Below are 72089 nucleotides of genomic sequence, written 5' to 3' on the forward strand. Positions count from 1 at the left end.
GATATACCCTACCACCCTTTACAATGCGCCAGGAGGCGCTCCTACTTAGCAGTGTTTGAGTAGGGCAGGGCCTCACTACACGCTATAAGTGCCCACTGCATCCCACTGTGCGGGATTCCATCACAGGAGATAAAGGTTTTCTTGGCCTCCAACCGACCTTACCACCCTAGGGGACTCAAATCGTTACTTTACAATGTGTTGGAGGCACTCCTGTAGAGCAGTGTTTGAAGGGCCGGGCCACATAACGCCTATAAGCGCCCACTGCAGTCCCGCATGGCCCCCTGCATTATTGTTTATTTTAGCCCTGGGGAGGTGATGGTCCTTGGGCTTGAAACCACCTCAGGACCGGAGTGCACACAGCCCCCCTCCAATACATAAAATAAAGCCCCGGGGAGGGTGTGGTCCCCAGGGCTCAACCTCTGGAGGGGGGCCCCCTCCTTTTTTTATACAATGCTCCCGGGACTGGCACACCTGGAGGCCCTTTTCAAAACAAGCATGCCATTACACTCTACCACACTCGATTCTACGCCACTCCACTCTTCTACACTCTAATGTACACCCTTCTAGTGTATGCCACTGTCCTTTACGCCACTAAACTCTACAAAACTCCACTGTATGCAATTCAGCTTTATGCCACTCCACTGTAACCCTCTCCACTCCACCCCCCTTCACTCCACTCCTCGCCACTCCATAATACACTATTCCACTGTACGCAATTACACTCTAGGCCACTCCACTATACATCTCTCCACTATATACTATTCTATCCTACTGTACTCCACTGTATCCCACTCCGCTGTATGGCACTCCACTCTAAGCCACTCCACTCTATACTCATCCAATCTATGCCCCTCTGTGTATGCCACTACAGTGTACACTACTCAACTGTATGCTGCTCCACTCTCAATTACTCCACTGTGCGCTATTTAAGAGCATGCTACTCCACTATATGCTATCTCACTCTACGCCACTCCAATCTATGCTATTCGACTGTATCCCTCTACACTGTACCTCACTCCACTGTACATCTCGCCAATGCTTAATTTGTAAAAGCATAAGTGCCAGGACCCTAGTCAGGAGGCCACTACCGCTTGCACCATCCAATTTCCCTGCCAACACTGCAAATGAAAGTACCAAAACAACTATTAACTCTCCTACAGATGTGATAATTCCGACTATTCGAGGTCCCCAAAGCTATGAGTGGCAGTTATTAGTAATTTTTAATGAACCTTGAATTAATAAACAGTTTTTGTGCTCTACTTTCAGTTTGACAAATAGCGCCACCATGTGGCAAACTGTCATATGTACTGGTGTTGACGATTAAGTGCCGGTGTCGAGCACTGGAAACAACAGGCTCAAATTAGGCACTGTGCCTTGCCACTGCACTCTGCACTACTCCACTGTACACTGTTACACTCTACCACACTCCATTCTTTGCCACAACACTCTTCAAACACTCCACTGTACGTTATTCTATTGTACACCACGCCACACTTTTCACAATTGAGTAAACCGCTGGAGTCAAAGTTTATGATTTTCACAATTCATGATTAGGTATTCCTCATTCCTAACTAACCTTTTTCACTGATCAAAAAGTTATTTCCTCTGATCGATGGACCATTAGTTGAACTGGTTGATGGTGAAGATTAACACTGACTCTATCTTATTCATTTAAAGTAAATAATCACAGACTCAGGAAGTTTTATAACCTTTATCTAAATTAAATTCATGTGAACCATCTCAAATACACAGTGCATTCGTAGGAGAGAACATTCAATTAATTAATCATCAAATACATACTTTGGACTCACGCAATGATCAATGCTCAGAAAGGGAGAGGACAGAGAGAAAAGAACATCAGCAAATAATGCGAAAAATATATTTACCAAGGATGGTGTGAAGACCAATCCCCTGGCCAAAGGGCTGGTAAGGGTCCCCTGGGATTAGATCAGGCGACAAAGGACTGCAGGACAGGAATTAGGACAGGATAGTTTACCTCTTCAATACCGACGCTTGCGTAGCACCCCTCTCTGACACTCTCTTCCTCCTCGAGATTCTTCCGTGATCTTCTTTCTAACTCAATTAAGTTTAGATAGTAGGTTCGGCATCCGGTTCTTCATCAGCACCTCACAGCATCTCTACTAGCAACAACACCTCCCGCAGCAACAGCATCCCAAGTTGTGCTAACTGACTAACTAAAGCTATCTCAATTATACCTTTCGTTCTTCATGTACCACCCACTAAAGTTTCAATATCTTTGGAAATCCAAATCTAATTGGTCAGGCAAGGGGGGAAAGATCATCACACCATGCTTACATGTCACTTTATTCAGTTAATCCTTTGTCCACAAACCCATCCCCTTCATTTTTATTCATGTTTTATTTTCCCACCCGCATTCACATCTCATCTGCAACATTTGTTAAAAAGCTAACATGTAGGTCTATTCAGTTGAACTTTTCACTGTTCTTTCTCAGGCTTGGGACACTTTACGACCTTGACTTCTATCCAAACTCTGTGTCATCCTTCCGGGTCCACTCTCATTAGTCATGCGCGGTTGTCATGTGACTTAGCTTACTTCAGATATACACGAGAGGCCCAAATGTGCACTAGTAATAAAGTTAGAAAGACAAATGTTACTTTAAAAAATAAATGGTTTCACTGTATACCACCCATCTCTACTCTATTCCCCTTTATTTATTAATACTTTCCCCGCATTAGCATTAGTAAAATAGCTCGCTTTCGCTTCAGCTAAGCAGGTGCCCTGCACGCGAGTCTTCAAGACTCCATTTCGGTGCCTTCTGCTCATGCGCAAGAATTTCCCTCCAAGCCTTAGTACGTCAAATTGCGCCGATGCAGTTGACGCATGCGCAGTAAAGATTTCCCCGTTAAAGCGATTTTAGTCCTTCATTCATGTTATTAGTATCAGTAGACACATAGGCAAGCTTCACTAACCCGCGTGCTTGTGTGGTGCGTATTATTTTTATACAAGACGTAATTAATAACAAATTAAAAGGTTAAATGAGCTAATTGCTTTCAAGCAAGTCTCTTTTCTACGAGTCCTTGCTCCATCAACGCCACTCTACAACACTCCACTCTACGTCACTCCACTGTACCCCACTCCACTCTGCGCCACTTTGCTAAACGCTAATCCACTGTATTCCACTACAGTCTACGCCACTCCACTGTACACTACTCTACCTACTCAACACTATGCCACTTCACTATACACTAATCGTCAGTACCGAACTCCACTCTACTCCGCTCACCTCTGTGCTATTTGACTCTATTGCACTCCACTCTATCCCACTCCACTGTACACCACTCCACTGTATGCTATAACACTGTATGCTTCTTCACTACCCCACCTCATGCCAGTCCACTCTAGGCCACTGCAGAGATTCCACGGCTGCAAGAGAACGGATAGTGTTCTGTTTGAGACTTGGATTCATGGTATATTGCGTGATTGGAATGAGTGGGTAAGATGGATGGAGGTCAAGGATTTTCCTTCCCTTAACCAGTTGATCATAACAGAGAGACTCAAGGATGAGTATTCTGCCCCACCTAGGCAATTCCTGTTTGATCTAACAGAGAGGGATCCAACTAAACCTGCTGTGTTAGCTGATAAGTGGTTGGCTAACAGATTTCACAAAGAGCTGGTTCAGCATTGTTATTAAACAAAGGGGGAGAAGAACTCGCCACAGACTGGTTCCAAACCGGAGGGTAAGGGCCTGGGTAATTCTCATGGGACTCCAGGAGGGTCTAGAAACATGGGAATGGCAATGCTGTGTCTGGAAAGGAGCATCATGAGAAGGGAAGGCAAGGAAGCCCTTCAAAGTCCAGGGTGGTGACTTGTTTTACTTGCCACTAGGTGGGACACTAAAAGAAAGACTGTCAAGAGAAGGAACTTGACCCAGCAACATCTGTGATAGCTAGAATGTTACATGTGGGTGAACGTACCTAAGATGGACCAGTTGCTCTGATCCTAGCAGCTATGGATATTTGGGAGAGGGAACCAGATGCTCTGAAGCACATTCATCCTAACACAATGGCATTTGTGCAGAATGGAAGTATCAATTGGCGGAAATTGCCTTCACTGAGGGATACCTTAAGCCTGAGGAGATACCTCCCTGGAATAAAGGATATAGGTTTCGTAGCCAATGGAAAGGGCATGGGGTATCCACTTGCCAGGGTTGAGATTGAGCTCAATGGGAAGGTGGCATAATTTATGTTGGTGTAAGGGGATAGCAAGGAGTTGGATGTCTCTTGTGCAATGATCTGATTGGCCCTGGCTTGGTGACAGGATCAGAAGCCTTTATGGCTTGGATATCGTCGGCTGTGTTGACCAGAGCACAGGCTGCACATCAGTCTCAGTCTCAGAGTGAGGTTTGTTCATCTCTGATTTGCATGGACCAGGGCAAGGTAGTTTTCAGGAAAGGTAAGACTCCAGAAAGGCAGTGGTCGTGGAGGTCATAGCTTCTGTTTCAGAGCGAGAGGAGGATGGGGCTCCTGAAGCGGACTATTTGCTGCAGGCTGGGTCGCTTCCAGAGCTGCAGGTCAGCAAAGGAGTTGTCAGAAAACACTATGTTGGCTGAGAGGATGGTGTACTCTATAGTGAGCCAGTAAATCCTGAGACAGGTACTAGCAAGGGGCTAGTGGTCCCTTTGGTGCTCGAGAACTTCCTGTTGTCGCTGGCTCATGAGGTGACCTTAGCAGGACACTTAGGGATTATAAAAAACCAGGAAAGGTTACATCCTCTGTTCTTCTGACCACGGATGCACAGAGATACTGAGAGCTTCTGTAGAACCTGTCCATCTTGCCTGAAAAGTGGTAAGACAGGAGGGAAGACAAAGGCCCTTTAGTGCCTCTGCCATTTGTAGGTGTTATCTGGCAGCCCTTATGAGCCCGCCCACTGCCTCTTACGGAAGCCCCGCCTGCCCACTCCCACCGGATTGTGGTGGCAGCGCTTAAGGTCCTCATAGGGAGGGGTCCGCAAGGGAAACGTGCTTCGTGTTCCATATTGGACCCCGCCAGGCCTCCTGTGCTATTCCCCCGTTGTTGCTCTCCTACCTGCCGATTTTTTGATTCCTTGCAAAGGAGCAGTGATGAGCTTGCGTTCCTCTCCAGGCGTCCTTCTGCTTCCGGTTTGTTAGTATTCTTCCGGGGTTAGGAGATTCTTCGGTGCTACTTCATTAGCTGGCAACATTGTTTCCTCCGAGCTATGCAGTACAGCTTAACTCTTTGTTTCCTAGTGTTCTGCCTCTAAAAAGGGGAAAAGAAGGTATTTTAAAGAATCTTTGTTTTAAGTGTTTGTAGACTACACTGTATTTTTGTTTTCTGTAATACTGCCGTCAATATATGGGACCTTCTAACTGACCTAAATCCGGAGATAGGCTTTATCACTGAGACTTGGATAAAACCCTCTTCCATCCCAGCCATTACTATGGCCATTCCTGAGGGATATCGCATTTTGAGACTCGACAGAATAGGCCGAGCTGGTGGTGGTATAGCTATAATTTATAAAGATGTTCTATCCATTACTGTCCTTGATCAAGTATGCACAGAAACTTTTGAATGCCTCATATTTAGAATAGATCTTTTGGCTCAATGCAGTTGGTAAGGTGCTCTGGTGTACAGGCCCCCTGGTCCGATATTGGACTTCACTAGCCAATTACAAGATTTGATTTCTCCACACGTAATTGCTACTCGCAATTTTCTTCTGTTAGGATATTTTAACATCCATAGTGAAGACACTCATAACCAGGACTCGATGCTATGCAGGACATTGAATGTGGCGACACTAAATCGCTTACTTGGACAGATCATTCCTTGATAAATTTCTAACTCATTAGTCCTATTATTATTTCTGCCACGCCTATAATTCCGGCTAACTGCTGGTATAGACCCTGGCATAAACTGACACCTGATCACTTTCTCTCTCCATTTCGCTCTTGGGATAGGGAAACCATATCCTATAATGTTGAATAACAACTCCTCCATTTCAATTCAATCATTTCTAATGTTCTTGACAAGGCAGCCCCCATGAATCTTCAATCTCACCCTTTGAAAACCACTCCTACAGACTGGTATTCTTCTGCTTTGCGAGATGAAAAGAGCTCATGTAAAAAGTTAGAGCGTGTATGGCAACTCTCTCATAATGAGCAAAACAAAGTTAGTTATAAGATCGCCTTGACCACATATCATAAAAATATTAAAAAGGCCCGCAAAACTCACATTGCATCTTTATTAGATCAAGCTGGAAATAACTCGAGGATGCTTCTTCAAATTTTGAAAACTTTCACTAGCCCGAAAGCTTGTGAAACTATTGATACTTCTTTGCAATCTTTATGTGATACTTAAATCAACAAAAGACACTGTTCCAAAGGAAGGGTGCTAAATAGCCCCTACCAGAAAGCAAAAAGAAAAAAAAGAAAAAAGAAAACAGAGACCTAGGTATGGGAAGGAGAAAAAACAAGTCTTATCCCCTGTTGCCCTCACACACCCCGAAAGGTGTCATGCTTCATCATCGGGCATTTGCTCCTCGTCGGGCCCGGCGCTGCAATGCCCTACGGGTCCCCCGAAGGGTCACTTTAGCGGAGATCTTTTTGGGGAAATGCCGGATGGTGCATGTGGGTGTGTGGGGTGCAGGTCCCTAAAAGAGGGTAAAACAAAGTGCGTGCAAGATGAGTAAAATTTAATCCGGGGTTACAAAATCAAAAAGCTAGAGCAGGGATATTGCCAAAATAAAATAGATTAGAACCCCTCGGGTATAAAGTTACCCCTGCAGGCATATTATGCCTGTCGTGGACCAACATGTTTCGCGCCCCTATTGCCACCAGGGTCGTTGGCGCTTCTTCAGGATCAAAAGACAGATGTAGTGAAGTGCACGTGAAATGAATGATTAAAAGTAAATACCCTCATGATTGGTCAGGGCGGGCCACCATACTGTTTCCCAAACAGGGTGGTGAGAGTTTGTAAATGCTCCTGATAAGTAACCCGACATTATCGGGGAAAGAAACCTCTCTTCTGGCCAAAGACGCGGGGCACCCGCTCCTTCTTGGACCTCATGATTGGTCAGGGCGGGCCACCATACTGTTTCCCAAACAGGGTGGTGAGAGTTTGTAAATGCTCCTGATAAGTAACCCGACATTATCGGGGAAAGAAACCTCTCTTCTGGCCAAAGACGCGGGGCACCCGCTCCTTCTTGGACCTCATGATTGGTCAGGGCGGGCCACCATACTGTTTCCCAAACAGGGTGGTGAGAGTTTGTAAATGCTCCTGATAAGTAACCCGACATTATCGGGGAAAGAAACCTCTCTTCTGGCCAAAGACGCGGGGCACCCGCTCCTTCTTGGAGGTTCTCTCTGGGTGCAGGATACAGAGAACCTACCCCGTCCTCACGTCTGCCAGGCAGACGTGAGGACGGGGTAGGTTCTCTGTATCCTGCACCCAGAGAGAACCTCCAAGAAGGAGCGGGTGCCCCGCGTCTTTGGCCAGAAGAGAGGTTTCTTTCCCCGATAATGTCGGGTTACTTATCAGGAGCATTTACAAACTCTCACCACCCTGTTTGGGAAACAGTATGGTGGCCCGCCCTGACCAATCATGAGGTCCAAGAAGGAGCGGGTGCCCCGCGTCTTTGGCCAGAAGAGAGGTTTCTTTCCCCGATAATGTCGGGTTACTTATCAGGAGCATTTACAAACTCTCACCACCCTGTTTGGGAAACAGTATGGTGGCCCGCCCTGACCAATCATGAGGTCCAAGAAGGAGCGGGTGCCCCGCGTCTTTGGCCAGAAGAGAGGTTTCTTTCCCCGATAATGTCGGGTTACTTATCAGGAGCATTTACAAACTCTCACCACCCTGTTTGGGAAACAGTATGGTGGCCCGCCCTGACCAATCATGAGGGTATTTACTTTTAATCATTCATTTCACGTGCACTTCACTACATCTGTCTTTTGATCCTGAAGAAGCGCCAACGACCCTGGTGGCAATAGGGGCGCGAAACATGTTGGTCCACGACAGGCATAATATGCCTGCAGGGGTAACTTTATACCCGAGGGGTTCTAATCTATTTTATTTTGGCAATATCCCTGCTCTAGCTTTTTGATTTTGTAACCCCGGATTAAATTTTACTCATCTTGCACGCACTTTGTTTTACCCTCTTTTAGGGACCTGCACCCCACACACCCACATGCACCATCCGGCATTTCCCCAAAAAGATCTCCGCTAAAGTGACCCTTCGGGGGACCCGTAGGGCATTGCAGCGCCGGGCCCGACGAGGAGCAAATGCCCGATGATGAAGCATGACACCTTTCGGGGTGTGTGAGGGCAACAGGGGATAAGACTTGTTTTTTCTCCTTCCCATACCTAGGTCTCTGTTTTCTTTTTTCTTTTTTTTCTTTTTGCTTTCTGGTAGGGGCTATTTAGCACCCTTCCTTTGGAACAGTGTCTTTTGTTGATTTAAGTATCATGTCAGAGGAGCGCAGACACTGGACCATAATTTGCTCCTCGGTCCCCCCCTCTTTTGTTGACTTAATCTTTATGTGATAACATTTCCTTTTTCTTTGTTCAGAAAGTTGAAAATATTTACCAGAAAATCATATTGGCAAATTCCTCTTCCTCGCTTCCTATTGTAGACTATTCTAATCATATAAATACACACTCTCAACTACATACCTTTCCCCCTGTTGCTGTTGCCGAAGTAATATCTCCTCTTAATTGCACCAAATTAGGTTCCCCTCTCGATATTATTCCTGCTAAAGTATCCTCTAAATTCTCGGTCCAACTTGCACTACCCATTTGCACCATTCTCAATAGTTCTTTGAGCTCTGGTAGTCACCCGTCGGAATGGAAGCATGCTCAAATCATCCCCATCCGTAAAAACCTTACTTCTGAGTTGACTAATTACCGCCCCATCTCTTTGCTTCCCTTGCAGGGTAAGCTTATAGAAAGACACATTAATAAACACCTATCGATGTTTGTTGAATCAACCAACTCTCTGGATGTCTTTCAATCGGGCTTTCGGACCAAACATAGCATGGAGACTGCCTTGGTAGAGGTGACTGATAATATCAGGTTGGCACTAGACAACAGTTAAGCAGCACTTTGGGTGCTGCTTGACCTTTCAGCAGCATTTGACACTATCTCCCACCAGATTCTGTTGGAGAGGTTACAGGATTTGGGAGTTCAGGGACTCGCTCTGAATTGGTTGACTGATTTCCTAACTGATAGAACGCAGACAGTCACCCTGGGCTCTTTTAAATCTGCCACTTCCCGGGTTACCAGGGGGGTCCCCCTGGGCTCATGTTTGAGCCCGACTTTATTTAATATCTATGTGACCCCTCTGGCGAAACTTATGAGAAGTTCAGGCTTTAATCCCATTTCCTATGCAGATGATACCCAACTCCTCCTTACCTTCGACAAAAATAGACCTGATATCCAACACATTTTCTCCAAGGGCATGATGGCTATTGCCTCGTGGATGCAAAGTAATTTCCTCAAATTAAACTCTGAAAAATCGGAAATTATGCTGTTTGGGGGCGCCGCTATCTGTTGGTCCCCTAAATGGTGGCCTGAGGAGTTGGGGACAGCCCCTACTCCCAAAGAAGTGATCAAAAATCTTGGTGTCAAAATTGATCAAAGGCTCAAATTAGATGCCCACGTCAACTGCACGATTGGCACCTGCTACTACGTTTTGGGTCTACTCAGGAGAATCTTTCCTTTACTTCCTCTTGCGACCAGGAAAACATTGATACAGGCTTTGATCTTGAGTAGAATCGATTACTGTAACGCTCTGCTTCTTTCGACCAATGAAGCTTACTTAAATAAACTGCAGGTTGTGCAGAATACAGCGGCTCGCCTAGTCACGGGAGCCCCGCTCAGGACACCCTCTGTGCCCCTCTTGACTAAGCTCCACTGGCTTCCAGTAAGGAAAAGAGTGAAATTTAAGATCGGCTGTATTGTTTTCAAGGCCTTAAACGGCCTTGCTCCGTCCTATCTCTCTAGCAAAATAACTAACTACACACCCTTACGCTCTCTTAGGTCTGAATCTAAACGTTTACTCTCTATTCCTAGAATAAAAAAATCACGAAGTGGCGGTAAAGCTTTTTCTTATCTGGCTCCGGTTTTCTGGAATGAATTACCGCAACATCTCCGGGATTGTATGGCCATTTCTCAGAAAACTCCTCAAAACCCACCTCTTCTAACCAGCTCGCCGATGCAGTAGGTCCGTTACAAGCGCAGAGATACCCCTCGGGGTGATTCAGCGCTATATAAGATCATAAAATAAATAAATTAATAAATACTTATCCGATTGCTAGTGTCCTTTGTTGTTGAGGAGTGTTGTCTCCGCCCGGTACTTGCTTGATTTTCTTTGATCGTTTCTCGCCCCCTCCTGCAAGAAATATAAAGAGCCACTTATTGTAACTGTAATTGTAAGGGAATTGATAAAGTGCAGGAATCACCCCCCAAGGGGTGTCGCCGCACTGCAGAGAAGACAAAATACAGGTCAGGCACAAATCAGTACCGGAATAATTCAGTCTTCAGAAGTTTCCTAAATCTATGAAGACTGGGGCATTTGCGCAGGTCCTTGGGCAGAGTGTTCGAATATTTTGGAGCAAGGTAAGCAAAGGTTCTGCCTCCTGCCCGTAATATCCTGTAGCGGGGGAACACAAGCAGCCCTTTCCCTTCGGATCTGAGAAGCCTGCACGGACAGTAAGATTTAATTTTGTCTGCCAAATAGCTGGGACACCTACCATAAAGGCAGCAGAGTTTAATTTTAATTCTCTGGCGAATAGAAAGCCAGTGAAGCTGTCTCAGCAAAGGCCTGGAAGGGGTATGAGGGGGCATTTTGAGAGCTAAACGTGCGGCAACATTCTGAACTATCTGCAATCTACTCAAAAGAGATTAGTTTGCAGATGCTAAAAGAGCATTGCAATAATCAAGTCGGCGATGAGCAAAGCTTGAATCAGGGTTCGTCGGACTGATAAGGGCAGCCACTGAAACACTCTGCACAGAAGACTCAGAGTGTGGTAGCAGGTCCCTGAGGTGGCCATGACCCATGACCTGATCTTTCATAGTTAGAAAATTATCCAAACAGACCCTAGATTTTTTGCCACAAGAGATGGGGTAGGAGCGGGGCCTAGCAGGGCCTAACACAGTGGGCCACCAATTTGGGGAACAAATGGTTTGAGCAGAGGCAAACAAAAGGATCTCAGTCTTAGATGCATTCAGCTGAAGGAAGTTTTCCGTCATCCAGCCAGATATGGCCAGCATGTCCTCCGCGAAGCGATGATCAACTGACTCTGTATCCTTATCAAAGGACAGAAGCAGTTGTGTGTCATCTGCATATGAATAGGGAGTGAAACCGTGTTCCCTAATAATCTTGGCAAGGGGGGCCAAATAAACATTAAACAAAGTAGGACTCAAACAAGATCCCTGCGGCACCTAAATTAATCGTCTGAGTACGCTGATCCAGAAAACTAGCAAGCCACTGTCCCTGCAGACCAGATTCTCCCAATTGATGAATCAGTTTCTGGTGAGAGACAGTATCAAAGGTTGCTGTCAGATCCAATAACATCAGCAGCACTGCCTTGTTGTTATCCAGAGCCATTCTAATATTATCTGTGACACCAATAAGAGTGGTTTCCGTGGAGTGGTGGGGTCTAAATCCAGACTGGGAAGGGTCAAGGGTACCTTTAGATTCAAGATAACCCATCAGCTCGGTGTTGACGTACCCTTCCTGTCAAGATTCCGTTCCCCAGATCAACTCTCCTCAGGATTCTGGCGATGCAATAAGGGTTCCACCTCTCGACACCCCCAACTCCTGCACTAATGGCACGGAAGGTTAGGGTGATCAAGCGAGGGAAGGGAAGGAAGGGGACAGCAGGGAGTAGAACCTGTAAAGCAATAAACACATATACCTACAAACATTAGCAAAACAAAGTCATATAGACTACTCTCGTAAATTCTCACTAAAGACACTACTCTTGCATTTTCTTACTACAAAACAAACTCCCCTCCAGGAATAAGCCTCCTTCACCTCCTTAATAAAGTAATCACCCTCACCTGTATTTTCTTTCAGATATACATATATATACAACCACGCACACCCCCTCTTCCTCACACTGATTTATTCATGGCATGGCTATTATGAAGGGAAAGACCAGAGCCCCTTATTATGTGTGTACTGGTAGAAACAGAGCTGCCTGAAAGAACTTAGGAAAAACGGGTTGCTGTGTTCATTGGCCTCACACAGCGTATCTTGCAACTGTTCATAGAAAACTCGAATTCCTTGAAAATGTATTCCACCCAAAGTCTTTTAGAACACGGTTACGTCACCGCGAGCGGAATGCACTTCCCCAATATACGAAAGAAAGCGTAGCCCACACTCTTCCTGGAGTAATGTCTCGGACCAGGCTTGGCTGTATGTACAGTTCAACTACACACCATGGGACCAACGGGCCACCGGGATTCTCCAGAAATAACAAAGAAAATAGCGAGACGCTCCCCGCCTCAAGCGAGGACCACACTTATCTGTTAGGTCCCCTCGGAAGTCTCCTGGAACTCTAGAGCCCTGACGTCGTCCGACACAGGAACGTGGACCGACCCCAGGACGTGCATCTAAAAAGCGGCAGAGACTGGAACCAGCGTAGTCTCTCCACGCCTCGATGAAACACCGACGAACTCTCCTCTCCACCGAAATCCGGAACGAACTCTCACGCCGGAATTACGCACAACGTTCCGTGCGAACGTCGCTCCTTATGACTGCGCGACTCCTCCCCTTTTCAGTCCCTGAGCATTCTGGGGCTTGTAGGCCATGCAGGCGCGCGCTACCCGATCCTTACAGTAGGTCCCCCTCCCACGCGCCTCCTAGACCCAGGCTTGTCCGGATGTCTACTATGAAAGGCCCGAATTCGGGCCGGGGCGTGCACGTTGTCGCTGGGTTCCCAGGAATCCTCTTCTGCTGTGTACCCCTTCCAGGAGATTAGGTACCACAACCGACCCCTCCGATACTTGGAGTCCACAATGCGACGCACTTCATACTCCTGTCCCATCTCCTTCTCCATCTCTGGTGGCCGCCTCTTCTGTCCACCCACCGCTGGCTTCAAAAGACTACAATGAAAGACCGGGTGGATCCGAAGAGAGCCCGGAAGTCGCAATTTGTACGCCACTGGATTGATCTTCTTTACCACCTGATAAGGGCCAATAAATCTGGGATGGAACACGCTACGCAGTTTGAAGCGTATATTCTTGGTGGACAACCACACCTTGTCCCCTTCTCGGTACTGTGGGCCCTCTGCGCGGTGCCTGTCTGCCCATTGCTTGTATGTCAACTTGGACTTGAGCAGATGATTCCTTACTGCAGCGTGACCCTTACGGAGCGCTTGCATGTGCGCCTGGACCGAGGGTTGAGTGCTCGATACTTGTGGCAGAGCTATGGGCAAGATCCTGGCACTGAAACCAAAATTGGCCAAAAAAGGAGAAACACCTATGGAACTGTGCGTCGCGTTGTTATAGGCCAATTCGGCCATCCATAACAGGGCAACCCAAGATTCACTTGCCTCCTCCGCGTAACATCTTAAATATTTCTTCAACGTTTGGTTCAAACGCTCTGTTTGTCCATCCGTCTGCGGATGGAAGCTGGTGGACACTGCAGATTCAATGTGGAGAGCTCGACACCACCCTTTCCAAAAGCTGGCTATGAATTGGGGGCCTCTGTCTGACACTATAACTCTTGGCACTCCATGTAACCGTACCACATGTTGCAACAATAGTTGCGCTGTTTGGCTTGCTGTAGGTAGATTTTTACATGGAATGAAATGTCCCATCTTGGTCAGACTGTCCACCACCACCAGAACCGCTGCATACCCCTGATCCACCGGAAGTCCGGTAATGAAATCCAGACTGATGGTTTGCCACGGTGCCTGAGGTGTGGGCATGGGAACTAACTTGCCCCTGGGTTTAGATGTATCTGATTTACCTCGGGCACAGTTCTCACAGGACATCACCCATTTCCTAACGTCAGGTACCAGCGAGGCCCACCAAAAATAACGTTGTACCAAAAGGGTGGTTTTGTGTATGCCGGGATGCCCGGCTACTGGAGACTCATGACACCACACAAAAGCCTTTTTCCTCAACGCCTTTGTAGGTAGATACAATCTTTGATCCAGGAAAGGAAGCCCCTGGCGTATAGACCGTTCAGTATCACGATCAGCCCACCTATTCCAGTTTTCCGTACTCTTGTGATCTCTTATGGTATCCAGATATTTCTCAGCCTGTATCCCACAGACCACCTTGGAGGACGGAATGATCGCCGTCTCTGATACTTCGTCTTCCTCTCCGGTGATTAGCATCCTGGACAGGGAATCCGCCTTCCTATTGTCCGCTCCCGGTCTGAAGGTAATAAAGAAGTTATACTCTTCGAAGAAAAGCATCCATCTCATTTGTCTGGGGGATAGACGTCTGGCGGTTCTTAGGTACTGCAAATTTCGATGATCGGAATACACAGTGATCAGAAACCGAGCCCCCCATAAGTAAGGACGCCACTCCTGGAAAGCCTTCTTTATAGATAGTAACTCCTTTTCCGCTATGTTGTAATTTCTTTCTGCTGGGAGAAGTTTCCTGGAGAGATAGGCCACAGGATGCAGCTGTCCTGTGTCCTTGTCCCTTTGGGACAATATTGCCCCGACTGCTTCGTCTGAGGCATCAGCCTCTACTATGAAAGGAGTATCCAACTTAGGATGGCGTAACACGGGGGCTGAAGTAAACGCCGTTTTTAGGACCTCAAAAGCCTTGCCTGCTGCAGGAGTCCATTCAAACGGCACACCCTTTCTGAGGAGCCGGGTGATCGGAAGGGCCTGTTGCGAGAACCCATGTATGAAGCGTCTGTAATAATTAGCGAAACCAAGAAAGCACTGCGTTTCCCTAACGTTGCTTGGAACCGCCCAATCTTGCACCGCTTGAATCTTTCGTTCTGACATACTCAAACCCTCCGGGCGAAGTATCACCCCCAAGAATTCCACTTCTGTCACACCAAACTCACACTTGCTCAGCTTGCAGAATAATCGCTGCTCTCTCAAAACTCGTAATACTTGATTCACATGTTCTGTGTGACTTCTCACCGAATCCGAAAATATCAATATATCGTCTATGTAGACCACAACTGTCTTATCCACATATTCCTTTAGCACATCATTTAAGAAGTACTGGAATGCCGCGGGGGCATTGCATAACCCAAACGGCATTACCAAATACTCAAAAAGACCATAGCGGGTCTTGAACGCCGTCTTCCATTCATCCCCTTCGCGTACGCGCACCAAGTGATATGCGCCTCTAAGATCTAACCTTGTGTATATCTTGGCCTCGCGCACTTGATCCAATAACACTGGAATGAGAGGCAGTGGATACCTATTGCGAACGGTGTTCTTGTTCAGCATGCGGTAGTCACAACACGCTCTCAACTCCCCATTGGCCTTAGATATAAAAAACAAAGGAGATGCTGCAGGAGATCTGGAAGGACGAATAAACCCTATCTCCAAGAAGTGATCCAGATAAGCCCTGAGGTATTTGGTCTCAGGCTCAGAGAGAGCATAGACTCTACACACCGGAATGGTGGCTCCTTCCACTAAGTCTATTTGACAGTCATATGGTCTGTGGGGTGGTAGCGACTCTGCCTGCGTCTTGCTGAACACCTTGGCAAAACAAGAATATTCAGGAGGAAGGCAGACCTCTTTCTCCGCAGCAGTGGCTGCTACGAACGGGCAAGCCAAGACGGACGCACCCAACCCCCATCCCGGAACCAAATGCTCCTGACACTCCTCCGATAAGAACCGGACCTGTCTCTTTCTCCAGTCTATGGTCGGGTTGTGTAAACGAAACCAGGGCATTCCTAGAATCACCTCATACTGAGGAGCTTCTATGATGTTCAATGCCACTGATTCTATGTGTCTTCCGTCTCCTACTCTGGTAATCAACCTGAGTTGTTCTGTTTGTTCGATGAGGAGACCGGAGGTGAGTGGTTTTCCATCTACCGCCAGCACTTCCTCTGGGATATTGCGAGACACCTTCCTGAGTTCCAGTTGAGCTACCAACCCACTGTGTATAAAGTTTCCTGTAGCTCCGGAATCCAACATGGCCTTAATCTGATGAGACTGGTGGTCGTTCTCTAACCACATAACCATCTCTATATGTTTTTCTGTGTCACCCTGATGGGTAGTGGCAAGCGAAGGGATCCTCCAAAGCGGCTCTCCTGTCGCCTCTGTTTTTTCTTGCGATCCTTCATGCGGATCCGGACTCTGGACTGTGGCTATTGTCTTTCTATTCCGGTTATTCCCCCCCAGTCGCTTGGGTCGAGAGGGGCATTCCCGGACATAATGCCCCTTCTTTCCGCAATACATGCAAAGCCCCTGAGTCCTTCTGCTCTCCCTTTCCACTCTAGATAGTGGAGCCCGAATGGCTCCCACCTCCATGGGCTCGGATACCACCGTGTTGCTGGTGGCTTCATTTCTGGCTCTATCACCTCTAAACCTCTCACCACCTCTATCTGCTAGGCGTCCATCCAACCGCAAGGCTAAACTGACCAAATCGTTGCACGTCTTAGGTTGAGGATCTATTCGGGCTATGACATCTTTAAGCTCGTCACATAACCCTTGGTAGAAAAGTGACATCCTCTTTTCTTCGGGCCATGCTGCTTCCGCCACCAACCTATTGAAGGTGGTCAGATACGTCACTAATTCAGTCTTTCCTTGCTTTAAGGTCAAAAGCTCTTTGTCTGCGCTGAATGACGTAGTGCGTCGGTCAAATACCCCCTCCAGGGCTGCTCTAAATTCGTCCCAATCATACAACACATGGTCATTATGTCGTACTAGCGGAACCGCCCAATTTGCTGCGTCGCCCGCTAAATAAGAAATGGCGAATGCCACTCTGGAGTGGTTAGTCGGGAACGAGGACGGCCTACAAGAAAAATGCATCAGGATTTGAGTCAAAAATACCTGTATCTTTTGGGGATCCCCAGTGTACCTTTCGGGATTTGCTAACGGAATGGGTGGGGGCACAGTGACCTGAATGGGAGTAGGGCCAGCGCTAGCATCAAAAGGGTTTCGTGACAACCGGTCTACTTTCTCCCGTAAGGCCGCTGTTTCTGTCCTAGACGCCACCAATTCCTGTTGAACAGCCGCTAGTGCTTGTAAAACATCATCCATACTAGTTCCCTATTGTACCCCAAACCAGAACCGGGAGGAGATTTAATACTTGGGTGCGTAATTCTGTCAAGATTCCGTTCCCCAGATCAACTCTCCTCAGGATTCTGGCGATGCAATAAGGGTTCCACCTCTCGACACCCCCAACTCCTGCACTAATGGCACGGAAGGTTAGGGTGATCAAGCGAGGGAAGGGAAGGAAGGGGACAGCAGGGAGTAGAACCTGTAAAGCAATAAACACATATACCTACAAACATTAGCAAAACAAAGTCATATAGACTACTCTCGTAAATTCTCACTAAAGACACTACTCTTGCATTTTCTTACTACAAAACAAACTCCCCTCCAGGAATAAGCCTCCTTCACCTCCTTAATAAAGTAATCACCCTCACCTGTATTTTCTTTCAGATATACATATATATACAACCACGCACACCCCCTCTTCCTCACACTCATTTATTCATGGCATGGCTATTATGAAGGGAAAGACCAGAGCCCCTTATTATGTGTGTACTGGTAGAAACAGAGCTGCCTGAAAGAACTTAGGAAAAACGGGTTGCTGTGTTCATTGGCCTCACACAGCGTATCTTGCAACTGTTCATAGAAAACTCGAATTCCTTGAAAATGTATTCCACCCAAAGTCTTTTAGAACACGGTTACGTCACCGCGAGCGGAATGCACTTCCCCAATATACGAAAGAAAGCGTAGCCCACACTCTTCCTGGAGTAATGTCTCGGACCAGGCTTGGCTGTATGTACAGTTCAACTACACACCATGGGACCAACGGGCCACCGGGATTCTCCAGAAATAACAAAGAAAATAGCGAGACGCTCCCCGCCTCAAGCGAGGACCACACTTATCTGTTAGGTCCCCTCGGAAGTCTCCTGGAACTCTAGAGCCCTGACGTCGTCCGACACAGGAACGTGGACCGACCCCAGGACGTGCATCTAAAAAGCGGCAGAGACTGGAACCAGCGTAGTCTCTCCACGCCTCGATGAAACACCGACGAACTCTCCTCTCCACCGAAATCCGGAACGAACTCTCACGCCGGAATTACGCACAACGTTCCGTGCGAACGTCGCTCCTTATGACTGCGCGACTCCTCCCCTTTTCAGTCCCTGAGCATTCTGGGGCTTGTAGGCCATGCAGGCGCGCGCTACCCGATCCTTACACTTCCACCATTTTGCTCATAAGCCGCATAAGCGAAATAGGGCGATAGTTAGCAATCACCTCAGCAGGTATCTGGGCTTTTTTCTTAATAGGTAGCACTTGAGCAGCCTTCCATTCAAGTGGGAGTACCCCATCAATCAAAGAAGTGTTAAGGATGTCACAGATAGCGGGGGCCAGGAGAGGGGCAAGTAAGGCAAACACATATGCTGGCATAACATCATGGGTAAAAACAGATTTCGCCGTTCTCAACAGGGCTTCTGCCTGGGATATCTGTATCGTATTAAAATGTTGAAGGCCAGCCACAGACATTCTCATGGTAGAGGGTAGCAAATTTGAGGAATCCAAGGAATTAGAAACCTGAGGGATTTGATCATAGATTACATTTATTTTTTCATCAAAGTAGTTAGCCATGTTGTCACATAGTACTTGGGAAGGGGGAATTTGTAAATTACAGGTGGTCGGATTGGTGAAAGTGTTGAGAATTTTATAAAGTTCCTTGGTTGAGTTGCCCGCTTGATTGAGCTTTAAAATGACATGGGCTTTCCGTGCCTTTCTCAGATTCTTATGGTAGGAAGTGAGATCTATTTTAAAATTAAGTTTCTCAATTTCCGAATGGGTTTTGTGCCAAAGATTTTCCAGGTTTTTGCATTTGGATTTTTCATTACGTAAGTCCTGGGTGTACCAAACTGCACATTTTTGTGACTGTTGGTTTGTTGTAGTTTCAAGGGGGCGAGGGTGTCTATCGCAGTATGTATAGCCTCGTTAAAGACTCTAAGCTTTTTGTCAATGTCCATATGCTCATCAAATTTTGGAGGCACAAAGTTTTTGCTGAAGGCGTCAAGAGTAACTCTATGCCATTTTCTTTTGTGACTGTGCTGTTGGTACACAGGGACTTGAGTTCTGAAACAGCCCTTAATCTGAAACGGAATCAATGTGTGATCTGACCAAATCACAGGGCGAGGGGGATCAGAAGATATATAGGGTGAGTTAGTGAGCAAGATGTCCAACGTATGACCTGCCGAATGGGTGGGGCCAGCATTGATCTTTGCAAGGCCCAATGCCGCCATATCGGCCAGAAAATTGTTCTCACTGTCTTCACCATAGATATTGAAATCCCCCAATAATAGGAAGTGTTGAGAGGTAATTGTATGAGGGGCAATTTTCCCATCACTTTTAAATTAAAATCTTTAAGCGGTCCAGGGGGGCGATATATAGGAGCACCCTTTAGGCTGTTCTGGGGGGGTCAAGTCGATTTTAAAAATACAAATTTCCATTTAGTTATCGGAGGTGAAGTCGATGACGGAGACTTTCAGCCCATCTTTATACACAATGGCAGCACCTCCTCCCACTTTTCCTACTCTGTCCAGTCTATGGATCCGGTGTTTATCAGGAAGGGCAAGAGCATTATCAGGTAGTGAGTGAGGCTTAAGCCATGTCTCCGTTAAGAAGCCTAAGTCTGGGGAGTCGGAATTCAGCAAATCCCAAAGTTCAGTGGCGTATTTAGGCAATGATTGAACATTCGCTAAAAACCACTCCAGTCATAGGTCGAGTATGTGCTCTGGGGTTTCACTAAGTTATGAGAGGACAAACCTGCCCCTGCCTGTGTGTCCTGGTTAATATAGCAATCACCCAACTCAGGAGAGAAGCGTCTATCACAGCAGCTGTGAAAATGACAGAGATTACACGAAAAAGGTCCTTCCAAATCCGCAGAAGTGAAAGTAAAAGGACATGCTGCAGCGAGCTGTCTAACCTGGATAAGTTGAGAGGCCATATAACAGCATCTGGACTCATTATCTGGAGCCAAACGGACAAGGGTCCTGGCTCCTGGTGATGTCCAGGCACGGACGGGCACAAACGGGCTTGCCTTAGGCGCGCCTTTGGCCATCAGCTTTTTAAATATACAGAGGAAAGTGTACAAGAAGAAAGACTATGCGTCTCCTCACTAAGATGGCCGCCGGAAAGTGGCTGTAAGCAGAAGTGAGGTAATTGTTAACCGGTTCTCCCTCCACTCAAACAGCCAAAATTGCTGCGGTGGAACGGGGAGGAGCAGGCAAGAGCACAGGTGAGAGGCCCAATTGAGCAGCGTAAAACAAACAAGTTAAAACAAAATACACAAACACATAATTATCAATCAGTTTCAGACAGCATTAGCTGGAAGTTTTAGTGCAAAGAAGCCAAAGTGTGCAATTAGGCAAATGGAGGTTCCCCTCGGCGAGAGTCTACCACTTAAGATACCCGTAGTACCTTGTCAATCTCACATTAGTTACATCACATCACATTATTCATATTAGTTTCAGAGTGTGACCCAGCATTTGTTTTGCCACATATTTTTTCTACATTCTGTTTTCTCCTGACTAAGAGAAATTTGTTTTTTTGTTTTTTCCTTGTTCAGGCGAACAGGATGGTATTTTTTATGGGTCTGTTGATAGCTGAAGGTGGTTCCTATTAAGGTTGGTATATTTCATTTACATCTTGGTTGTGTTTAAACTCCTGCAGTCCTTATGAATAATAAGTGTGTATTTATTTTCTAGATACCTTATGTGGGTCCTACGTTCTAGTTGTATATATCGTCTACATATGATTAGTGGATCCTTCAACAGGTAGAATATCAGAATAATCACGATATCTATACCACAGGCTACTAGAATATAAGAACATACTTACCTTTGTGTCTTTTCCATCAGGTGCCTTGGTGATACCTCATCGGACGTTCCAGTGGATTCAACTCCCTTTCCTTGTTTTGTCTCCCCTTCTTTCCCACCATCCCTCTTTTGCTTTGACTGTGTTGGCCGTCGGAGGTGGGTGAGGGGAATAGGGACCTAGCATCTGTTCCATTCATTTGGCTCCTGCAGAAATCCCACCTGAGCCTCATAGGTGTTTAATTTGAGTGGGTAGGAATATACAATGTTGGGCCATTCTATCCTCCCTAACAGTCAGGCAACAACTACACCTTAGTTGTGGTAGATCATGCCACCAGGTATTCTGAAACTGTACCTTTAAGGAGCATGACTGCAAAGGTGGAAGCAAGACCTCTCCTAGGGATTGTTTCTAGGGTCGAATTTCCAAGGATGGTAATTTCCAACCAGGGAACCAACTTTATCTCTTCTTACATGAGAGAGATGTGGGAGCAAGCTAGTGAGATATACCACTTCGTCACAGCATACCACTAGTTTGGTGGCGCGGTTTACCAAAATACTGAAGAGCATGATGGGAATTGTACCACTTCACTCACCTTAGTAAGAAAAGGGTAGGAAGGAACCTCAGAGTCTCCACAGAAGGATGTAGATGGACTGTGTGATTACCCTCAAGACGTTGATAGTACAATACATGAGTCAGCCAAAGAAAGACCTTCAGGCTAGCCAAGCACTGATAAAGGAATGGTATGACCAGAAAGCTACGCTGATGGAGTATCACAAAGGCCAGGAGGTGTTGGTGCTAAAGCCTATTTGTCCCAAGGCTGTGGAGGACAAATGGTGTGGGCCAAACAAAGTTGTTAAGAAAGTGTCTGTGATAAATACCTTGGTGACACAGGTGCCACAAGGGAACCCAAGCGGTTGTTCCATGTGAACAAACTGAAGCCTTAGCTCTTGAACTACACAGTGAATAACATGGTTATAGCAGAGGAAGTTGAGGAAGCCAGTGAGCCTCTTCCTGACTTGATGGAGAATGGCATGAAGGATGGCACTGTGGCAGGGGTTCAGTTAACCCCTGAGTTAGCACCTGAGCAGCAGAGAGAGTGTAGCGAGGTGTTAGGACGGTGTGCCAACCTATTCTCGCTGACTCCAGGGTTATCACCTGTCTATGTGCATTACTTGGACATGAATGGCAGTCTGCCAAAGAAGAGCAGAAGGTACAGAATGTCTGACTGAGTTCAGGGATACATTAAGGCAGAAGTTGTCAAGATGTTGGATGTGGAAGTCATTGAGTGATCTCATAGTTGTTGGTCTAGTCCTGTTGTTCTAGTACCACACCAAGGGTTTACTGACTTGCAGTTCTGTGTGGACTACCGAGCCCTCAAGTAAGTAACCTAAACCGATGCTCATCGAATCCTCAGAGCGGATGAGCTTGCGGATTGGTTAGGTGCTGCAAAGTACTTGAGCACCATGGATCTGACCAGTGGATATTGGTAGATCGCTTTGGTACCAAATGCTAAAGAGAAGACAGAATTTTCTATATCAGAAGTTTGTAACAATTTAAAGGAATGCCCTTTGGGTTGAAGAATGCTCCTGCCACTTTTCAGCACCTGGTGACCCATGTTTTCGCAGGGAGTTGTGTGCGGCCTACTTAGATGATATTGTGGTGTTCAGCAATTCATAGAAGTACCGCCTGAGGCACCTTAAACAGGTGTTGTCCAGGATACAGCATACAAAACTTACCATCAAGGCAACTACGTGCTAGGTGGGGCAGTCCTCTATAGTCTGCTTTGGGCATGAGGTGGGGAAAGGGAAAATGTGCCCGTTAGATGCCAGGATTCAATCTATGATGGAGTGGGAAGTGCCTTCTACCCTGATTGAAGTGAAGGTGAGGGCTTTTTATTGCCTCACCGGGTATTACAGCAACTTTGAGGCTAACTATGAAAGTTTAGTTGCCACATTGACTGCTTGGACCTCTAGGAATCAGCCCAGGAAAGTGATATTGACTGCAGAGTGTCAGATAGCATTTGAGGAACTGAAGAAGGCACTATGCACTGTACCTATACCTGAACACACCTGACTACAGTCAGCCTTTCATTGTACAGACGGGTGCCTCTGACAAAGTAGTTGGAGCGGTATTAGCTCAACTGGATGACAACGGTAGAGAGAGTCTAGTAGCCTTTATTAATAGGACATTATTACACACAGGATAGAACTGGGTGGCTATTGAGAAGGAGTGTTTTGCCAAAGTGGGCTTTGCATAAGCTCGACCGTTGTTTGTTTGGCACTAAGTTTGTGGTGCAAATGGATCATAAGCTGCTGAAATGGTTGATGGCTATGAAGAGAGCAAATCCAAAGTTATTGGGATGGTCTATTTATTTACAAGGGTTAGACTCTGTGGTGGAGCACTAGAGCTGTTTGAGCTGCAGGAATGCTGATGGACTTTCCTGCTGGGTTTGTTAGGAGTTGGGTCGGGATGTTCTAATCTGGAACCTGGAAGGCACGTCTGTTGGGACAGAAAAGTCCTTTGTATGGTAATGGGCATGCAGCAATGCCCTGAGTGCCCTACTGTACTGATGTCTGGATCCTAATGCTGATTTTTGTTGTCATACACAAACACAGTGCATGATGCATGTGCGCCATGACATAGGTCTGTTTCACAGATTGTAGTCTTATTGGACCGGGAGGGGCACCCAAAGAGCTATCCTAATAGGGGTGGAGGGCCACTGCCCCCACCTGGAGTTAAGCAGCACGAGCATGGTGGTGGCAGCATACTATGTACTGATCAGTTGGAGTGAACAGGTCCTTTTTAACTTGTGTCACTGGAGTGAGGCCTACAGACTCACTCATTTTTAAAGTTCTGCTGCTGTGTGCTTATCTCACCCTTGGTGTACATCGTTTTGCCGTGCAGTGCTGTACAGAGCAGAAGTGGTGTATCTGTGCAGGGTCTATGTATGCCTGGGAAGGGTACAATACAGAGATAATGCAGTAGAGGCAGAGCATGCATGGTGAAGATGTATGCTGGCTGTATCTGTGCCTATGAGTGGTACAGTATATGGCGGATGTAGCGCTGTGCAGTGTGTGTGCGATAAATGCATGTGCAGGGTTTATGTGTACATGTGAGTGGTACAGTACATGAAGGGTGAAGTGCGTGCATGTTAAAAGCATATACTGGACATATGTGTTCATATGAATGATTCAGTACATAAAAGATACAGTGCCGGGCAGTGCATGCATGTGCAAGTATATACTGGATGTATGTGTGCCTATGAGTGGTACAGTGCATAGAGGATGCAGTACTGAGCAGTGTATACATGCTGTATACATGCACTAGGTGTAAGTGTACCTCTGGATGGTACAATGCATGGAGGACCCTGGATTCCATTTTGGGAGACATAGGCCTGCAAGGTTAAACATGGATAGGAGGTAGAGAGATCCCACCAATGGATTTTTGTAGTGCTGCATTCCTGTAAGCTTGGTGGGACACACACTGGGAAGGGGTGAGCCAGGCTTCCCCGGAACACTTTAAAGCACGGGTACTCATAGTACGGCCCGCGGGCCGTCGGCGGCACGGCAAGCCTTCCGTGGCGGCCCGCGGACCTTACAGACATCATACCTGTGTGTTTTTTACATCGCCGGTTGCAGCAACGTGGAGCTTCTGGGGCCCGGGCGATTTCTTTTAAAGACCATTAACTTGTAAATGAGGCTTTGTTGAATTTCACCTCTTCTTAGCGCCCCTGATGCAGGGGCGCTAAGAAGAGGTGAAATACAATAAAGCCTCATTAACAAGTGAATGGTTTTTAAAACACCTGTTAAGTACTTGGGTGCGGCGGCGGCTGTGTGTGTTCTCGGAAGCTGTCTCAGCGCGCGGGTGAGGTGTCAAAGGGTGAGGAGGACAGCAGGGTGAGGTGACGGAGGGCAGCAGGGAGTGAGAGCAGCAGGTGAGGTGACAGGGGGAGGAAGACAGAGTGCGCAGAGGGAGGAAGACAGAGGGAGAGGGAGAGGGGGAAGACAGAGGGAGACAGATAGAGAGACAGACAGGGAGACAGAGGGAGAGGGAGGGAGACAGAGGGGAGGGAGGGAGAGCGAAAGGGAGACAAACAGTGATTCAGAGAGAGAGAGAGACGGAGAGAGAGAGGGAGACAGAAGGAGGGAGACAGAGAGAGGGAGGAGACAGGGAGAGGGAGGGAGACAGACGGAGGGAGAAAGATGGAGAGAGGGAGGGAGACAGACGGAGAGAGAGAGAGAGAGAGAAGGAGACAGGGAAAGGGAGACAAACAGAGTGAGTGAGACAGAGGGGGAGAGAGAGAGTGATAGAGAGAGGGAGGGAGACGGAGAGAGAGTGGGAGGGAGACAGAGATAGAGAGGGAGGGAGACGGAGAGAGAGAGGGAGACAGAGAGAAAGGGAGACAGAGTGAGTGAGACAGAGTGAGACAGATGGAGGGAGACGGAGAGAGGGAGACAGAGGGAGGGAGTGAGACAGAGGGAGGGAGATGGAGAGAGGGAGGGAGACAGATGGTGAGAGAGATAGAGAAGGAGACAGGGACACATAGGGAGGGAGACATAGGGAGACGGAGACAGAGGGAGACAGGGAGGGACAGGGAGGGAGGGAGGGAGAGAGAGAGAGAGAGAGGGAGGGATAGAGGGAGGGAGGGAGACAGACAGAGAGAGAGAGGGAGGGAGGGAGACAGAGAAAGGGAGACAAACACAGAGAGGGAGACAGAGGGAGAGAGAGAGAGAGAGAGATAGAGGGAGGGAGGGAGAGGTAGGGAGACAGACTGAGACAGACAAGAGGGAGACAGAGGGAGGGAGACAGACAGAGGGAGGGAGAGGGAGGGAGACAGAGAGAGGGAGAGGGAGGGAGAGGGAGGGAGACAGAGAGAGGGAGGGTGACAGGGAGGGAGACGGAGAGAGAGGGAGGGAGACAGAGAGAGGGAGACACAGTGAGGGAGACAGAGGGAGAGAGAGAGAGGGAGGGAGACGGAGCGTGAGATAGATAGATAGATAGATAGATAGATAGATAGATAGATAGATAGATAGATAGATAGATAGATAGATAGATAGATAGATAGATAGATAGATAGATAGATAGATAGATAGATAGATAGATAGATAGATAGATAGATAGATAGATAGATAGATAGATAGATAGATAGATAGATAGATAGATAGATAGATAAAGATGTGTGAATGCCGGGTCTGGTGGCTCAGTGGACGAAGGCGTCCGCTGCAGGGGCCTGTGTTCAACCTCATGGTCATAGGTTTTTTTTTGCTCTAGCCCCGCCTCCTCCCCCACTGCCCCCGCCCCCACCGGTGCGGCCCTCAGCCACAAACCACATTGTAAATTTGGCCCCCGAGAGAAAGTTTGTGAGTACCCATGCTTTAAAGAGTGCTCTTTGATTTGGTGAGAGGTCACAAGAAAGTGGCCTGGGCACATCTCAGGAAGGAAATGAGGCTGACAGGAAAATCATAAAGAGTAGGACTGGGGCCTTGGGCTAACCTTTTGATGCACTTATCAGTGTGGCTGACATCCAGGTGTGATCTTTACTCACTTCCATGGCCTGTGTTATGGGACTAGCTTTGGCGATATTATTCCAGACAGCATGCAACTGCTGCATGCAAACATAGGTTATGAAGCGCCACTATATTCTTACAAAAAGCATGGTTAGCTAAACAATTAAAAGACGCTGACAAGCAAAAGAAAAAGCGATCACCTCATGAAAAGGTAAAATAGAAATTATACTCTAATTTCTTTGTAGTAGATAAAGTGCACACAAAGCTTGAAAACATATCATCAATTTAGAGCACATATAGCTTTTCCGCCTGAGAATGCTAAACTTATGTTTTCTTGTTAAACATCTGAATCACTGCAGAAGCCAAGATGGTAACCTGTAGAATTTGACCGAAGGAGGGTGGGAGCACACTGCCTCATATTCCAGCACTCAATTTGCCCCAAGGCATCATGGTAAATGCAGTGCATAATAACAATTACATCAGTAGTAGTCTTTAATTGTTCACTCTTGTTAGTGCAGCCTGTCCTGTGTAACTCTACACACATTTTTGTTATTCACTCCTTCATCAATAGTGAGCAACAAGTTGTTGCGGGGCTACTTGAAATCTGCACAAAGTTTTCTCAGGTCTCTGTACCCCTCACTGGGTGCAATTGCACCAAGACAAGCTTGTCAGCTCAGTAGCTCAAGGGAGCCTTTTCAAACAGAAGGTGGGTGGGAGCAGACAGCCTCACATCCAAGCACTCAATTTGCTCCCATGCATCATGGTAAATCCAGTGCAAGATAAAACGTGCTTCAGTTGTAGTCTTTATTTATATTTTTTAATATCTCAGTAATTGCATACTTTGCTCAGAGTAGTTCCAAGTTAAAATCACAATTTAATTGTTTTATCATAAAACTGCAAGAGCATTTGCATCATGTACATCATTTAGGGGTGCAGCTGCGATCCCTGGCTTGCCTCATACAACCCCTGGCACTGACTTTGAGACCGCTGGTCTCATAGGTGGTAAAATCAGTGTCAGGAATTCAGGGGCAGCTCTTCCTTATAGATTTGGTTGGGACTTCACTAGCCTTGCTTTCTGTCATTATTTTATTACACTAATAGTGAATATAGTTTGCTATTAGTGTCAAAAAAATGGAGTACAATTAGCTGGAATATGACCCTTCCTGGTAGCTGAGGTAAGTAAAAAATGATTTTAAATATATGTTGTGTGTGTGCTTGCAGGTGAGAGTGTGTTTATGTGAGAGAAATGTGAGTATGTGTGTGTATTTGTAAGCATAGGAAAGTAACGTTCAAATGGCGCGTGATGTCGCTTCCACTACCCCAGGCATTTTGGTGAACTGACATCAATCATTTGCATGCTTTTTTGAGACACAGTGTGTGAACCTCAGGAAATGTTTCCATGTCTTTCATTATTACAAGCCTGCCAAACCTGGGAAGCCAATACATTTAAATGAGAAAAAAGCGACATGTCCCAGAATTCAGGAAGTTGTTTTCAGAAAAACTGTGGACGTTCTGGTGTCACACGGGATATAGGGTCACATGTGCGCTGTGCTCTGACAACAAGCCAGGCAAAGTTAATTTTTTTTTTACTACATTTTGCATAGAACGAGTTTTACTCCTGATTCCATGGAACGCAGTTCCTTTAAACAGTTTGTATTACGTGTATATTCCTTTATCAATTCCTTCTCAGTGTTTGAGTCTATATTTGAAGGAGATTTTCTGTAATTCCAGTTACATGTGTTAGATTTGGTATGATAGTAGTCTATTTCAGATTTAATGTTATCATATTTATGATGAAGTAGCTCAGTAGTTGAAATCAGTTCATAATCAGAAAACCACAGATTTAAATCCCGGTACGGCCTACGCTGCCTTTGTTCCATTTCAGGTTAAGAGAATAGCTCCTTTTGATAACGAATTCCCTGATGCTATATTGTATAATGCATAGCCAACATGACATCATGCATTCTGAGACTTATACCTTTGGTTCACTTCATTTGTGCTAATACAAACTACAGTGGTTCTGCTGAAAATAAAATAATGTTTGCTGCTCGACATTTAGCGAAAAACTAAACAGAACAAATGGTACCATTTGAAATTCTGTTGGTGTGTGTGCCAGTGTGCATACCAGAGGGTGATGTGGGAGTGACCATCCCACCCCAACATTGGCGGTAGGGGTCCCATGTCTTCGGGTACCAACTCTTGTGTCTGTCCTGGCGTTTTACCATTATCACTTTGCATGCTGGGCTCCTTGAAGACCACTTCTAAAGCATTATACTGCACATTGAGGGTAGTGATACTCACCTTACATCATGGCCATAACTACTTTATTTTATTCATTTATAAAGTGTCACTCATTGTGTCACACAAGATTCATTAAAATGCCAAAACATGGAGATGTCACACATACTCGTACTGAAATCCATGTATCAGAAAGAAGGACAATGTCTACCCTACCTTTCCAATGTGTGAGACAAAATACATTTGTAAGAGAAATATATAAACATTTCTACATCTTGAAATGTTTCAAGACGACCCTGGTAAATTACGGTTTCTTCCCCGTTTTATATTTGATGCACAGCGTATTAACTATTGTTTAGGTACATCTATTTTCAGAGCTGTCATGTCTTCAAATAGCATATGTGACACATAGCTATCACATTTTCTAGGTCCATGCATGATGTGCTGGTCCTGTCTGAATTTTTCTTTGAATTCTGGAACTTGTAGTCCTCTTTAATAATGTCAGCAACAAGACTACATGTCCCATAAATCACAGAAAAAACTTGGACTGGACCAGCACAACATGCATGGACCTAAGAAAGTTGCCAGGTCAGGTGACATTACTATTTTACACTGTGAGTGTTTGATGTGCTGCCTTAAGTGGCATGGGTATGCTCATACGTGGGTCCTGCGCTCACTGTGCTACTGGAGCCAAGTTACACTCGACTGAAGAGCACCAATCAGGGCAAAATTGGTTTGGGTTTGCTTGTGTTCCGGGAGGACCTGGCCTGGCAGTTCGGGCTGGACTGTTCCTCTTGGAGCAGGGCCGAGACTGATTTGCATATGACTGGGTCCAAACTTAGGAGGCAAAGTGAGCAAAAGAATGATGGGTTGGAATTCTGCCTGCTACTGAGCCATTGCCAGTGGTTGGAGAACAAACAAGTATTCTTCCCATCACCTTTTGTGTGTTTGACATTACTATTTATTCCATTTATGTGTGTGTGAAATTTGCATATCTCATGCATACATACCAGCAGACACATTTCAGGCAGTAGACTCCTAATTTTTAAAGCTAACAATTACTTTATTTTAGCATTCTCTTCTTAAATTTGCCTCTGTGTCATGGTTAGTCAATGGGGGAAATAAATGTCCCAATAACCCCGTTTTTAGAAAGTTAAGAGCTCTCCGAATGCTACTATTTAAGCTCAAATACACTCTGATTCCCATGAATTATATGTAGTCTCTCTTCCATAATCTTTAGATAAGATGTCTCCTCCATCCCACCCAAGTTCTTTCTGTTCTGCCTTGCCCTTATGCTCTCTTTTCCATCCCATCTTAGGTAACCTCTACTCGATTACTGCTCAAGTAATCTCTATCTGACACATCTACAAATAATGTCTCTTCCATTCGCCAGGTATTCTTGCATCCACCTCCCCTCTGGTACTCTCTTGCCTCCATTGTTGCATAAATTGTCCTTGTACTTTGGCACCATTCATGAACCTCAAGTTCTCTCTTTGTTGTCTCAATATCACCATCTATTCCCTTCAGAGTCCCTCATGCCGTACTTCTTTACCCCCTCCCTAAAGAGCTCCCTTTTCTGTTTTGTATCCTCCATTATACCACACAGTAACTTCCTGTCTCTCGTGTACTTTTCTACATCACACAGTTACTCTCACTTACATCCTTCGTATGAACCATCCCCTTCTGTACCTTCTATACTCACTGTTCCTTCTCAAAAAGTGTTTTCATCCATTCCTCTCAGGTACCTTCTATGCTTCTCAGTTCCAAATTGGGTACTCAACAATATGAGCCTAACCCATCTCTGTACCCTGAATGAACAAATGAACATATGCCTGCTCACCATCAACGTCCATCGCACCCGAACGCTCCCAGTTGTCACAAACTCAATATTTCTGTATGCATTCTCTGAGTCTTGAACCCTTGAAGGTAGTGAACCTTGTGAAGACATGCTTGACAAAGGTTTTTTACAGATGCACATCTTGTTTTTTTAAATTAACACAAAAGAATCAGTGGTGAAGGCTGCTCTGATAAGGCAGCTGCTAGACCAGTGCTGTAGCTTTTATTGATGTAGGAGGGCAAAGAACATTGTTATCTCTTGCTACAGATGAAATTCCTGCTTTCCTTCAACCCACCTACCCCATGCCTTGTGAGTGAACCGTTGTCAATTCTGTGTTTTCTTTTGGCTAACACTTTTTTGAGGGATTTTTAAGTACATATGTATATTGATTAAAGTGAAACAACTAGCCCCAGAATGCAGGTTGTTGTAAGCTACAAACACAAAAGGTGATGGGACGAATGCTTGCCAAAGGTCTACGGACTGCCATTCACTTGGGGTAGTATTACAACCTATCACGTCAGAGCAGGGTCAAGGCTGATTTTCATATGGCTTGGTACAAACTGAGGTGGCATAGTTGGCAAAAGAATGATGGGTTGGGATGCTACCCAAGCGATTGCCAGTGGTTAGACTTACTGATAGCATTTCTTCCATCACCCTTTGTGTGTTTTAAGTCATTGCACACACGAAACTAAGCAGCAGTTTGCCAGAAATTCACACCCTTTGTGTGTTTGATGTACCGTCCTATGTGGCAAGGGTATGCCCAGCCATGGGTTGTTTGCTAACTATGACACTGGAACCAAGCTACATGTGACTGATGAGCCCCAACGAGGGCGAAACCAGTCTTGTGTTGCTTGTGTTCAGGGAGGACCTGGCTTGGCACTTTGGGCTAGACTGTTCCTAATGGAGTAGGGTGAAGACTGATTTCCAAATGGCTGGATCCAAACTGAGGTGGTATGATCGGCAAAAGAAGGATTGTTTGGACTTATTGCAGGCATCTCTCTCATCACCTTTTTTTGTCATTAAGCTAAATAAGAAGTTGCTGAAGGTGTCCTACATGACATGGGGCTGTTTGGTAGATATAAACACAGAATAAATTAGTTCCTAACGGACCCATGGTCTTAGTTTTTTGGCTCTGCTTCATCTCAACGGACTATGAGCATTATTGATGTTTTTTTTCAGTATCCTTCCAGTGTGTAGCAGTATTTTTGCGCAAGTTTGGATCAATATCAATCAACACAATTCGCTCACCATTGTTATGGTATGCAGATTTGCAGAACGCACCATAACCCAGGTGGGCATCGAGGTGCTGAGCAGGTGTGAGTGTAAGAACACCTAGCCCGAGGGGACTACTCAAAAAGCTAGGTCTTCAACTTCTTGTGGAGTTCATGAAGTGAGGGGGAGTCTCTTTTGTGTAGCAGCAGGATGTTCCATGTTTTAGGAATGATGTAGAAAAAGGCTCGACTGCCAGGGCTTGTTTTCTGTATGAGTGGAATTTGTGCAAATAGGAGTCCGGACGAGTGGAAATGTCTAAAAGCTTTGTGAATGCAGATGTGATTGTTGTGGCATGCTGGGCCAGAGTTATGTAGTGCCTTGAAAGTGTGGAGGAGGGGATTGAAATGTGCTTGTTTGTCAATGGGGAGCCAGTGGAGCTCCTTTAGGTATGGAGTGAAGTGAGTCGGGATGGAGATTAGGAGTTCTGAATGGTATTCAGCATCCTGGTTAGTTTTTTGTTAATTCCGGCATAGTAGATGTTTGCACTGAAGTGCTTGTTTGGACTAAGGCATGTGTGACAGTTTTCCAGATGCTGATTGAGAGGCCTTTGAAAATCTTCCTCAGCATCTTTAAGGTACAGAAGCATGAGGTGGTGACGGCATTGACTTGGGTGGTCTTGTCAAGTATGCTATTGATGATGTACCGGAGGTTCTTGGTATGGGTAGGTGTCGGTCCTAGCTCTGTTGGCCACCAGGTGGAGTCCCACAGTGATGTGCTCTTCTTGAAGAGCATGATTTCGGTCTTGTCGGTGTTCAGATTTTCAGATAGTTGTACTACATCCAGTGGGCAATTTCAGTCATGCAGGCAATTAACTTGATTCGGGTACAGGGCATCTTGTCCGTGAGGAAGAGAATGAGTTGCATGTCGTCAGCATAGGAGAGGATGTTGATATCTGGAGAGCCGATGATGCTGGCCTCTAGCCTCTGCATCATGTATTCGTTCAAGTGAGTCAGGCTCAGGGAGGATCCTTGTGGAAGTCCTTAGATTAGGTCTCAGTCGTCCATGCTGTGTGGTGCAGGTTGACTGAATGGGTCTTTCTAGTCAGGAAGGAGCAGATCCATCAGAGTGCGTGTCCTTAGATTTTGATGTCATGTAGGCGTAGAATGAGGATGAAGTGAGAGACTGGGTCTAGGAGGGTAAGGGCCATTGTGTCTACTTTGTCAAGAGGCATGCAGATGTCATTTGTGGCGGTGATGAGGGTAGTTTCCATGCTGTGGTTGCTTCTGAAAACAAACCGTTGAGGTATTCGGTGAGGTCTGTTGATTTTCTCTAAGACCTTCGCTGGGAATGTAGCAGGAAGATAGATCTGGAGTTGGAGAGCATTGAAGGGTCTGCAGAGGGTTTCTTCAGAACAGGAAGAATATTTGCATGTTTCCAAGCATCTGGGAAGGTTGCAGAAGAGGTGGAGGCATTCTGAATCTGTGTGAACATGGTGCTGATGGGTTCCTGTCCTCTTGAGTAGGAGTGGTGGGGGCAGGGGTCCTAAGGGGGCACCTGAGTGGAGGACTTCTTGTTGGCAGCCAATTCTTCTGTGGTGTGGACATACCTGTGGTTAGTCCTGGCTCTTTGGGTAACGTTGGGAGGCATTTGAAGAGGTCTATGTGGTCAGGTAGGGTGCTGAATTTGATGTAAATGGCCTTGGTTTTGTTGATGAGAATCAAGAGAGATTGTGGCAGAGGTCCTGAGAGGGAGTGATCGAGTTGGGGGTGGCCGATAGTGAGGTGAAATCTTTCACCACGGCCAAGATTTCTTTGCTTCTGCTCGTGCTGGCATTGATGCAGTGCACCAGAGCGGGGTGTTTGGTGGTCTGGTTTCATCAGTCCGAGCTCTTCTATGTAGCAACTAACCTGGGGTCTGATGTTACTGAATTGTTGTGTTTGAGGGGGGCCAGGGAGTTGGCATATAGGGTGATCCAATTGTTAAAATTCTTGATGGCTTTGTGTGGCTGTTACTGTGTTCGAGTCAGTGGGTGTTCCAGTCCTTGTCAGTGATGCTAATCCAGTTTAGGCAGGCTGGTCTGGTAGTGGTGTGTGTGCGTTGGACTGGGATGGGAATACTGAACTTGATGAGGGTGTGGTCTGTCCAGGGAACTTATGTGGGCTCGTCGTCATGGATCTTGTCAATGTTGGTGAAAATAGGGTCCAGGAGGGTAGGACCCATTACTCCTTTGGTGAGGCCCATGTTTCCAAGGTCTTTAATGAGTGCTCTTGAATTGAGGTTGGCGTTATCTTGGAGGTAGAAGTTTGGGTCTCTGAGTAGGATGTAATTGCTAGCAATGAGGGAGAGTGGTCTGGCGGATTACGTGATGGTGTTAGTGAAATTGGTGCGTGGTACCAGTGGTCCCTAGATGAGAGTGCCGCGTAGGGTGAAGTTTGCTGTGATATGGAGCATGAAGGACAGGTGTTCCATGTTGGTGGATGTGGCAGAGCAATGATGTTCTTGTGGATGATGGCGATTCTGCTAATGGCTTGTGAAGTTTGCCTTGTCTGGTAATCTTGTAGAGAGGGAGGATGACTGTGGCAATGTCAGGTGCTGATGCAGGGTTCAGCCAGGTATTCATGAGAAAAAGTAGGCCAGGGGCATTTTCGTACTGCAGATATCAGGTCTCTGTTGCGTGTTTGGTGAGTGAGCGGGTGTTAAGCAGCATGCATGCGAGTGTGGAATGTTGTATGGGTGGTTGCAAGACTGAGTGAGTGTCAGAGAGTGGGGTGTTGGGTGCTGTCGATGCTGTGGGTGTTGGGTGTGCATCAGTGTATGAAAACTTACAGGAAGTGAAGGAGAATGCTCCCTCAGTGTTGTGTGGTGTGGCAAGGCAGCAGTGAATGGAGCAGTGGCTAAGGTTGAGGGCAGGAGGTTGACAGCACAGTAGAGGAAGTGTGAAGGGGGAAGGTCAGGGTTCAGGGTGCTGGACACGGTCAAGGCCTCGATGAGCACAGATGGGCTTGCCTTTGGTGCCCCTTCCGCACGCCCAATGCGTATCAATGCTGTGGCAGTCATTAAGTATGTCCTGGGAGGGGAGAGGAGTGATGTCACTTCCATTGTGGAAGGAAAGAAGAGGCTGCTGCACAAAACTCTTTTTTGAGGCAGAGATAAAGCAGGAATAAAGTTCCTCATGGTTTATTATCTTTCTGTATCCATATGCTTCCAGAGCAGTTGTACCTCATCTTGCCAACACTCAGCCTACATGACTGAGACAGCCTGAAACACGTTGTATTGGCTGGGTGTCTGCAAGGTGAATTACAACTGCTTTGAAAGTGTGATTGTAAAAGACAATACAAATGCTCCAAGAAACAGTTTTGTGCTGCAGCCCATCGTTTCACTTTGACGTCGATGAGTGAAATGTGTTGATTGTGCTAAGGCATTTTGGGGTTCGTGCCACAGGGAGGCTGGTGCTGGTTTAAGAAAGTACCCCCTTATAGGAGGGAAGTGCAGCATGTAGGCACAGTGAAACGCTGTTTGTGCCGCTGCCTGCAACTTGCATCCAATCTAAATACATGATGAACACAACAAATATAAATAACTCATAACCAAAGAGGTTCAACAGAATTTTTATTTATTTTTTGATTTTTTTTTTACTGTCAAATGTTCAAAAAATAAAACAAACAGGGCTGGTTACACTTAGCAATGTCCAGTATCACGATCAACAGAATTTTTAAACAAAAAAAATCGTTTGACCTCTCATTCATTGCATATGTTGGGTTGCAATTGCATTTCTGTGTGCTGTGCAGTGATCCCACCCAGCCTCTGCTGTGCATGATAAGGCTTTGTCTTTTGGTGATGACGAGACTGCTGCGCCCGGAGATCTGACTGTCAGAGCAGAGAGCTACAGCGGGAAGGGAGAAAGGCTCCTCCATGAGACTCGCGGCTGCAGTGCGCTGTCTCTGCAGAGCTGTAGGCCTGACTTGTCCGATGCGGACAGGACTCTCCGTCAGACTGGAAAGTGTTGAAGGAGAGTTGCTTGTACCAAGGTATGGAGTCACAACCAGCTCTGCGTGTCAGACCTGGGAGCTGTGTTCACTGTGTGGATCAAGGTGTGGCCTCCTCACACACACCAAGCAGAGTCCATCCCACAGGTCCACACACAACAGTTAAGGTCAGCAGAGCTCTCAAATACCAAACTCACTCTGCTCGGACTGAGTACACTTCAGCCATGCTGGGAGTGGGTGCACGTGCTTTGACTCTTGTATAAACTCCTGCACCAGCATGAGGCGCACTCATGAGACAGAGAGGCGGAGGAGCCTGTTTAGCCCCCAGCATGGAGGGCTGTAACCACGACACTGCCAGGGCTCCTCTACCACCATGGACCTCCATCTGCCAAAATGTCAGGAGTAGTAGAAGTGACTTCACATGTCCTTTGACCTAAATGACTTCACCGAAAGTGATGTCATATGACCTTTGCCTCACTGTCTCTCTACCCTTAGATGTCTGTTTCTTGACTGTCTCTTGTCTTTCTCACCTTGTCTCTGGCTCACCCTTCCTGTCTCCTCCTCTGTGTTAACTGTTTCTTCTTCACCGATGCCCTTATAATATATCATCTGTGACTTTCTTATCTGTTATGTTCCTTTTTCCCTCCTTCACCTCTCTCCCACCTCTTTAACTCCCATGTCTGTTTCTTTCTCACCTGTCTTTGTCTCAATATCACTTACATATCACTCAAATTTTCTCCTTTCCACCTCTCACTCAAATAGTTTTTATAGCCTGCTTATGTGTCTCTCTAAACTGCATAAACACTGTCTCCTATTAAGCTGTGTTACTTTATCAGCACTCTCAACTTTCTCCCTTGTTTTAGCTGTAACTCTCCCACCTGTCCATCTCCCCATTTCTATGCTGTCTTTTTAAAGTGTCTCTTTATAGCGACTCTCTCTTTCTCACCTGTCCGACCTTCACTGTGAGGTATCTCTCTCATGGTCTCTATTAACTTTCTCAACTGTCTCTCCACCCACTGCCTTTCCTTCTCTCTGAACAGACTCTTTCTCAATAGTCTCTCACCTCTTTCACCTGTCTCCACAATCTCTCTCAGCTGCCTCTTTATTACTTGTCTTATAGGTCCATCTCTGAGTTGTATCTTTCTTACAAGTCTCACCTACCTTCCTCTGCCTCTCAGTGGTCTATCATCAGCTGGTTCTTTATTACTTTTCTCACACCTGGCTGTCCCTCTCTTTCTGTCTCTCTTAGCCATCTCTTTCTCACCTGTATCTATATCACACCTCTCATACTGTTATCCTTTTGCATCAGTTGTCACCTCCCTCTGACTCAGCTATGTCTTTGTCGTCTATGTGTCTATCACATATAGGGGCATATTTACTAGTAACACAGGGCTGTACCATATTTACAAGAATATGGTGCAGCCCTGCATTTCCCCCTGTGCTGGTGCTAAATTTAGCTGTCTAGCTCCAACGCAGGCACCCTTGCACCATAGTGCAAGGGTGTCTGCGTTGCAGGGGGAGAAATGTTTTATTTATCCTTGTTTTTGCTGTTTCCATGTGTGCTGCGTTGTGCAACACACATGGAAACAGCAAAATGCCAGATTGTTTATGTGCAGGAAGGTGTCTCTTCCTGCACATAAACAATCTTTAAATGGCGTTTTGTAACTTCTATGTGTGCTACACAATGCATCACACAAAAAAGTTGAAAAACCTTATTTATTTAAAATTATTGTTTATGTGCGGAAGGGACACCTTCCTGCACATAAACAATCTGGCATTCTGCTGTTTCCATGTGTGTTGCACAACGCAGCACACATGGAAACAGCAAAAACAAGGATAAATAAAACATTTCTCCTCGTTTTGCCATCATCAATGGGTGTTGCGGTGGATCGCCCACAGCAACACCCATTTCCCTCCCCTTAACGCTAAGTATAGCGTGAATGGGTGTCTTATTTACAAGGCAGCATTAAGTCACATTAAGTGGCTTAACACTGCTTTGTAAATAAGGTGAAGCCTCTATCGCCAACACTACATCCTGAAAAGTGATGTTGTGGTGGCGATCGGGGCTTGTAAATATTCCCCATAGTTTTCACCTGTATCACTCTCTTCCACACGTTTGTATCTCTTTCATATATCCCTTCTCTGTCTCTTTAATCCCTCTCTCCATCTCTCTCTCTTGCAGACACACCTACCTCTCAATTTCTCACATGTCCCGCTTCTGTCCTTCTTGCTCCCTTCGCAGCATGAGACACAGGCGCCTTTCTACTGGCATCCTCTCCACTTTCAACATTAAATAATTGTTTGCAAGTTTTGGACTTTCTCTGAGGCCAGTGCTAGGGTTGTTAGAGGCAAGCCAGGGGTTGCAGTTGCGATCTCTGGAGACCTCTATGTCTACCACGAATTCTGTCTTGGTACCAAGTAGCAGGTTAAACAGCTCTGCTCTGGGATTATTACTTTGGCGTGATTGAGAGTGTTGTGTGCGATCCAAGCAAGACTAGGAGCTATAAATTACCTGACATCGCTTTCAGGGTGTTTATGCGGGAGCTAGCACTGAAATGCGTTAGTTTAACTCTTGATGGGTGGCGTGTCAAGCCTGTCCTGTCCAAATAGTGAATGCTTTACCTAAGGTTGAGTTTCATGAATGTTCATTTGAGCATTTAAATGCCAATTCCTGTTGGATATATTAGTAACAGGTCTCCCAACTTTCCCAGGTTCAAGAGTGAGTACCTCATTCAGTTCAGGTCCAAGTTCAAAGTTGACTTCCAACTAGGGTTGCCAACTTTTTTAGAAAAATATTATTGCCCATTTCTCTACATTTGGTATTCTGGAACAGCTTGTAGGTAAAAAAAGAATTTGTGTAAAATTGCGAGGATGCTTTTGTAGCGTGGTAATTATGCCTCTTTTTGCTCTAATAATCATTCTAAAAAACTGTAGACAGCTCTCAAGTACTTTTTAACAGTTCTATGTTTGTTTGATGCTTTGGGTTGAAGTTTTATGCAAACCTCTAAGCCAGATTTATGTAGCCACGCAAAGCCACTTTGCATTGCTTTGAACGGCTTCAAAAATCTGGAATAAGCAACGCAGCCAAATGGCTGTGTTGTCTTACTTTGTGCAAGGGAGGCTTTCCATGGGCATTGTGGTGGATGTTTCCATGCAACTCCCATGGCTTTTAACGCATTCCCAGATTTACAAAGAATTGTAAAACTGAGACTGTGCCAAAAAGATAGCCTAACCAGGAGAGGTTTAATGAGGAGAATTGCTTCCAAAATGGTACCAACACAGGTGAAAAGGATAGGAATGTGCCATATTGGATCAATAAGGTGCCTTCCTGCCCTTTCCTTGTGGCTCAGGGCAGCACAGCAAGACAACTGCCCTGCATCACAAATTTTCTAAATATGGCCCACTGATTTTACTGCTTTCAACAATATTTGTAGTGGCTTGGACTTGCAAATACAGACCAGGGTGGTAAAACACAGAGATGGGAAGCAACCCTACTACCATCTAGGGTCGTTATATTTCTCAGAAAAAAGTACTGGCCATTTGTTTACTTCTTGCTGTTCAGGAGGGCCTGAGAGCTGATAGATGAAAAGTAATTTGTGTAAAATACTCAATATTCTTTTGTCATAAGTAATTATCATTCTGTTTTCTTTATTAATTATTTTGAAATAATATAGACAAAGCTCTCAAATACTTTAAAGATATTTTGTTCTGGGTTTGCTGTTTTAGGTTTATATTTCAAAAAGATAACAATACTGGATATTAATGCTTTTGCCAATTTTCGTATACTACATTGACTTAAAAATATAGGCCGGTAACATACCTTCCAAGTGGCAAACCTTCTCTTAACCTTTAGAGGTTTAGAGGGCAACAGTGTAGTCAAATTTAATTTCCTTTGGTGTACCACACTCATGGCAAACAGGATTCATGTTATCTGTCACTCATATTACATGGATTGAGTCCATGTGACCTCCAGCCAATCACATGCTGTTGCTGGACTCTGGCTTCTCCAGCAGAACAGGACACAAGGCACAAGGTGTGGAGAATGGGCAGACAGCACAACTTCTTGTATAAAGTTTATAGTCCTTGGCCGCCATCATTTCCTTACCTGGGTCTTGTGGCTCTGTGGACTAATGCATTGACTTCAGCAATTGGTGTTTGATCTCATGATCACAGGTTCAAATCTCCACAGCCTTTCATCCTTCTGAGGTTAATAAAGTTGGTGCAACTGACTTTGGTCACACAAATATCTCTTATTAAGGGCATAGATGACCCCGATGAGTTAACACGCACTATGCACGTTATATTCAGGTGTTGCAAATATTTGACTGATATACTGGAACTGTCTCGGTCAAGATTCAGGGAACAAGTGATTCTTTTCTGCCTCATTGAGTGGATGTCAATAAAAAAACTGAGACCGTGTCCATCAACCTGCTGCCTCTCCGATGAGGGTACAGTCAGACGTTGAAGGGGGCTATGGCATTAAAGTGAATGGCAAATTAACATTTTTGGAGGATGGTAAAGGTTTGAAAGGAGGATGAGCCCATTTTAAAGTCTCTGGAGGCATTTCGTTTGCTAGGATGGTGACTATGAGGTGTGAATAGTAGGGAAAAGTAGGTGACTCCGAATAAAGGTGAACTGACAGGTATGAGACACATGCACTTGGCTTTACAAGTGTTTCTACACGAAGTGGGCAAAGGAGGACAGAGCATGGGGACAGGCATAGAAGATCAGAGACAAAAGCACAGACTACCACTAAAACCTTTGGACCATCCTTCAACCTTTGGGATATGCACATTGAGGCAGGACCTCAACATGGGCCCTGCATTGCAGGGGCGTATCTTCGTGGGAGGGGGTTATGGGGTGGAACACCCCCTTAATTATATTTCTGGGTCGGCTTAAGCAGACAGGCCTCCTTGGAGGCCGATTCTACCACAAAGCACTTCATTGCAAGGGATGTCCCTTGTTCCAAGAAGCCAAGAAAATGCGATAAAGGGAAAAAAGAAAAGGGTGTTTCCAGAGCCATAAAATGTGTTGAGCCTGCGTTTAAAAGAGCGCTGTCGCTTAATTTTTTTAAACTCAGCATGATTGACAAAGGGATGTTCTTGTACAGAGACGGTGCAAGTCACTTGAGGAATAGTGCCACAACTTGAGCGTGCATTGTTCCTTTTGAGCGTGTGCCTCGCCATTTCAGGAATTGACGAGTGTAGGAGAGTAGGGTCTGCTATCCTATGGTCACCCCAAATCTTTGCTTTTTGCTTCACTGGTTTTTGACATACTGAGGCTGTGGGCCTGCTAATCAGACCCCCAGCCTGCTGTTCTCTCTACTAAATTGACACTGTGCACCCTAGGTGCATAACCAATTGGAATTGGATCACCCTGTGAGCCCCTGTACCAGTGTACACTAGGTACCCAGGGCATTGGTGTATCTAAGGCCTACCAGGGGCTGAAGCATGTATTGTGCCACCCCTGGCCTGGCCTAGCAATTTGACACAACTGGCTGATCACTCAGCTGGGGTAAGTTGGTGTACCCACCTCTTACTTAGGTGTAGTATACCTGTACCTAACCTTAAATGGGACACATGTTAACCTATAAGTCACTCCTATGGCAGGCCTTGACAATCCTGAAGGCAGAGTGCTTGGTTCCATGCGAGATGGTGCTCTGGCATGAGCTGAGCCTGTCTGCAGTGGTCGGAACAACTTCCTTCTACTGTTTCCAGATATCGTCATACCATATACTCTTAAGTGCATTATGAACCTCGCGGTTAAATGCTATCTTTGGTTTGGCTTTATCAAAACATGTCGAGTAAGGTGTCATACGAATTGGAATACTAACCTCTCGCCAATTCTGGCGACGGGGTTAGCATTCCACCCTTCTAGAGGGACACGACATGTACAGTACCTGAAACCCGGGTAAAATCAGACATAGCCTCAGCTCCACAAAATGGATGCTGCCACCACAGACACAAGTCCGCCCTCCTGCTGCTGGGAGTCCTTCCAGCTTGGGAGGTGTGGGCAAAGGGTTTCCTGCCAGGGGAGGTGCGTGCACCACCCCAGACAGGATTTTGTGTATTGGTCAGGTAGGGCTTGAAAGGAATCAGACATGCCTGAGGCTCACAAGGAGCCTCGGTGCATATGCCAGTTCAAACCGGTCCTGGGGCACACCAGCCCCGGACCTGGGGCGAGCTGGACAAAGGATTGGGGGTGTAACCACCCCCCTTCCTGGTCCCACCCTTAGGGAGGGACCTAGCAGGTAGTCCGGCCCCTAGAATCCGCTTAAAGGTAGGAGCTGTGTCCTAAGACTTCAGACATCCTGGAATCAACTTAACCACAAGAAGAAGACGGGAACTTCGACGCTCTGCTGCACAGAGGACTGAAGGAAATCTCCCCTATGGTCAGGAAGTGACCATCTTGCTAACGCAAGCACCAACCAGCTATTGAACGTCTGCTTTGCCGCCGCCTCCCGCCGGAGCCCGAGCCCAGAGCCCGACAAGACCTGGACCTTCAGACCTCTCACCGCCCAATCCACAGTCCCTGGAAAGAAGGAACCCGTGGAGGCACCGAGACACGTGGAGCCAGCCATCTTGGAAGACCGACGACAAGCTGCAGCGCAACGACAGAGGCTCCCTCCGAGTTGTGCTTTGGGTCCTGAGAAGCCCAACCACCGAGCAGCATCTGCACCAAAGGTGAGCCCTCCAGCATCTCCACGATCTGCGTGGGGCCCCTCTGCACTTTGCATCTCGACGCGCCTGCCCGGTCCCTGGCCCGTTGGCTAGTGGCCATTTTGGCGACCTATTTTGAAATCAACACCACTGGTCTGGTTGCTCCAGACTGGCCCTAGCTGCTCTCCAAAAGAGCAGCCCCTCTGACCTTGCTGGTCAGAACAATCAGCTTTCTTGAACTTCCACGACTCCTGCCTTTGCCAAGGCTTGTTTGCTTCTTTCGAGTCGCCGACACCGCCGACAGCGAGAGCCTGTGTGGGACAGCTCGTGACTTGACTCCTGGATGTCGTCGACCTTCAGGGACCACGTGGCTGCGGAGACAAGCCACACCTCTTTGCCTGTTTGCACCCAACATCGCCTGGTACCTACCTGGTGCCACGCCGGTCACTGGCTAGTGACTGTGAACACTGTCCCCTCTGCTTTCAGGTCTTCTACAACCCCGATCCACCCTTGGATCCACCGCATCTCTTCTGGACTGGCCGCCTGCAGCATCTTTGTCGCCAGGCTCCATTGAATCGATAGAAGAAACCCGACGCACTTCGAGACCTATGCACCCGCTTCCTGTGGGTGAGGTAAAGCTGGCACTCCGGTGCCCAAGTGTAGAGAAACATCTCTAGTGTCTGTGTTTTGAATCTTAAGATCGTAGTCCACCCAGAAGACCCTTTCTGCAGTAACTTTTAAACTTTTACGCACCCATTGAAAACCTATGGGAGCCCGCGTGTAACTTTCCTCACTGCACACGTGACCCGTGGACCTCCTGGTCACTAACTGAAGTTAGGTCCTTGTAGGCCTAGCGATTCTAGAGGCCCTAGGCCTTTTCCCTTTCCTGTTCGTGGTACTTATACCACTATTTTAGTATATGGTTTGAGTGGCCACCAGGGCCCATCCATGTAAAGTGCAACTTCTGTGTATTATAACATTGTCTTGTTTAACGATTTGTGCTCCTGTGCTCATAAAGAGTCTAGGGGATACTTTGAGTAATAAATACATATATATTTTGAATATATATCTGCTTAACACGCTTTAACGAGTTTAGCCTCAAAGACTGCTTAGCCTACGCTACCACTAGGGCAGCTAGTCCGAAAAGGTTGACTTACAACCACACCATAAGGGTTGCTTAGCATGGTACAAGGTGGTCACTTTAACTAGTGAACATCATATACCAGGCCAACTTCTCACAACGAGGAAGGAATATCTCCTCAAAATATAGAGCTCAGTATTTGGTACCTGAAATGGCGGATGTCTTCGAAATACTTTGATATAAAGATCATTGTGAAGCTGTAAGTAGGGCTCCTTTGCAGAAAAATTTCAAATCTGCATGACAAAAATCAGTCAATGGATGAAAATGAATTGCTTAAAGTTAAACGGGGACAAGAGCGAAGTCATGATACTAGGAAGAGACACATACATATGGTCCCCCATATGGTGGCCTAAAGATATGGGAAGATGCCCAGAGCCGTCAGAAAAGGTAAAAAACCTAGGGATCATATTAGACACTAACCTTTCTTTCGACGCTCAAGCCAGCAAACTAGCTTTGTCACTCTGGTACATTCTAAAAATGATCAAAAAGATTCTACCGTACCTACCGTATGATTCACGCAAGACAGTGGTGACAGCATTAGCCTTGTCCAGATTGGATTACGGGAACGGCTTATACGCCGGAGCAAGGAAGAAAATCCTACTTAAACTACAACGCCTGCAGAATGCAGCAGCCAGGTTGATACTAGGAATACCAAAGTTCGAACAAGTAAGCCATAAACTAAAAAATCTGCACTGGCTACCAATTGTAAGTAGGATACATTTTAAATCATTATGCTTAACATACAAAGCACTAAACGGAATTGGATCACAATTTCTAAAATCACATCTGCAACTATATGAGCCAAACAGATTACTCAGATCCAGCCAAACGAAATGCATCAGGGTCCCTAGATTTCGGAAAACTAACTGGGGCGGAAGAAGCTTCCTGGTACACGCAGCAAAAATATGGAACCAACTACCACTAGACATCAAAACTAGCCCATCCCTGAAATCCTTCAGAAAGGAAGTCAAAACATGGCTTTTCTCCACACATCTGTAGTCAACATCATCAGACCCAGTGGTATATCTCAGCGCCAAGACGCCCTCGGGCAATCGCGTGCTATACAAATAGATAAATCAAATCAAATCAATCAAATCTTTGGTGACTTCTCAGATCACGACACAATCCCTCACTTACTAGAACTTAAAACAACCCCTCAGGCTCTGTTGGGCATCACCTGCCTTTGCCCACACTGTATGCTAGTGGTACCAGGGCTCTGATAATAATGATGGCACCATCCCCACCTAGATACAAGTATACTTGCATTCAGAAGTCAACATGTGAATGATTAGATTGTAGCGCTTCATGCCACAGTGCCACAAAAAAATGGTCGGTGCTGGTCCTCTGTGACTTAATGCATATCCTGGCGTCACAGTTGCTCTGGTCACAGTTTGGTGTGTAATCTGTAGTCACATTTGTTTTTTTATAACAAGCATGGATGGGTAATGTGCCTGCTCCAGTGCATTCCATGTAACTTTAGGTCACAGATTTGTATTTTAGGTAAGACATGTCAATGGGCTAATACTTTTGTTGTAGATATCCTTATGGATGGATATCTCTGACGCATGCTCTCTGTGAGCCACACATTATAATCCTGGTAAAATAGCTCCCTGACTCATGCATCCACTGTAAATAGCTGTATGTAAGAAGCAATGTGTACATTAGCATCATTGCAGGTTTCTACTCAATCGTTCTTTCCTCTGTGGTTCCATCCAGTTGGTTCAGCTAGATAGTAATAAACAGCATTAAGTGGCAACAGATTCTATCAGTGCCACCAGCTCAGGTTCCCTCTGCCCTGGTCTGAGCAGGCAGGGGGAAGGTTTGTTTAATTATGCTGCATATCATTGGGAAGAAGACTGACCCATGTTTAACTGCTCCTTGCTCCATGTGTAGGCAGCAGGGCGGGAGTTGTTAGTCCAGTTCTTATACAATCAGTGGTGGCTGCTACATTTTAAAAGTGGTGAGCACATAACAAAATTACCAGAAACCTTTTAAAAATAAGTTACCTTGAATGATGATCTGCAGCACACGTTCAGCTGTAAAAACTCCCAAATTTCCTCCTGCCTCGCCCTGCTTTCTGGAGAGTACCATCTGAGCCAATCCAAGCACTGCTCTCTTGCTGCTTACAGTGCTAAACAGCATAAGAGCAGTGCTAGGATTGGCAGGAGCTGGCAAACACGGGGCTCAGTAGGACACCTACAGTGCTGTGCCTCTGCTTCTCAGCTACTTTCAGCTGTTGATTGCAGAAGGCTGAACTGCACATGTCAGGCTGGCCACAGTAAAAACACCGGCTAATCTGACATGTTCAGTTCAGTAGACACAGCCTCAGGCCTTCCCACTGAACTGCTGTGATGCAGGGGAGTGGGGATCAGGGGGTGAAGACCCCCACCGTCCCTATGAACGAGCCAGCCCTGTAGCCAACATTTTTTCCTTCTCTTTAGTAGGGGAAGGAAGGTTCTCCTGCTGTGTGCCTCAGATTATATTTGAGCCCTGACTTGAGTTCTAACCTTATTCTCCTTCCTTTCACATCTATCTAAAGGCTCTTTAATCATAGTGTAAGGAATGGGAGTTTTAGGTTTGGACTCAGAATCTCCTACCTTCCCACCTCTGCTGTCATCCACATTTCCTCTTATCTCCATTCCAACCATGTTCTTACATATAGGGAACTGAGGCTCATTACCACATTCCTTATCCATTGCCAGGGGAGGAGTTAAGCATAACAAATCCTGCATACATGGTCTGGGTTCACTTGCAAGAGAGTGTGTTTGAGAGAGTATGTCTTGTGTACATTTGTGTTTTATTTTTTTATTTATTTATACAGCTTTATATAGCGCAAACTTGACCCTAGAAGGGTATCAGAGCACTTTACAAATAGCTCAGTAAGTAGAAAATGGATAACCAAGAAACATAAATGCTGACACTGTCCATTGGAAATCAGGGTGGGACAGTGAATTATAAACCAGGACTCAGACGGCGTGTGCAAGCCCTGGTTTGAGAATTGTGTTATATCAGTATCCAGAGAATGAGTCAGTGGGTTCAGGGTAGAGATTTGTTCATTGAAAGCAGTTTGACTTTTTTTTTATTGAAGTGAGTGAAGGGGTCAGTCTGATTTCAAGGGGCAGGGAGTTCCATATTCTAGAGGCCAATCCGGAAAAGGCTTGGTTGTAGGATTTCTTTTTCCGAAATTCTTGAGAAGTCAACAGTAAGGTGTGGTGCTTCTAGATGATCTACCACCACCAAACAGTTCCAGTTTGTCAGCTAGGTACTTTGGTGTGTTGAAGTGTAGGGCGTTGTGGGCCATGCAAGCAATTTTTATCTGAATCCTTGCCTCATAAGGAAGCCAGGTTAGTGCCTTCAGATCTGGAGTGATGTGGTTGTACCTTTTCGATCCATTGATGAGCCTTGCAGCAGAGTTAAGGGGTGCCCTTAATGGAGCCAACTTGGATTTCGGAAGACCACATAGGGTAGCACTCCCATAGTCTAATCTGGGGATCACTAGAGCTTGCACCGGTGATTATAGGTCGTCGAGGAGGAGGAAGGGTTTTATTTTTCTTAGAATGCTAATTTGAAAGTTTGTTCCACTGGTGGCTGAGCTGATGTGTTCCTGCATGTTGAGATTCTTATCAAGTGTGATTTCTAGTGATCTTGTGGAATCTATGATGCATGGAAGGCAGTTGAAGGCTGTTAAATGTTTCATCCAATCTTCGATATGTCTAGGTATAGTTTTGGTGGGGCAATTAAGAGGAATTTGGTTTTGAGCGAGTTGAGTTTAAGGTGGTTTTGGGTTAGCCAGTTTTTTTTTTTTTTTGCAGAGTTGTGTAGAGTAGATGGATATCCTCAGGGGAGGAGATTTTAAGGTATAGTTTGCTGTCATCTGCGTACATGTGGTATTGTACATTGGAACATTTCTGAATTTCCATTAGAGGCTCTATGAACAGGTTAAAGAGAGTAAGCGATAAGGTGGACTCCTGAGGGACCCCTAAGGTGACCGGAGTGGTAGTGGACAAGGATTGATTAACCTTGATTCTTTGAGTTCTGTTGTGAAGAAATGAGGCTATTCAATTTAGTACAAAACCTGATAATCCCATCCTGTATTCAAGTAATTCTCTGAGGATGTCATGTTTGACCATGTCGAAGGCTACGGAAAGGCCTAGAAAGATGTCACGATCCGAGCGCACCGACCCCGCCACAGAATGCCCGAAAGAACTACAGGTCCCAGAGGCAACGCGGCCACCCGATCACGTAATCTCCTTTCGGCCAATAAAAGACTGCAGACAACCCGGGGGCGTTGCCTATGATTCCTACACTCATCATCGGCTCCCCGACTGCCAGCCTACGCGGTTTCCAGCCCGCCGTCCTCTACAGCGTTCCGGAGCTTCCAGCGGCCCCTGCAACCGTTGCCCTTCTGTGCCCGAACGACATCACCGACGCCTTCGCAGAGAGGTGAGTGTCTCCGGTTCTATTAGCAACCCTTGCAGACGCCTCTCTTCCGAATCCACATCCGCCGTTCTCCTAACGGCCATCAACTCGACGGACTCCCTGCTCTTCCTCTACGCCCACGGATTTCCGGGCTTGCCAACTCCTCAGAGTGCGCTCCTCTACTCACGGTAGTATCGTGAGTATTTGAGTAGCAGCGCGAACATCTCTGCCGGGGATCACCCGCAACTCCTTTTGTTTACTTTGCTTGCTGTTCGTAACCCCCTCTTGACCAACGAGTGAAACCAAGCTTTCGCTCCACTTCCTCCCTCCTTGTGAAGGGTGAGGAGGAGAGAACCTTCCTGGCTGGCGCTCCTCCGCTCACGGAGTTCCGAGCGTGGAAGTAGTAGCGCCACTCCGTTTCCAGTTTCTTCTGGTCGAGGTGACCCTCGAGACCCCCGTCTACAGCGCGAAGGTACCAGGGTCGTTACACTATCCGAGAGCTATCGGGAAGGGTGCGGGGGTCCTCGTTCCTCTTCTCACCCTGTGCATCTTCTCTTCCAGGTCTCTCTTTCCCGGCTGTTCCTGTCCCGTTTTCCCTCGCTCACCCGTCCCCCTAGTCCGCGTGTCTCATACATACTCCGGGCTGGGGACGGATGGGAGGGGGGCCTTACTTAGCATCAGTGCCATCCCGAGGAGGAGCTCGCAGATACCCGTGACAGAATCATAGGCCCACGAATTTACCTCTCCTCTTGATAGCACTGATCACTTACAATGGCCTCGTTGGACGACGTGTTAGCTGCTTTAGCGCAAGTCCAGCAGGAGTTAGCAACGTCACGAGCGGAAACCGCAGCCTTGCATACACGCCTGGACCGCCTCCAACGAAACCCGTTTGACGCTGGGCCTGTACTCCCGTCCTCGACCCCGCAAGTAGTGGTGGAAATGCCTTCACACGTTCCGTTGGCCCCTCCGGAGAGATTCCAGGGAGATATCCAGAAAGTCCAAGTCTTCATGACCCAGGTGCTCTTGCACTTCCACTGCAAGCCCAAACTGTTCCTCACGAACCAGGCCAGAGTGGCGTTTCTGATTTCTTACTTGACGGGAGAAGCGGCGCAATGGGCTGTCCCCATCGTTCGCCGGGACGACGCACTCCTGTATGACTGGGACACGTTTCGTCAGGAGTTCGAGAAGACCTTCGACCGTCGGGCGGATACCTTCTCTGCGGATCGAGACCTCCTTGATCTACGCCAACAGAGTTCGGATTTTCTGGGGTACGTCAATAGCTTCCGACGATTAGTGGCGGAAACGGATTGGCCCGAACAGAAGCAGGCCGCTATCTTCTATCGAGGACTCACCGAGGACCTGAAGGACGTTATCGCACAGATAGACCCCCAGCCCAGCACATGCTCGGCCATGATCGAACTGGCCTCTCGATTGGAATACCGGCTCAGAGAAAGAAAAGGGGAAAACAAGCGCAAGGAGAAAACACCCATGTCCTTAGAACACCCTCGCTTGCAGGAACCAGCCTCCCCGAGACCGGTTCCCATGGACATCGGAGCGGTGAGAGCGTCCCTGACCCTCAGCGAAAGAGACCACCGGCGCACACAGGGTCTCTGTTTGTATTGTGGCAAGAAAGGCCATTTCCTGAGGGAATGCCCCGTCCGCCCAAAGAACCGCCGGCCTCAGGTGGGACAAGCAGCCACCGTAACCAACACTGGACCGGTGGGAAACCTGAACGCTTGAAGGAGCAAGGAAGGGCCCCTTCGAGCTGTCATTACATCCCTTCCCTGGAAGCAGACACCTCCATAGAGCCAGACCATTTCTTTCTAACCGTGCTCCTCGCTATAGGTCCCAAAACCCACCAAGTACGGGCCATGATTGACTCTGGAGCAACGGGCTGCTTCATGGATGACCGTGAAGCCCACCGTTTGGGGATACCGCTGGTGGCGAAAGACACCCCTGAACTCGTCTACGCTGTGGACGGCAAGGAGCTGGAATCCGGCCCCATACGGTATACCACACCCACCTTACAGGTGTCCATTGGAGAAGACCATAGCGAGAGACTCGCGTTTAACATCATCCAAGCGCCCCAATGCCATCTTATCCTTGGATTGCCTTGGTTACGTCGTCACAAGCCCCAGATACATTGGGCTACCAACTCTGTAACCTTCTGCTCCCTCTTCTGCCGCACGCGGTGTCAACGCTGTGAGGCCGCTCCAGATCTTAACGAACCACAGGCACACCACGTAGCTACAGCTGCAGAGAAGGACGTGGAGCTCCCTCTATGTTACCACCACTACAAAGGAGTGTTTGATAAGCAGAAAGCCGAGGTTCTCCCTCCACATCGCGACTACGACTGTAGGATCGATCTCACCCCGGGAGCCGCTGTTCCGTGTAGCAGGGTGTACGCTCTCACGGGTCCAGAAACCCGTCATCTCCGGGACTATCTTGATACCTACCTTAGGTTGGGGTTCATTCGCCCTTCCAGATCGCCCGCAGCATCCCCCCTCTTCTTTATACCGAAGGCCAATGGGGAACTACGCTGCTGCATAGACTATCGCGCCCTCAACGCCATGACCATCAAAAATCAATACCCGCTACCACTGATCCCGGTATTGTTGGAACAGGTGCGAGGAGCGCAAATATACACCAAGCTAGACCTCAGGGGGGCATACCACCTGGTGCGAATGCGAGAGGGGGATGAGTGGAAGACGGCTTTCAAAACAAGATTCGGCCTGTTCGAATATCTGGTGATGCCCTTCGGGCTCTGCAACGCCCCAGCCGCCTTCCAGTTCTTTTTGAACGAAGTATTGAGGGATTTTCTGGACCTCTATGTAGTGGTGTACATAGACGACATCCTCATCTTTTCATCCTCGGAAGAAGAACACGTGGGCCATGTAACATCGGTATTGCAAGCCTTAGAAAAACACCACCTGTTTTGTAAACTTACGAAATGCGAATTCCATGTCACCACGGTGGAGTTCCTTGGTGTCCTGCTTACCCCCGATGGACAAGTCATGACTGACCGCAAGGTCCAGGCGGTAACCAGATGGCCCCCGCCGAAAACAGTGAAGGAGGTCCAAAGCTTTCTTGGGTTTTCAAACTTTTATCGGCGTTTTATACACCACTTCTCACAAATGGTGACACCACTCACGAAACTAACACGGAAAGGCATCCCCTTCCTCTGGTCGCCGGAAGCCCAGACAGCGTTTGACCAGCTCAAACACGCCTTCACCACCGCTCCCATCTTGCGCCACGCGCAACCAGATCTTCCGTTCATAGTGGAAGCAGACGCATCCGATGAAGCAGTGGGAGCCATTCTTTCCCAACGCCACCCCGACACGGGCCAACTACACCCAGTGGCCTTTATGTCCAGGAAATTGAATCCAGCGGAACGCAATTACACCGTCTCCGAGAAGGAATTGCTTGCCATCAAAGACGCGTTCCTGGGATGGCGCCATTGGCTACTGGGGGCCCAACATCAGGTAACGGTGTTCACGGACCACCGCAACCTCCAGTTCCTGCGGTCAGCCCGACACCTCTCTCCCAGGCAGAAGCGATGGGTGCTCTTTTTTGCGGAATTCCACTTCGTGGTCACCTACCGACCAGGGACGCAAAACAAGAAAGCCGATGCCCTTTCAAGACAGACCCTCTCGCACCTCCCGTTGGCAACACCAGATCAGCCCATCCTATCACCGGAACAGGTCATCGGCAACACGCACACCGAATCCTTCCTGCAAGGAGTGAAGCGAGGGATACGTACATGTGCATGGTCCACATGGTTAAAAGGACATAGAGAATGGCGACTGCACCACGGTCTCCCGATAAACGGATCTCGGATCCTGATCCCTACGCTCAAACTCCGCAAACTCGTCTTTTCCTGGTGTCACGACCTACCGTGTGCTGGTCATACGGGAGGCACCAAGACGCTGGAGAAAGTGATGCGTCAATTCTGGTGGCCCTCCGTTCGACCAGACGTGTTGCAGTGGGTGAAGGAATGTGCCGTTTGCGCCCAGATGAAGAGCGACCACCAAAAGTCCCAAGGTCTTCTGATGCCACTACCCACTCCTCTGAACCCCTGGGAACGCATATCCATAGACTTTGTGGTGGGGCTGCCGAAAGATCAAGGGTGCACAGCCATAATTGTAGTCGTCGACTATCTGACGAAGATGGGACATTTTATAGCCTGCAAACAGGTGCCCACAGCGGGAGCTTTAGCGAAACTCCTCCTGCAACACGTGGTGAGACTTCACGGATTACCGACGGGGATTGTTTCCGACAGAGGGTCGCAGTTTACTGCACGGTTTTGGAAGGTATGGTGTGAAGCGCTGGGTATTCACTCCTCCCTCTCTACGAGCTTCCACCCACAGACAGACGGACAAACAGAGAGATTGAATCAGACGCTCAAGCAGTACTTGCGATGCTACGCTGACCAAGCTGCAGACACCTGGGTGGACTTACTTTGGGTGGCTGAGGTGGCATACAACAACGCACAACACTCCTCCACCCAGCAGTCTCCGTTCTTTCTCGCCACGGGGTTCCATCCACGCTTTATCCCCTTCTTTCTCCCGCGAGACAACATCTGCCTTCCTGATCTCCAGAGCCGGCTTCACTCCATACGCTCGGCCCTGAAAAAGGCCCGGTCGCATCTCCTGTTAGCCAAGGCCCGATACAAAGCGCAGGCGGATAAACACCGCAGACCCCCGCCGGTGTACCACAAGGGGGACAGAGTGTGGCTATCCACTAAGAACCTCCGATTTCGGAAACCCAGTGTCTTCAATCCGAAATACATAGGACCCTACCCGGTGGTTAAACACGTAAACCCCGTAGCGGTGCAACTGCGCCTTCCACCACACATGCACATTCACCCGGTGTTCCACGTCTCTCTCCTCAAGCCCTCGCGCTGTCCAGCGCGGAGGGCTCCTGCTCCGGTGTGGATCAATCATGATCGGGAGTACGTGGTTCGCCGAGTGCTGGACTCCAAACTGCTGAGGGGGAAGCTATGGTACCTCTTGTCCTGGAATGGGTACGGTCCTGAAGAAGACTCTTGGGAGCCCGCCTCCGCGGTGCACGCCGACCGCCTGGTGGCAGCCTTTCACCGTCGCTGTCCAGCCAAGCCCGGGGGCCCGGGGGCGGCGGTGACGGGGTAAAGGGGGATGTGCTGTCACGATCCGAGCGCACCGACCCCGCCACAGAATGCCCGAAAGAACTACAGGTCCCAGAGGCAACGCGGCCACCCGATCACGTAATCTCCTTTCGGCCAATAAAAGACCGCAGACAACCCGGGGGCGTTGCCTATGATTCCTACACTCATCATCGGCTCCCCGACTGCCAGCCTACGCGGTTTCCAGCCCGCCGTCCTCTACAGCGTTCCGGAGCTTCCAGCGGCCCCTGCAGCCGTTGCCCTTCTGTGCCCGAACGACATCACCGACGCCTTCGCAGAGAGGTGAGTGTCTCCGGTTCTATTAGCAACCCTTGCAGACGCCTCTCTTCCGAATCCACATCCGCCGTTCTCCTAACGGCCATCAACCCGACGGACTCCCTGCTCTTCCTCTACGCCCACGGATTTCCGGGCTTGCCAACTCCTCAGAGTGCGCTCCTCTACTCACGGTAGTATCGTGAGTATTTGAGTAGCAGCGCAAACATCTCTGCCGGGGATCACCCGCAACTCCTTTTGTTTACTTTGCTTGCTGTTCGTAACCCCCTCTTGACCAACGAGTGAAACCAAGCTTTCGCTCCACTTCCTCCCTCCTTGTGAAGGGTGAGGAGGAGAGAACCTTCCTGGCTGGCGCTCCTCCGCTCACGGAGTTCCGAGCGTGGAAGTAGTAGCGCCACTCCGTTTCCAGTTTCTTCTGGTCGAGGTGACCCTCGAGACCCCCGTCTACAGCGCGAAGGTACCAGGGTCGTTACACTATCCGAGAGCTATCGGGAAGGGTGCGGGGGTCCTCGTTCCTCTTCTCACCCTGTGCATCTTCTCTTCCAGGTCTCTCTTTCCCGGCTGTTCCTGTCCCGTTTTCCCTCGCTCACCCGTCCCCCTAGTCCGCGTGTCTCATACATACTCCGGGCTGGGGACGGATGGGAGGGGGGCCTTACTTAGCATCAGTGCCATCCCGAGGAGGAGCTCGCAGATACCCGTGACAAAAGATTAGTAGGCAGGATCTGTTCTGATCTAGTATTTTAAGCGTGTCATCAACTATGTGTATAAGGACTGCTTCCATGCTGTGACCCTGACGGAAACCGGATTGGAATTGGTCAATAAGGTGGAACTGATCAATGTGATTACATAGCTGAGTATGTTTGGAGATCACTTTCAATATTTTTAGACTTTTCAAGAAAGAAGGAGGCATGGAATGTGTACAGTGGAAACGTGTGTGAACCCCTATATGTCCCCTCCCTTGACGAACAATTAATGCTCTGCAGTCCAAGAAGTGTGACAGCGTAGTAGAACGAGTCAGTACCAGACACTATGCTACAACCTGTGAAAGACACTGTACCTTGCTAGGTGAACCGATAACCTGTATGGCATGACCTTTTCATTTCTTCAATAAAAAGAGTTAATAAAAAAAAAAAAAGAAAGAAGGAGGCAAATATGTTGCAGTTTGGCAGCGGAAGGAATCCCATTGTGTAGGAGTTGGATTTTTGAGTAGATTGATGTTTGACCATTTTGAACAGTTTTCTTGGACAATTTTTGGCTCTGTCTAGTTGAACTCTGAAGAAATTTTGCTTTTGAGTTTCTGATGTGATTATTGTAGGTGTTCCTCAGTGATCGCAGGTGCTTGAGGTGTTCTAGGGAGGGTGAGGATCTCCACACTCGTTCAGCTAGTCTTAAATTATGTATTTCTTTATTTAGGCTCCCATTGTACCATGGTTTGGAGTCTCTAGTGGACGGTCTTTTTAGCTGCAAGGGGCACAACTGTATCAAGAATGGTTGTTGTGATGGTTTGTTAGCTCACGGACATCTGACATGTCCGCTGGAGGAGGCAGGTCGTCATTGCTGAGGAATGTGAAGTCATTAAGGTCTATGTCGCGAGTGATCCTTTTCCATTGTCTGGGGTTCTTAAGTTGTGGTTTATGTGTCCTCACTGATTCGGTGATGTGAAAGGTGATGCAGTGGTGGTCTGTCCAGTCGCATGGGACGATGGAGTCGAGTTGAATGGAGTTTGCTTTAGAAATTATTAGGTCCAGGGTCGCACCCAGGTTGTGCCTAGGGCTGTCGCAGATTTGATTCAGGTTAAGGTCCGCTAGTAAGGATTTTAGGCTGTTAACTGAGGGGTTGTTTGGGTCGTTCCAATGAAGGTTGAAGTCTCCGAGGAAGATCTAGGAGCAGTGTTGTCCTACTTTGGTAGTGGTGAATTCCATGATTTCTTGATGAACTAGAGGTTGTCACGTGGAGGGTGGTAGATCAGGTGCTGTGTTCATAGTGGTTTGTTGTTACTCGTAATGTTTATGCAAAGGTATTCACAAGCGGAGGACTCAACGGTTTGCAACTGATTCACCGCAGCGTTACTGTGGTGTATGCAAACAATGCCTCCACCCAGACCATTCTGTCTGTCTGATCTTATAATGTCATAGCTAGGTGGGACTAATTTGTCTAGGATTGGTGCAGAGGAGTCATTTAGTCAGTTTTCTATTAGGAGTAAGAGGTCAAGCTTGTGGGCAAGGATGAGGTCAGCAATGTCCACTGCGTGTTTCATGGCCGATCTGCAATTTAGAAGTATGCATTTCAGGTGTGGCTTGGTGTCTACCAAGGCTGTCTGTACAATGGGGACCTGCTTATTGTTGGACTTATTTAATTCTCTAGAGTTAGGCCTAGGTTCTCTGTGTGGGTTTGAGGCAATTGTTAGTATGGCAGCCAAGTTGTCAGGGTTTTCGTGGTGTGCAGGATTATATGTGAGAAGGGAGTGTATGTCATTGTCCAATAGCAGATTCTTAAACCTGACAGGCCTCATAGAGGCGTTGTGGTAGGATATAGATTGCCATCTTGTGAGGGGGTGGTGAGATGGTTGCCAATCTGTTGTAAACAGTGCCTGTATGTGGTAGTCGTGAGTGGTATGTGTTGGGTTGTGGATGGATGTGCCTATTACTTTCTGGAGTCCGTTTCAGCCATCTGTTATAGGCCAGCTACGACATGATATTTATTAGGCTCTGTAGGTCAGCCTTGAGTTGGTGTAGGTAATTTTGTCAAGTTTAGATCCTTTTGAGGTGTTTCAGCATGTGTTTGAGGTTTGGGGCAGAGGGCCACGAGGTGGGGGGGGGAGGGGGGTGCCTCGGGATTTTGTAGTTGGGTTGGTGCTGGTCTGTGAGAGATGGTGAGGGGGAGGTCTGGCTGAAGATGGTTTTAGGCTTGTCTCTGAGATTGGAGGTGGGATCGGAGTGGTGAAGTTATTTTTGTTGCTGTGTGACTAGATGGCCCTTGTTGTAGCAGTGATTTGTGGGGGCGTATTTGTTTGGTGATTCGATGGGAGTGACTCTGGTCCATCAGGCGGTATGGAAGAGTTGCTATTGTGTGGGCTGATTGCTGTGGTGGAGTGTGTAAGGAATAAGGCAAAGCCGTTTAATATGGCCAGGCGGGACAAGGACAATATTTGGGGCACCTGCGGGTCGTGTGCAGATCTAGGATGATCTAAAGAGAGGGCTGAGTCCTTATTAGATACTGCATGCTTGATGATAGGGAAGAATTTGTTGAATAGATCTAGTTTGCGGTCTGGTGACTGGATGAGTATTATCCTATTGTTATAAATGGAGATGCTTATTTTTGCATTGAAGGCGGGTGAAGGAGCGACATACAGTCTATGCAAGGTTTTCCTGGATGTAGAGCGTCCAGTAGAGGGCTTTCCTCCATTGAGCTCTTTTTTTGTGTAGAAGATGGAATCATTTATTATGGTTCTTTTAGATGCACAGATGTAGGGGTCAGAGATTAGGGTTTCTGGGTGCAGATTGAAAAGTCTGTGTTTGAAGTTCTTGGAGGCCTTTTTTGTTAGATTGGGCGCGTATTTAATTTTATGGGCATTGCGGCCATTGAATTCCTGGTAGGCTCCTAGCATATTGAGTGAAACAGAATCCATGACTGATAGGGAGCTGGACGCAAATGGACAGATCAAAGAGAGACAGATGTATTGTTGTATGAGTGGTGCATAACCGGGATAATGTCAGATAATTCATTTGATTAAAATCACAGGTTATGGTCCGGAGAGTTCTATAGGCATTACTGTTCTGAGCACAGAAAACGTGATCCTCAAAATGGCAGTGCTGCCCGTCCTGGGGTGAGAGAAGTACCATTAGGCAGGTTTGAGTGTATTTTTTTTGTTTTTTTTTGTTGCATATTTATATTGCGCAAACACGACCCGAAGGTATAGGAGCGCTTTACATGAGCACCGTATTTACATTACACATTCAGGCACAGGGAGATTAAGTGATTTGCTAAGAATCACAGGATGTGGACGTGACCTAGAGGCTCGAACTCTGGTTTCCAGCACCAAAGTTGGCAGTTTAGCCAACGGACCACATCCTCTCCCCCAGGGGCGTAGGAGACACTTCTGGGGGGGACAGGGACAACCTTGTGCACTTTCCAGTGACCCTATACAAATCACCGCCCATTAAACAAATACAATCGCATACTTTCGAAGTGAAATATTGAGAAAAGCAGGCATGTAGTCACAGTTTGCATATATGCTTTATTGTTATTTACATTCATATAGTAATGAGACCAAATGTTTAAAAAAAACATATATATGAATCTTGCATCTTAATGCACAAAGCAAACAAAGGCCGCTGACTTAGGGTGGGGGCGTCGTGTTTGCAAGTGCATTAGGGTTTGAAAAGTACCTGCTGCTGCATTCCTGGTCTCCAGCAATTTTCAGGCAACAATAAAAATGTGAAGATAACTTTGGTGATTAATGTTCTTTTTTTGAGAGAGATCGAAGGCTTGTCTAGTGAAAGTTTTAATTTGATAGGTCAGTGAGTTACTGCTTTTGTCTGAGATATTCTTTTGGTATTTGAAGTTTATAAGTTAAAATCCTAACATTGAACAGTGAACTATTAACCGTCATCAAAGAGCTGCATAAAAACTTCAATGTATAGATTAGAACGTTATGATTTTTCCCCAGTCTTTCCCTATCCTAATGTTGGAAAATGGGTTCATTAGGATAGAAATCAATTCTGATTATTGAAGAGAACCCCCCAACCATGGTGTTATGTTTTACATTCTGAGTTTGTGTTTCTCTAGTGTTGCAAAGCTGCCCTGGGCACTCCCCAACTTTTTGCTGACTGGTACTGGTGGTACCTGACTGACTGACCCTGGCCTCTGCCTAAACAGCTAGTGCTATTCTGAAATAGGCACTTAAAATACAGTGAAAACACCTACATACACTAGGGTGCACTATGGGTTAGGGTACCCCTATGATTGGCATGACCTCTCCTATAAGGCCCTAGTACATAATAGGGCAGGGGGATTAGAACTACTTTTAAGTCCCTAGAATATAATAAGGCATGGCAGTTTAGAGGCCAGCAGCTCTTTCTGCGCTTACATGTATGCACTGCTGAAGCCTGAGGTCAGTTTAAAAGTAGCCCTGTGTTATAGGGCTGCTTTTAAAATGCAAATTGTGCCCAAACTCGACTTTTGGGTTTGGGGAACTTACAAATTGATCAACTACAATGTTGGGGCAAAATTAAGTGGAAAAATGTTTTCCACTTAACTATGGCTGTATCATATTTGCCACATAATACATCATCTGCTGCATAATCTAACGATTTCCTCCAAAACTATTTTGTAGCTCAAACGGATCCCAAATTACTAAAAGAAATGTGACTTGTGTTGCTGTGAAGTTTAGGACCCTTTGCAAAGGTTAGTAAAGAAAACAATTCCTAAGAAAACAATTGGTCCCAGACACTCCTAATGACACTCAAATTAATACCTGTAGGAGAGTAGGAGAGTGTAGTATGCAATCAATTCATACAACCAAAAATGTATAATGTAAAGGCACATTCAACAGGGAAATCTCATAGATAAGAGGCCAACCAAAGTCAATTAAATTGCAAACATCAATTTATTTCCCGCTGAATCATATTCCTAAAATGCAAACTTAGGGGCTGACTACGATGGCAGGCGGACTTCAGTACCACCGCCATCGAATCGGGGAATGGGACCGCTGGCCTTCAAGGTGGAGGCCCCACGATAGGCATTACAATGCGACTGCCACTACGGTGTTCGCAGTGCCTATCTTTTACATTACAGCAGGAGCTGTTGGCTGCATCTTCCGCCGCAAAGTTAAAAAAAAAGGAACATGTTAAATATATCGGTGCCTGCCACATGGTGCAGTGATATGTTGTGGGGCATCATAGATGCCCCCCAGGACCCATATCTGAGGGCCAGGGGTAAAGGGGCCTGCTACGGGCCCCCAATGTCCCTTTCACCAGCATTTCCATGGCAGGTGAACCGCCATTGATTAGCTGGCGGGTAAGGGACATCGTAATCCCTGCTGCGGTGCATGGTAGGCACCACCCGCATTGTAGGAACCACAAGCCCCTCCACCACACCGGCGGGCCCAAGAAGCCCATCGGGTGCGTGGTGGTTGGTCTTTCCGACCGCCAGGTAACCACCCGCCATTGTAATATGGCGGGCTGTGATGCAGTCACCAATGGCGGTGGGACCACCACCGACGGGGTGACGTGGCGGTCCCACTGCCATTATAATCACCCCCTAAGTTTGGTGTGCATGCAAATCCTACATTGCCAACCCCTGGCAAGTTGCACTGCTAGTGTGAGGAAATATGAATTTTATGATCAGTTATGTCCCCTATCTTAGACCCCAACGGCTCCATGTACATGTTACAAGTACATGTATGTTCCCTCCAGTTCCAGCTATGAAGACGCAAATACATGTGCGTCCAACGTCAACATGTCCTCTTTCAGATCCGCCATGAATGGGTCGAATATTCCATTCCTAAGTATGATTGGCCACTGACTTTATATGGTTCACTTTTCACGTTTTACAGTTCAGGCGAGTAGGCCCTGAATTCTGCCATCAAGCCTTTTCCTGTTTCTGCCTCTGAAATGCTCCAGCCTGGACCTGCATTCGTATCCATGAACTTTGTCCTACTCCCTGCGCGGCTAACGGTGCCTGACGCGGCCTGTTGCCTGCCAAAAACTGTATTCAGCCTTCAAGTTATCTGCTCTGCTCCTCATTCAATGCATTCCTGTCTAGTAGTTTAGGTAAACATCCCTCCAGCTACCGAGCAAAGGGCCCGGCCTCGCTGTCTTTATGCAAGTAATTCATAGCCCCTGTTACCATGGAAGATTCCTGCCCCCTCGCATCCCATGTAGACACATAGACGCTTGTACATGCACTAACAGTCAGTAAAGAATAGATTCTGTCCGAGAGACCTTTCCTTTTGGATAAAACAGTCCCTTAAACAAAGATATTAGATACGATTTGGGATTAGGTTGACCTGACCCCCCAGACTTCTGTCTCCACGTGTAGAGCTAAATGTCAATTCCCCTTCACCCTCTAGTTACACGTCAATCACACGTCATGCGGCTGCGCGCGCATCTCTGCCAAATATTTCTGCTGATACTACAGGATTCTCTTATGGATCCACCCACTTGTGACATCATTTTTAATGACGTTTCTAGTATACGCCTATTATTACGCCTATTTTCATTACGTATGTGTATTCTTATCTGTATTATCAGCTGTTACGCCTCCTGCATCTGTCTTAATGTAATGCTTTTCATATATATATCATTACTTGTCAATAATGTATTGCTGATCCCTTCCTGAACCTTCATGGTGACGGAACTCGATTGCCTGGTTCGAACCATCATTCCTTTGTAAAGGAATAAATACCCTATTATACCCTCGAATACCACGGATTCTGCCTCTTATTTTTACTGAGTTATTCATATTGTATTTTACCGCATAAAAATAGTACAGGTAAATTAAATATTTACCACATAAATTGGCGCCCGAATAGGGACACTTTCTCATCTCACGCGCCGGAGGTGCGTTGCAGGCCCGGTCTCCTGCCACAGCTGGACGGACAAAAACGCGTACCCGCAGGATTTCCTGTATCTCCCTCCGGCCAAGCGGGGGTGACTGAGGCTGCGATCAACACCCAGACGAGGCGGTGAGAAGTGCGAAGTATCCCGACCAGAGCCTAGCTGAGAGAGCAAGATCCGAGGTATACAGAGGCCCACCAGGTTCCGAAGTTCCGAGTCGAGTCGAGTCCAGTCGAGTCCAGTCCGGTCCAGTTCAGTTCAGTTCCGAGGCCTTCCGTTCCGTGCTACCCGGTGAGTACCGTTGCTGGGGAGGCATTTAGACGTGCACATTAATTTGTGCCGGTCATGACGGGTTTGGGTACACAGATCCGGTCTGCACTGTTTTAGCAGTGTATCTGTACTGTTTAGCAGTATATCTAGTATGTTCATGTATATAATCCAGTATTATCTAGTATTAGTATTATGTCAGTAACTAGTTTTCTTCTAATTATCATTGTTTGTTAAATGTTAAATGTTAAATGTTTTACTGTGTTTAAAAATTGTGGTATGAATGAGTGTTCATTATTGTGTTTATCGTATTAATTGTGTTCAAGTCCAGTTTGAGTAAGAATCAAGTAGCAAGGTTTAAAGATGCCGTTCTTTTCAAAATTAAGACAGATCAAAACTAGAAAAGGAGTACTCGAAGAAGCTGTTCCCATTCCACCTAGGGACACTCCAGGGTACTTTATGTATCATAAACATGGCCTAGATGCCGTATTATATCTTGACTTATGGGTGGACTACACCAAGGATCTAGCAGAAAGTCAGAGGTGGCCCGCAGCTGGGACATGGGATGCAGATTGCATCATGAGAGTAGAAGAAGAATTATGGAAAAAGAAAGCCAGACAGTCACAGAAAGATGCCATTGAACTATGGCGCAAAGAGTCGCATAGGCGCACAGAGAAAGCGCTCAGACAGGAAGAGAAAAGTAGGGAGAACTCAAATAAAGCCCGAGAAAACGTATTAGTTGAGGAAGGTATCCGAGTAAAAACAGAACAAGTAGACAGACAACGGAACACTCTTATGAATGGTATGTATCCTCTTTTGGCCGAAGGTTTACCTAAGGCCACCCCGGAAATACCGAAAGATTTGCCACCCCCATTACTCCCGATTAAAGCACATCCCAAGACCGCAAAAGATATTTTCCTTTCCTCCTATTTAGACGATGTAGCTCCCGAATATGTTAATGTTCCACCACACACGCCACCTGTCGATGGTGCTCAACCCCGAGATCATCCGCCCCCACCTCCGCAACAACAAACTCCTCCGCACAATCCAACAGGTCCATCTGTTTCCACCGCTTTTCCTGCATCCACAGTTTCTACCTTACATCCCACAAATCCTTTCGTGCCTAGCACCTCAGAAGGTGCGACAGGAGGTGCGACAGCAATTTTTGCCACGCCACCGTCACGAAGTAAATCGTCTCTTAGAGATTTAGCAAACCAACGTACACCCCAGATAGCAACGTCCGACATGTTTAAGGAACATCTTGTGGATTGTAGATATGATCCAGTGCCCGGTAAAAATGACAGAATGCTGCTATCATCACTACGTATACGACGAGCTTCACTATATTTAACGACACTACCAGGAATGGTTAATCATCTAGACAATATATATCGCTTTGTCCAAACAGGGCAAGGCCCTGAAAGTATTGACGAAGCCATGGATTATCAGAAAGTGGATATACAGAGATTACTGTTACGCTTCTTCATAAACTGCTTGATCAGAGACAGAGATAGGCCTGGGGTAGATCAGGATGAAATGCAAGTACTTACCAGATGGGGTCAGAATATATCAGAGGGAAAACATGATAAACAGACGTGTATAGTAGCTATGTGCCGAAAGATCCGCAAAGAAGTAGAACGAATACATAAAGCCAGATTGGAGGCAGACAAAACTGAATCAGAGGGAGAGGAGGAGGAAGAATCAGAAATGCCCACAGGACAATTAGAAACGATAGCTTATGTAGGTAGGGGAAGACCTTGTAACAATACCAGATACTTTAATGATCCGATACGTCCGATACGTCCAGACAACAGACATTTTCAAGCCCCTATGCTAAATACGAAGTCCCCTGAACACTTATTCCAGGCTGCTGATAAATTACTTCGAGACCGAAGGGGGTATCATATGCTCGATTCTATGGATGAACAAGAATTAGCCAGGTCAGCAGTACAATGGGCTGACAGTTCTGAAAAATACAGTGATGATGCGCTAGCACACACGTTTTTGAATCTCACCCCAGACGAACAGCGTTTAGCTGGTATATACATGATACAACACCTCCTTATATTATATAGAAGCCAACACTCCGATCCTGGTCCCCTACCTGATATACTGATAGAATTACTCACGAACAAATGGAGAGGTTCAGGTACTGACTTAATTAAAGAAATTCTAGAATATCGACACCAGTACATTATCTTCGTATGCCCAGAACATGTTTCAGTTCCCCCCAAGGAAAGAAAAACGTATCACATAGACAGACAGAATCCCTTACGCGAAGTGCACCCAGTCAGAGGTGATGACAATACTTTTAAACGCGTGTTTGTGTACACGCCCATAACTAAAATTGAATTATTAGAAATGAAGAAAGTAGTACCTAGCCATGACAAAGACCCAGCAGGTTTCCACCGTGAGATAAAAGACATGTTACTCATGGGAGAGTATACTTACCCTGACATTATGAAAATATTAAAGGTCTTATTGCCTGCCGGTATTTACGAGAAACTCAAAGAAAAGGAATGGGAGGTGGGAGACCAAAAGATAGATTGGACAGCATTAGAAAACGAAGAAAAGGCCCGAGCTGCAGGTTCAGGGCTTGGGGAAAAGACTACAGCATTACCAGGATTATTAGTGCAGGTACTACCACGTTTATTAACTACGAAAAAGGAAGACTGGGGTGCAATTTCAGCCTGTAAACAAAAACAAGATGAAGACACTAGTGATTTCTATTCCCGATTTGAAAAATGTTTTGGTATTAATAGTGGCATAAAAGCAAGTAGTGAGTCGTATCCACATCTGTTTGTGACAAAATTAGTTGAAAATTCTCTGCCCCAAGTTAAGAATAGAGTATTAAAATTCGAGAGTACTTGGCAAGGTAACACACCGTCACAGATGTTACAAATGTTACAATATCATCACAATAGAATTAGAGAAGAACAAGAACATGAACAAAGACGTATGAAAGACACGAAAATGAAAATGCTTGTTGCGCAGTCAGTTCCAGCTGACGGTCATAAAAAGGGTACAACGCAGTCCAATGATTCAGCGGGTCCTGTTAGAGGGACATGCAACTATTGTAAACAGCCAGGTCATTATATACACGATTGCGCAGTTCTAAAACATAATATCTCTACGGGTATAACGAAGGAGAGCCCACGTCCGCCTAGACAGGACCAGATCCAACAACAAGTACCTCAGAATATACAGCCTATGCCAGCTGTACAACAGACCGCACAACAACCACAACAACAGCCACAGCCTATTGCTGCAACACAAAACACGACACAACAGATGTACCAGTATGCACAAAATGACTATCCAGAGTATCAGCGCTACACATGAAATAGCCTAGAGAGGGAAGTTGGCTTACCCCTTATTGAGGTTCCTGTAGATCAAGAGGGTCCTTATGTGCAGAGTCAAGTATTAGGGAAAGACCGAAAGTTCCTACTCGACACAGGGGCAAGCAGAACAACTATCAGTCACAGCGAAGTCCCAGGGGCACCCCTCTCAGGCTCACAAAATATTTCCCTTGGATTCTCAGGAAAACCAACTATTAACGAAGTATCGCAACCACTTGCATTCACAGTCGGTCCGTTAACACGGACTACAGATCTATTGCTTACGAAATCATGTCCAGAAAACTTGTTAGGTATAAAAACATTGAAAGCTCTAGGAGCTATAATATGTTGTTCTCCGGAAGGAGTACGATTATTTTTGCGTGACTTTAAAGGTCACTACGTGTCTAGAGACATGGATCACCGGTTACAGAATCTACCTGCACATTTATGGGCGCAAGGCCCCACTGATGTAGGTTGTATGCACATTACACCATATCGAGTCACACTCAAAACAGGAGTGATACTACCACGAATGCGACAATACAAGTTACCGCCAGATGCTGTTGTGGCTTTGCTGCGAATCATTGACGAGCTCATTGTACAAGGAGTGGTCGTGGAAACCGACTCCAATGTATGTAATTCCCCGATAATTCCGATTCTTAAACGAACTGATCCAAAAGCACCGCCAGTATATCGATTAGTTATTGATCTGCGCGAATTAAATAAATGCATTGTACCACAATACCCCGTGGTCCCAGATATCTCTTCATTGCTAACAGCCATAGATTCAGAAGCAACGTTCTTTACTGTAATTGACCTCAAGAACGCTTTCTTTAGCGTCCCAATCGATCCGGAAAGCCAATATTTGTTCGGATTCAGTTTAAATGGACGAAGTTTTAAATTCACACGCGCACCTCAAGGATTCACAGAAAGCCCCAGCATCTATAGCCAAGCACTGAAAAGAGAACTTGACAGTATCCACATGCCAGCTAACACTGCCCTGCTTCAATATGTCGATGATCTGCTGATCACCGCCCGAAGCGAACCTGAATGTGAAAAAGCATCACTGACGGTTTTACATTTCTTAGCCGACAAGGGGCACAAAGTGTCCCCTTCGAAGTTGCAATTCTGTGTCCAGCAAGTTGTGTACCTTGGGCACTTGCTGTCCAAGGGGGGAAGACAGCTTACACCCGACCGCATCCAGTTAATTGTTAACATGCCGCCACCCAAGACACAAAAGGAGGTGCGGGCATTCATAGGCCTCACTTCGTACTGTAGGCAGTGGATCCCTCAATATGCATTTCTAGCAAAACCACTCATTCAGTTGACAACACAGGAGGCAGCGACATCGACTGTCCTCCCTTGGACTCAGGAACATACACAAGCGTTTGAAAGCTTAAAGAAAGCTTTATGTCAAGCACCTGTTTTAGCAACGCCATGTTACAGCAAACGTTTTACACTTTTTGTTACAGAACGTGAAGGTACTGCTTTGTCAGTACTCACGCAGGAACAAGCAGGATCACACAAGCCATGTGCTTATTTTTCTAGTACATTAGATCCCGTAGCTCAGGCTCTTCCTGCGTGCCTGAAATCAGTCGCAGCAACAGCTTTAGCAATCAGACAAAGCGATGCCATAGTGTTAGGACATCAATTGACAGTACAAGTACCACACGCAGTAGAGGTTCTCTTGAACCGGACCCAAACACAACACTTGACTATAGCAAGACTGACGGGTTATGAATTGACATTGTTCCAGCCACACATAGAAATCAGACGTTGTAGTACATTAAATCCTGCCACACTTTTGCCATTAAATGGAACAGACCCATTGGCACATGATTGTATTGAAGTCATTACTATTACGACGAAACCCAGACAAGACTTGACAGATATTCCATTATCAGATCCAGACCTGACATTGTATGTAGATGGTTCATGCATGAGAACAAATACAGGAGAGTTAGTGGCCGCTTATGCAGTCACAACAGACACTGAAGTTATTGAAACAAATTGTATCGATACCTTGTCAGCTCAAGCAGCAGAGCTCATCGCTCTGACACACGCCTGTATTCAAGCCAAAAATAAGAAAGTCAACATATACACAGATTCACGTTATGCATTCGGAGTCGTCCATGACTTCGGCGTGCTTTGGCGAGAGAGAGGTTATTTAACTTCTCACGGTGCCCACATCCAGCACGGTCCCCTTATTCAAGCTCTGTTAGATGCAATACATCTGCCTACTGCAATATCGATTATGAAGTGCAAGGCCCATACGAAAGTGACTGACATTATTTCTCAGGGTAACGACCTAGCTGACAGAACAGCTAAACAAACTGCTCAGAATCAGACTCATACAACTGACACGACAAAGACAATAGTTCCGACACCAACACACTGCATGACAGTCAAGGATCCCGCCCTTGATGTAATTGACATACAGACACATGCTACACCAGAAGAAATAAAGAGATGGACTGAATTAGGAGGGATCCAAACGGATCAAGGATGGATGACGAAGGGAAAATCTATATGGTTTCTTCCTGACTCCATGGTTCAAGTCATCATTAACACAATACATAGTCCAGCGCACCTAGGAGAGAAAGCTATGCTAGACAGTATTCAACACATTTGGTTCAATAAACACTTGCGAGCAGTAGCTAAACAGAAAGTACGTACCTGCATGATTTGTTGTCAGTTCAATCCAGGAAAAGGCGTACCTGTAGAACAGGGTGGATTTCAACCCCCCGATCACCCTTTTGAAGTCCTCCAGATGGATTATATCCAGATGGAACGATGTCGAGGATTCAAATATGTCCTTGTAGTTGTATGCGCTCTTTCCCGGTGGACAGAGGCGTATCCCGTCTCAGATTACACTGCCCCGACTACTGCCAAACAGTTAGTTCGAGAATTCTTCCCACGGTATGGTTTGCCCCGTGTCGTGTACTCAGATAATGGCCAGCCATTCTCATCCGAGCTAATGAAACATGTTTCACTTCTGTTAGGCTATCAATGGAAATTCCACTGCGTCCGACATCCCGAGGCAGCAGGTCTCGTGGAGCGACATAATCAAACTCTGAAAATTAGACTGTCCAAAGTATGTAGAGAAAAAGGTGTCGACTGGATAGTAGCTTTACCAGTTGCTCTCTTTTACATGAGAATGGTAGCACACTCTCGAACAGGGCTATCCCCGTATGAGGTGATCTTCGGTAGACCACCAAATATGTGGGGGATGCCTATACCTCGTAAAATCACTGATGTTGATTGTAATATGCTGACAGATTACCTGGCTTCCTTGATGTCTGCACTACAATCTTGTCGTTCACAGGTAGCTGCAGCTTTTCCCGATAACACTGAGGTGAAGCCCCATGACGTGGTTCCGGGGGACCTTGTGCTTGTAAGGAACTTCGACAGAAGGAACCCGCTGGAGCCTCGCTGGCAGTCGCCCAAGCTCGTCTTATTGACCACAAGGACAGCTGTGAAGATTGAGGGACGCAAAGGGTGGTTGCACTCGAGCCATATCAAAAAATGTCATGGACTACCATCTGACTTGAACTTTCAGCCCTGCATTCCCTCACAGACTGACTCAAAACTCCCCCTGGTTGATAAGCCAGAAAAAGAGAACTATAAACTGAAACTAAGGTCTAGCAAGTCAGACAATTTGCTTGTTTAAGTCCTCTTCAAGGTGAATCGGTTGAATTTGTCTCTGACATGTATCCTCTAGACCAAAATAGAGAGAGAAATAGACAGAAACAGCTCAAGAAACATGCGTACTGTAAATCACTTCGTAGTCACTGCATAGTGACATTATTAATTATGTTTTCTCTAAGTCTTCTGATTATTATTGCCAGTATATTATTACACATGTATTACCCTATTTCCAAGCGTGCTTTCAATGCTACTGCCGAACATTCTTTTAGCGAATTACCTCCGCATGAGTTGTCCTATAGATTTGCGCTGCGCAACAATACATTCATTAGTATGTTACATCATTCTCATCAGACCAGCAATGCTACAAATTGTTGGATATGTGGCCGACTCCCTCCCTATCAGAAATACAGGGGAGTTCTGCCCCTCTTTCCGTATCCATTCACACACAATGGCTCCTGTGGAGCATGGTTTAGTTTGATTAATTCCCTAGATTCAAATTCAGTGGTTTATCAAGACAACTGGGTATGGGGAAACCTGAACCTAGTTTTACTTAAAGTCTGCTACCCTAACAAGGAGGGACTTCCCAAAAGAACAGGAACTGATCTAGAAAATGAAGTATATGGATTAGGTAACTTTACACTTAACCTCATGATCCTGAATGTTGAATCCGAAGCTACACCAATCTTGCCCGCTGTGTCAGTATTTCCAGTTAGAGGCGAATTATGTGTAAGAAAGAATGGTTCAATACACATGGGCCATAGTAAATGTACCACTGTAATAAAATTCAGTGATCAAGGCAAGTCTACATTTAGAGCTTCCCGTCACTCCTACTTCATCTGTGGTCACACCGCATACATGCGCCTACCCCTAGATTGGGATGGTACCTGTTACATTGCATTCCTTCTGCCACCTGTTTTCCTAGCCCCGCCTGATTACCATAGGAATACCCATTTAGTACACAATAGACAGCAGAGAGATCTCCCGATTGTCGACTACACTGAAACAGCATGGGAGCAATACACAGATTTCAATAAAGGTTTCTTTCCCTACATAGGTACAGTCACTAATAGTAAGCTTATACGTAGATTAACTAGAACCCTTGAAGCAGTAGTGAATGAAACTACTTCCGCCTTAGGCAACTTAACAGAGGAGCAGTCTGCGATGCGGATTGTTGTTCTTCAAAATCGTCTTGTCCTTGACGTTATTCTGGCCGATAGGGGCGGAGCTTGTAGAGTCATCGGATCAAGTTGCTGTGTTTTCATACCAGAAAACGCGCCGTCAGTATATAAAGCCATAACTCGCCTTCATAAGATCGTAAGCCAGATACACCAGAATCCAGGCACCTGGACTTGGTCCGGTTGGTTCTGGAGCGTGTTGTCAGCCTGGGGATGGAGGATCCTATCCTTCCTAGGTATTGGCTTTCTCATACTATTCAGTTGCTGCTTGTGTCTACAATGTGGGCCAGCGATTTGTGGTCTGTGTGCCACATCGTGTATCCCGCCTTCAAATTTTCATTCAAGATCCCGGAAGAAGAAAGAAGAACAAATGATGCTATATGAACAGATTGATGGATTGATGAAGATGGATATTTCATGAAGGGTCCGTAGGGGACAAGGAGGGAATGAGGAAATATGAATTTTATGATCAGTTATGTCCCCTATCTTAGACCCCAACGGCTCCATGTACATGTTACAAGTACATGTATGTTCCCTCCAGTTCCAGCTATGAAGACGCAAATACATGTGCGTCCAACGTCAACATGTCCTCTTTCAGATCCGCCATGAATGGGTCGAATATTCCATTCCTAAGTATGATTGGCCACTGACTTTATATGGTTCACTTTTCACGTTTTACAGTTCAGGCGAGTAGGCCCTGAATTCTGCCATCAAGCCTTTTCCTGTTTCTGCCTCTGAAATGCTCCAGCCTGGACCTGCATTCGTATCCATGAACTTTGTCCTACTCCCTGCGCGGCTAACGGTGCCTGACACGGCCTGTTGCCTGCCAAAAACTGTATTCAGCCTTCAAGTTATCTGCTCCGCTCCTCATTCAATGCATTCCTGTCTAGTAGTTTAGGTAAACATCCCTCCAGCTACCGAGCAAAGGGCCCGGCCTCGCTGTCTTTATGCAAGTAATTCATAGCCCCTGTTACCATGGAAGATTCCTGCCCCCTCGCATCCCATGTAGACACATAGACGCTTGTACATGCACTAACAGTCAGTAAAGAATAGATTCTGTCCGAGAGACCTTTCCTTTTGGATAAAACAGTCCCTTAAACAAAGATATTAGATACGATTTGGGATTAGGTTGACCTGACCCCCCAGACTTCTGTCTCCACGTGTAGAGCTAAATGTCAATTCCCCTTCACCCTCTAGTTACACGTCAATCACACGTCATGCGGCTGCGCGCGCATCTCTGCCAAATATTTCTGCTGATACTACAGGATTCTCTTATGGATCCACCCACTTGTGACATCATTTTTAATGACGTTTCTAGTATACGCCTATTATTACGCCTATTTTCATTACGTATGTGTATTCTTATCTGTATTATCAGCTGTTACGCCTCCTGCATCTGTCTTAATGTAATGCTTTTCATATATATATCATTACTTGTCAATAATGTATTGCTGATCCCTTCCTGAACCTTCATGGTGACGGAACTCGATTGCCTGGTTCGAACCATCATTCCTTTGTAAAGGAATAAATACCCTATTATACCCTCGAATACCACGGATTCTGCCTCTTATTTTTACTGAGTTATTCATATTGTATTTTACCGCATAAAAATAGTACAGGTAAATTAAATATTTACCACAAGTGTTGGAAAAAGGCCAATGGAGGTACCAGTGGGTGAGGTGGACTGGCCTCAAGGGTCTTGTGACCTCAGTGACAGATTCACTGTCGATCAAGGATGTGCTTCTTCATATGCCTGCCCGTAAGACTGGAAGTGAACTGCAGTATGGATTGTGGTGGACAGGTCCACCTGCGGGCGCTAAGACACCTGGGCTTCTAAGGTCTATCGGGCCTTCTAAGGTGTAGCATCGGAATAAGCTCTGTCAGGAGTGTGGTATGGTGAACTGGTCATGAAGGTCTGAACATGGTTCTCCAGTTCCAAATTCAGCAGCTCTGGTCAGAGTGCCACATTCTCTCCCACACTGAACACCATACTGCCCCACTGAGAGAAACTCGCACTGCCTTCAGCACAACTCAATTGTGCTGCGACTAAATTCTAATTATGCACTAGACAACAGTAAAATGCTGCCTGAAAAAAAATGAATAACACCCTGGAAAAAGCAAACACTCATAGGGAATGCAAGAATAAGCAAAGCATGTGAACTGTAATCAGAAAAAAACATGGTTACCTTAACGGTTTTAAACTCATTATTCAGAAATCAGTAAGTGATTTTGCCTGAAAAGTTTAAGACATGGCTACAGGACCAGGAAGGGACCCCTTTCAATGTCCATTGCTTATATCCTTTCAAAATGTATGCAGTTTGGTTTAAAAAAGACCACATCCCCAAACACAGGGCCGCATTTTATAAGCTAAAATAATTAAAAAGTTGAAAACGATCATATTAAACGTTTCCACTCTACCCATCAACCAGGTATTGCCGTCCCTTTAGGAATGGCGCACTTACCCACCCTGGGAAAACAATGTTGTTCAAAGAAAGAAGATAAAAAGAAAGTAGCGCTTTCACTGGCAAACTCTGTAAAGTGGCGCTAATGTCTGGCCTGTCTGCTGTCCACTCTGTATTGCTTTATTTAGGTATTTAACTATTTTTTCTCTCCATTCCGAGGTTTTTCTTTTCAATAGAAAACGGTCAGAAAATGAGGACATTTACA

Source organism: Triturus cristatus, chromosome 4_2, assembly GCF_964204655.1.
Source record: "Triturus cristatus chromosome 4_2, aTriCri1.1, whole genome shotgun sequence".
NCBI classification, from domain to species: domain Eukaryota; kingdom Metazoa; phylum Chordata; class Amphibia; order Caudata; family Salamandridae; genus Triturus; species Triturus cristatus.